The 72089-nt window shown below is 38.5% G+C and overlaps 2 protein-coding genes across 6 annotated transcripts in view; one reads left to right on the forward strand and one right to left on the reverse strand.

Moving 5' to 3' along the window:
- The first annotated feature begins 15707 nt into the window (after window positions 1-15707).
- Window positions 15708-57374, forward strand: GRAMD2B (GRAM domain containing 2B). 5 transcript variants are annotated; one of them, XM_039733109.1, is made up of 14 exons: window positions 15708-15901; window positions 40009-40131; window positions 42101-42182; window positions 42498-42564; window positions 43491-43594; window positions 47004-47099; window positions 47809-47880; window positions 47998-48078; window positions 48739-48850; window positions 50512-50634; window positions 50824-50911; window positions 51387-51488; window positions 52998-53091; window positions 56117-57374. In XM_039733109.1, exons 1-14 carry the CDS (start codon window positions 15777-15779, stop codon window positions 56150-56152), a joined length of 1305 nt encoding a protein of 434 aa, XP_039589043.1. In that variant the 5' UTR covers window positions 15708-15776; the 3' UTR covers window positions 56153-57374. The 5 variants fall into 5 exon arrangements, with proteins under 5 accessions (XP_039589043.1, XP_039589044.1, XP_039589042.1 ...); XM_039733108.1 differs by having other exon boundaries at window positions 15777-15901; window positions 56111-57374; XM_039733111.1 differs by lacking the exon at window positions 15708-15901 and adding an exon at window positions 28918-28973 and having other exon boundaries at window positions 56111-56296.
- A 12662-nt stretch (window positions 57375-70036) lies between these two features.
- Window positions 70037-72089, reverse strand: part of ALDH7A1 (aldehyde dehydrogenase 7 family member A1) — a 16413-nt gene continuing 14360 nt past the window's right edge. The window contains exons 18-19 of the mRNA XM_039733132.1: window positions 71302-71377; window positions 70037-70532 (exon numbers count right to left, since the gene is read on the reverse strand). Coding sequence (XP_039589066.1) covers window positions 70478-70532; window positions 71302-71377 — 131 coding nt within the window. The 3' untranslated portion in view covers window positions 70037-70477. The remainder of the gene's footprint in view (window positions 70533-71301; window positions 71378-72089) is intronic.

The following is a 72089-nucleotide window of genomic DNA, read 5'->3' on the forward strand; positions in this document are numbered from 1 at the left end:
TGCAAGGGGAAAAGGGGCCCAACTGGTTAACTTTCACAGTGGGGCACATGAGACTCAACACTGCAGTCTTCCTTCTTCATCCCTGGCCAGCATTTCTAACAGACAACAGGACTCTGCACTGCCTTGATATGGCCTATAGCATTTCACAGCAGTTGGATTTACTGCTTGACTCCTCAGTCCAAACACCTGCAGCTCTGGAAATGAAAAGTGATATCTGCTATTTGTCATCTTCCCCTCTTGCTGCTGCAGCATGCCAGGACACAAGCTCCAGGCTGCAATGTCACCACTATGGAGCATCACGGTGACATTTGAGAACTTCTCTTTGGAACCTGCAGCCAGCCAGTGCCAGTTCCTTGGCATCTGCTGTCTGGCAGAACCAAGCCCAGCTGCCCAGGGAAATGCCCATGGCTAGGAATCACTCTGCTCTAATCCTGACAAGAGAGTTTGAACGGGAGCCATCTCCAGGAAAAGCATAATCTGCTTTTGCCCAGGATGAGTCCCTTCAGCTGAAAGACTCAGCTTTTCCTGTCCCTCCAGAATGAGACAAGAAAGTAGCTTGTAAAGCTGGTCTAGCATCCCTAAAGGAAGAAGAGCATTTCCAAACATGCACTGATAACCAAAGCACCAACAGAATCCATCCCCTTTATTAAAGAGGAATGCTCTGGTGAAGCTGATGACTTTACCTTTCCAAACAGACATACATACACACAGACCCCCCACTTCCCAGATTTATATGCATGCACACATCTGCGGATTCCCCGGGAACTATTATGGACCCTCTTATCTCACATACAGACTCACAGAATACTCTGAGTTGAAAGGGACCCTGCAAGGATCATCAAGTCCAGCTCATCAGTAAATATACTGGGATTGCACCCACAAACCTTGATGTTATTAACACCATGTTCTGACCAAATGAGCTATCTCTCAATATCCCTTCATAGATGTCAGCCTTCTTTTAATCCTGCATCACGTGAAGTACATGGTGAAGTGTCTGGAAGTTGCAGTTCTGATGTGGCACAAGTGCAGCCCTATAACTGGTGCACAAGGTGGCCCCACCTCTTGCCCTCATGCTTTCCCAAGAGTGCAGCAAAGCATGGGGCCTAATAGACTTTTAGGATCTCAGCATCTTTTTGCAACAATTGTTTCCTCTGCATGTCTACAAGCACAGCCCCCCACCCTGTGACCTTAGCTAAAGCGACATGCTCAAAGTCACAGCCCTTAGCCTTCTGATTAGGTCAACCTGGAAATTTTCAGATTGTTCTTGTGGTTTAGGGTATGCAGCTATATATGTGTTCTCCTTCTGTCTTGTTTTGTTGAAATCATATCCTAAAAATATGAAGACTCAAAATGAGAAGCTAGCTATTTTGCTAGCAAGCCTTTGCTGTTTGCACCCTAATTTCTAATAAAATGAAATCCCATTCCTGATCATCCAAGGTATAGAGCTATTTGACCAGGAAAATAAATGTATTTCAGTTACACAATCCATACATTTTGGTAGACTACTGAAAAACCTTCTTTCTAATTCTTTACCTTTTCTTTGTCAGTATTAGCTGTATTTTCAGTTACAGAAACATTTTACAGGTGTAGCTAGCCATTAGTTCAGTTTAGAATGACATTTCTAACTCTATATGTGAAATTGAAAATACTGTTGCTGTGTTAGGTACAGCAAGAGCAAAGAACCAAAACAACCATACAGAGACTGAATGAGATATTGAGAATAAAAGCTGAAGCCTCACAGGGTAGGCTTGCATTTTTGATACTGTATAGGCCAAAATCAAAAAGCAACACAGGACTCAGTGCAGCCCTTGCTGTGTACTCTCAATATAAGCAACACAGGCCAGGACAGCTTTGCTTTTTTCACTACATTTCTTGCACATTTCACCAACATACTCTTTAACCTTTTAAAGACTAGGTATTCTGAACCCTGGAATAACAGCAAGGCATCATGAATTTCACATACCAGACATAGCTCCTCTGAGGATAAGTGAACACAGGCATGTTCAGCTAGCAGTTTTATCTAGCTTTATAACAGGCCTTGGAGATTACACATCACCATCTGCACACTTTGGATTTCATTTCCATGGTTTGGGATGAGCTGAAAGGCCAATTTGCCAACAGCACACAATTGTCTGCATTTTGACTGACTGGCACATGAGGGAAGAGTTTTGTATTTACTACAATGAAGTACATTCAATAAGTAACATTGGTAGCATTACCAAAAGTAATAGTTCCATCTTGCCAATGGTGCTCTTGCTGAAAGAAGTGTGCTGACACTCTTCTGCCTTCCTGCACACAAAAGCTTCATACAATAAAATCAAACATAATAGGAAATCAAAACACCTCCAAGTCCTTCTTAGCACATACTACCTCATGCGGTTGTTACCATAACAACAACAACAACGAAAGATACAGTGGATGAGACTTTACATTTAACACTGAAATAGCTGAAGAACTACTTTCCACAGGAAAAAAATCAAGAGGATACTAGATAGTCTCTTCTTCAGCGGCAAAAGGACTGCAACCTCTCACAAGCCAAAAAGCTGCTTGAAGAAGGAAACCTACAAGATGCAATGTAACAGAGGAAAATAATATACTAGTAGTCAGATTTGGAAAATTTGAAGCAAACTTTCTCCCAGCCTCAACACTCTAGTGCGTCAAAGTAACAGGAGCTGTGAGAGGACACATAATGTCCACTAAAAAGATACTTAGTCCAGCATTTATGAAACTAAATCGGGAAATTTAGCATATGATGAGACAGAGTTTAAGCACACTCAATCCTTGTTTTAATTTCTGCAATACTGTTTCTCAAGACCACAAAGCTTGTTTGTACAAGCAAAAGCACCAAATGTCTAGTTTCAATATGATGTAATTATATTACAGTGATTATAGGCAATCAGCTATTCTAGCACCCAGAACCCTGACTGTGGACCTTGTGATTATCTGAAGGGAAGAGGAACAACTACCCATTCTGTAGAGAAATTGGGCAGAAAAATTCAGTCTCCGGATTAGAAAATAAAGTCAAACACTGCAGAAGTGTTCAAAAGTCATGAGTTCAGAAACAGATAGATGTAGGTGAAAAGAAGGTAAAGTAGAACACTTTACACATTCACTTCAGCACATTTCATGGAAAATTTGGTATTTCTATATCCTCTACCTCTTCTATCCATCTCCTTAAAAAAAAGTGTAATTTATAAATTTTTTTTTCAGATTATTTTGGTCCTAAAGAATCTAAAGGTTTGGGGGTCTTTTCAGCCAAGGGGTGATGAGTTCTTTTGAAATTACAAAAGCCAAACAAGGAAATCACACAAACAGTTTTTTCCTCCCATAAAGAATTCTAATGAAGAGCTTGCCATGAATTTTCAGGATTTTTAGATATAGTCACGTCCACATACAATTTCAAATACCCAATGAGAAGCATTTCTCATTAATACCAACCAGCACTGTATGTACTTCTATGTCAGCCTTAGGACTGTGTTGGTTTCAGATGGGTTAAATTTCCTTTCCTTCACAGTGGCTGGTGTGAGGCTGTGATTTGAATTTGGTCTGAAAACAGGGTTGATAATACAGAAATATTTTTGTTATTGCTGAGCAAGGCTTACACAAAAAGCCAAGGCCTTTTCTACTGTTTGTACTTCCACACTGGAAGCTGGGGGTGCATGGGAAGGTAGAAGGAGACACAGGTGGAACAGGTGACCCTGTCTAAAGGGACCAAAGGGATTTCCAAATCATGTGACATCTTGCTCAGTACATAAGGCTGGAGGGAAGACGCAGAAAGGGGGGAACATTTGTCTTCCCAAGCAAGTGTTACACATGACAGGGCCCTGCTCTCCCAGAGATGGCTGAACACCTGCCTGCCATGGGAAGCAGTGAAATAACTTCTTTTTTGCTTTGTTTTTGTACATGGATTTTGTTTTCTCTATTAAACCATTTTTATCTCAACTCACAAGTTTTCTCACCTTTGTCTTTCTGATTGTCTCTCTGCTGGTGCAGGATGAGCAAGTGCCTGCTGGGGTGAAACTACAACACTCTTGGCACTTCTCCTTCTCCAGCTTCAAGTGAGGTTTCACTTAGTTATGCAAGCTCTCTGTTTCCAGCCAAATATTGCCATAAGATTTTTATGCAGGTTTACATCCAGAGGTTCAGTCTGTCAACATGTTCTTCCAGTATCATACTCCTTCATCTTTAGTACTAAGGGGAGCTACAAAGGAAGGAAGCAATATCAAAACTAAGTGCATCTGTGCATGTGAAGAAATCTGAGACAGACATTTAATGGGAAACAGGTTAAGAGCTTCACACTTTTAAGTATATTAATTCTTAAATAAGAAATTCTTTACTGTGAGGGTGGTGAGGCACTGGAACAGATTACCTAGAGAAATGTGCATGTCCCATCCCCAGAAGTGCTCAAGACCAGGTTGGAATGGGGACCTGAGCAATCTTATCTAGTGGAAGATGCCCTCGCCTGTGATGTTGGAAAGAGATGGTCTTTAAGGGCCCTTTCAACTCTTCTATGATTCTGATTCTATGAATTCTTCATCTTAACTTTTATAACCTCCCTCAAAAATAACAAATTACAAACATTCCAATCACAAAATAAGATACAGGTTATGTATCAGGATCTCACAAATACTCATAATTGGTGGGCACATATTATCTGTCATCCAATAATCTCAAATGTAGAAAATGCAATATTGACACATAATGTAGACAACATTGAGTAAAAAGCCACATAATAAACATACTTTTTATAGAAAGGAAAAATTTATGAAACTTCTTTCTCTTTGTATAAGTTTCTTGGTTTTGCACTAAAACTAACAAATGACACGCAAAAAGTAAATTATTAAGCATCTGTTTTGACATCTGCCTGTCTTTGGATATCAACTTTCTTGTTTGTTTCATCATTCTTGGCTCAACCACTTAAAGTAGCTTTAACTTAAATTCTTGCTAAAATAAGCTACATTTAAGGCATTTTATGAGAGTGAGAAGGGTGAATGACTTACAGTGGAAAAAGACAGACCATTGGTGAAGAGTCCTCTTAATAGTCATAAATGAACTGCAGAGATAATCAAGAGCATTCTCAAATGGGGAAAATTTGAAAAATATGTTTTTAACTGATATGTTATCAGAATAGTTTTTAGAAAAATTAAATTAATCAATGAATTCTTAAAGATCCTGAACTCACCCCAAGCTATAGAAAAGTCATGCATTAAATTTCCACATACTGCTTTCCAAATTGACTGTAGGACCTGCAGCCTATCATTTGCATCAGGCCCCATCCCAGGCAAATGGGAACTGGTAGCTGCAGCACCAGCCAGAGAGGTGCACGTGTGAGTCCATGACTGAAGCTCTGCGGAAAGAAAAACGCAAATGCCCCCCGGCACAGGCCACCGGGGTGGTGGGACCCGCTAGATGGTGCTGTTCGCCCACATATTTGGTACTTTTGTCTTGAAAAATTAACCAAAAAAAAAAACCAAAAAAAAAAGTTTCAGATTTTTTTTTTTTTAATCAGCTTTGTCCTCATCATTCGTGTGAATGGTACTGGTCTCCATCAAACCTCTTTCTTTAGGCAACATTAGATCAGAAAGCTAAATTTTGGCCTAGTGGGCTTAGAGACATGTTCTCTCTTTTTTAACTGTTGTTGTCTAAAATAATCAAATCCTTAGGCTGCTCTAGTGATAATGTGCATTATTCAACCATATATTAAATGATAGCCTGGAAACGACCTCTCATTTTATTAATTCAAAGAAATAATCAAGTTTGAAAATAATTTACATTGCAGATAAAATAAAAAGCAAAATCTACATTGTAGGAAACAGAACATGACCTTTTGTTTCCTGAACCTTTTCCAGTTTATTCACTGACAAATATCATAAGTTCACCGCACACAAAGAGAAAGTTTAGTTTTTCCAAATGGCTTATTCCACTTTGTCTACATTGCAAAATAACAGTCTATAACAGTCTAACAGTTCATAAACCTTAAGTGCATGCCAGAAAGGGGACAGGGCAGAATTATGTAATATCTTCAAGAAATTTGGGTGTAAAAATGGCAGCTAACCCACAAAGGATGGTAATTTTCCTTTGGAAAAAGAAAGTTACACACACACGCACAAATATTAGACATGTAGGATTAGGAGGCAAAAATAACGGGTTGAGCCAAAAGGAAATTTCATTAAAGGGGTCAGGGACAAAGTATAAAGCACTAAGCCATTAATATACAGCACACTGTAAAAGAAGAATAAGGGTGATAATGAAGGTGTAATCAGTAGCATATTCAATAGAATTTAGGAAATAGGTTGCTTATTGCTGGAGGCCTAAATAAAGTTCACAGAGAAGCATTCATGCCTCTAGAACCTAGTATAGAACAGTGACTTTTAGAGTATTTTTAAAGACAATGTTTTAGAGACAAGACAATAGGATGCAGCCTCAAGCTGTGCCAGGGGAGGTTCAGGATGGACATCAGGAAGTAGTTTTTCACTGAAAGGGTTTTTAAGCATTGGAACGGACTGACCAGGGAGGCAGTGGAGTGATTGTCCCTGGAGGTGTTCATGAAGAGACTGACACTCAGCACCGTGGTTTATTTGTCATGGTGATGTTCAGGCACAGGTTGGACCTGATGATCTTGGAGGTCTTTTCCACTGTCATGATTCTATGATTCTATCACATAGGATTGACATAGCCTTAGAATGGTGGGCACAAAATACAAACTTCTTAAACTACACAACATTTGGTTATAAACCAAAATTGATTCAAAGTATGACTGCAGAGGTTTAATTTAGTCTTTCAGATATAAAGCTGACAATAACGTTAAAGGTTACCCAGAAAACTAGGAACTGAGAAAATAAAATATTTCTGATATTTTCTCTCTTTCATTAGCACAAATAACTTACTACCAGATTAGATTATTCAGCAAATTAATAGGCAATATTTATTATACTTTTTAATTACTAATAATTAAAAACAACATCAGTGAAGTTAAAGATGTTAAAAGACTTGAAGCATTGTTTCCAGTTTTACTGGAATACTGGGCTATGTCTTCTGTTTAGATATAAACAGCCTTTGTTCACTGCTATACTACCAATAACAAATTGATAGCTTGGCATAGCAAACTGACCTACAAAACATAGGTTTCAACATAAAAGATTTTTCTGCACAAATCAACTTCTTATGCTATTAGCTTATCTGGTAGCCTACCACATACTTTATTGTTCACTGGAGGATACAGGGAGTACAGAGAGTAATGAGCTGATGAAAATTTCAATTCCTCTAATTTTTAATAATAAACTATGCTAGCACAGAAAAGTAAAAATGGGTTGGTATATAATGATAGAATTAGTAAAGATTTTAAAAGTGCTCCCTTATATTTTCAAACATGTATCTGGATATACTAATTACTGATAAAAATTTCTAGGTGTACTAATACTGACACAAAGTTGTCGACTTTGCTGCACTAATCTGTTGTTCCTAACCCCCTCATTCAGGGGTTAGGAAAATTTGCTGTAATATTAAAACAGATTTGTAAAAAAGGTTTCTAAAAGCCTAAAGTCAGTTACCATCATCTGAGGAATGCATGCAGGCATGCACAGACTAAAATTACCATGGTTCAGCTCCTTTAAGTGATACTATCTACTGCAAGCTGATCCAAAGCATAGCTTTATGTAATTCATCTAAAGTGGAATGGTTTTCAAGGACACAGTCCTGTATTGCTGGTCAAATTGAAGAGCTGAAGTTTTGAAGGCTTTCCCTACCCCACTTATTTGAATGACATGGGCTGCTTGAATAGGCTTTTTAAACACTCAGTATTAATTGGTAACAGAGACTAGATTGAAATCAGTCGAGTTCTTTTAACCTTTCCCAAATACCTTCACATCTTCAAGTTTCACTTAATGTAATTGTAAAAACAGGTCTACTGTTACTCAACTCTCAAGGGTGGCATTAACTTCATTAGGTGCTGTTTGTACAATGTGTTAAGCTCCTCATTAGAACATGCACAGAGGTATTTTAGACTAATGAGGCTCTATTGTTATAACCTATCCCTTCTTAATTGCAATTTCTTTATAAGTAGCTGATGTGGTGCAAACTCTCTTAAATGGCAAACACTGGTACAACAATCAGTTTTAATTGATGTGTACATTAAAATAAATCTTTCCATTAGGCTGTAGGCTGTATGCCTATCAGCCTCAGAGAATAAAAAAATATTTTTTAAAGAGGAAAGAAAAAATACATGTGTCCAACCATGGACCTCACCCATTTGCAGAAGGGTGCTGCAGACTCCTTCCTTCTCTACAGCCCTACACTGCACCACCAGATGGGCCCTACAGCTACCAGTGAGATAGAAACACGGAATCATTTAGACTGGAAAAGACACTAAGACCACTGAGGCCAGCACTGCCAACTCCACCACTAAACCATGTCCTCAAATGCCACATCTATGAGTCTTTTAAATACCTCCAGGAATGACAGATTTCTGCTCACCACATCTGTATTTTACAGCAGCAGCCTTCATCATCACCCTCAGTTCAGTTAATTCCCTGCCTTCTCTCACAGGACAGACACTCTCTCACAGGACCAAAGCTGTGGTATTGGAACAGTGCTTGTGGTAATAAAAGGGACAGATGAAATTACTCAGCTGGCAAAGGCCTCAAAAAATGCTCTACACAGGACAAGTATATACAACAAATCACTTGGAATTGGATAAATTAAGCCAATCAAGGCAAAACCAAAAGCAATATCAAATAAAGCAATATGCAGGCTGCAAGTATGAGTTTTGTTTCTGAACAATAGCAGTTCTGTGATCTTCCGTGCTTTTCATGCAAGAAGGATGTCAGGCCTATGTAAATTTAAATCATTACAAATATTAAACCTCCAAGGGAAAAGAAATGCACCTAAGCTTTAGTTCTTTTGCACTGGCAACGCTCCTTCAAATTATAATTCCTAGGCAAAAAAGTCTTTTGATCTTAACACAGGGAAAGACAGTAGATAAAGTGATGTCTGTGTATACAGGGATAGAAATTAACCTCTGAAAAGGCATTCAAAAGAAAAAAGTGTCTTTTAAAACAAAACATGTCTTTTTATTTCACTTTCAGGAAGCACTCTACTGTATAATCACATAAGATTAATCCTGTATCTCTAACCCTTCCTCCTATTGTTTGTGCTAAATTAAAATATATGGTAAGAGGTAGGAAGTGACAAATAAACAAGTGAGGGCAAATTCTGCTTGGGACTACATGAAGGCAGCAAACCACCACTTTTCTTATAGAGAACTGAAAAACAGGTTTGAAGTGCTTAAATTTCATGGACCTGTTTACTTTCCTCCTGGTCTAGTCTAATCACTTCCTGAGAAAATCAAAGCAACTAAATCTACGAGTTGTTCAGATCATCTTTATGATTACTGTAGGCAAGTTTCTATCCAGTGAGAGTTTTCCATGCTTCCTACCTGCAAATTAAGTTCAGTGTTGCAGCACAGGGTTGTCTGACAGTGATTGAATCAGAATTCTGATGAAGCTTCCAGTCACCTAGGTGGGGTTTTGTATAATACCTATAACCTGTATAATACCTGTTGTTGTTGCTTTGTTTACAGCTGTATTGCCAGGTGCTATCTCTTTAATGTCATTATGGTCTTATGCATCTTCTTGGTGCTGCACCTCTACCAGAACATTACTGAAATTTCCTATTTTATTCACTGATGTCTTTGCCCATGCACCTCTTGAGAGCGGGTGTCACTATACAGTCAGCAATGATATTTTACATGGTACATACCAATACCTCATTTATCAAATGAAATGTTTAATAAAGCAAAGGTCTAGCCAGGAGCCAGTTAGCTCACCACAAAGATGACAATAGTATGGATAAGCAGAAATTTCCAACACTTCACAATGCTGTTCACCAAATTGATTTCCTCCTTTGATGTCGGCAGCCACAGGATCAGTAAAATATTCTTACTCCTGGAAAGTTACTTCTCACTCCTGGAAACATTTTACTCAAGGTCTGTCAGTAATCTTCAACATTAATACAGAAAATTTGAAAACACAACCTGGACAAACTCATCAGATTCAGTTGTGTAACTGAATATAAAAGATATTAACATTAACATTATTACTATTATTATATAATTATTATTATTATTATATAATTATATAATTACATAAATGATATAAATGATATAATGATATAAATATATTAACATTATTATTATAGTACTGAAGAGAATAGATAAATTCACATTTTTTAGTGGACTGATAATACAGCAAGAGTCTAGATATCATTTAGAGAATGGGGATCACAGCCATTTACAAAGCTGAATTTATTTAACTTTTTAAAGCATATCCTACAAAGAGCCAGTCTTTATTAATAGTAATGGTATTTCAGTTAATCAGATTAACTGGTTTTTTTCCTTCTTAATAACAAACCCAAGTCTATCACACAGGGCAACAAACTCAGGTTTTTTGTCTCAGACACTTCTTGTCTTACTTTTTCTTATCAGCCTCGAGAATTAAGGCTTGAATTTTTAGACTTCAGTGTTTCCTTTTGTTAAAAGAAAATTTTGCAAAGTCTCATCTTCTAAAGTAAAGTTGCCTTAGATAATCCCATCAGAAGCAGACTGTCTTCTCTACCCCAGAGGCTTTCTCCCATATTCATTGGGTGAGGGTTTGTTTCATTAAAAGGCTTTTGCTGCATGGAAGTAGAGGCTTCCAAACACAAATATGGACCTCCAAAAGTTGAGCATATGGGAGTTCCAGGATGAGGAAGGGAACTGGCTGTTCATACAGTGGAGTAACTGAAACAGCATCTACTAAGGTGACCACCAAGAGAGGAACCAGAAAACACATAGTTTAAAAAGCATGTTCTAACAACAAGATTACTGAAGAGTAAAACAATCACTGGCTTCCACAAATATGGACAGCACACCATTGATTCCATTCCTGTGTCCCTCTAGGAGTAATTCTTCTCATGTATGCTACATGTTCATCTATCACTCTCACAAACCTAACCAGTTTTCTGTCCCCTTGCTCCACAAACTTGTCTGTGATTCTACACATGAGTTCTGGTCCCATGCAGCATTCAGAGCATCACAGGAGGAGGCACAGCAATTCTACATATCTGCCTGTAGCATCCCACATACTCAACACAGCATTTGTGTAAGTTCATGCAGGAACAGGCACAACTGAAAACTCACTACATACAAACTGAGAGTATCTCACTATTGCAAATAAAGCACAGATTAGAACATATTAAAACCTAGTTCAAGAGGGAAACCTTGAAGAAAGAAGAAAAAGAAAGTAGAAGAAAGCTAAGATCAAGACTTCTGATCTTAGAAATCTGAGATCAAAAAAAGGAACGGAATATTGGGAACTAGACATAAAACTTACCTAAAAATGTCCAAACTGATTTTAGAGTAACCAACATGGGACCCATATTTCTTCTGCAATTATTTGTGGAAAGGTGCACTTTTCACATCTCCGGTTAAGAGGAAAAAAAATATTAATTTTTGAATAGATGTGGTCCAAGCAGGGAAAAAAAATGAGACAATCCTAACCATGAAAGATAATGTTGGCTCCAAATGAGAGCAGCTGCTTCTGTATACACCCCAGAAAAAAAAATAATTATGAGACCTAAACCCATAAAGCAAGAACTCACCTCCCCATTATTCTAGGGATCATAACAGACTAATTATGCAGTCCAGTTTAAGGGCCAGTAAATTCTGAGACTCAGAACAAACTGATAAAATGATCAGTCATTGATTCCTCGACTCCTTATGAAAAAATCGATACGCTTTTGTGGCCACATTCCAGCCAAGACGTAAGCTCTTATAAGATCACACATAACATTCACTACCATCTGAAGTCATTAGTATAACCATCAGCCAAAAGTTTTTGCTCATTTGTTTCATTCCTGGATGGTAATAAAATTGAATGTTTTGTTCGAAATATACTTCCTGACATCTCCTTACAAACTCTGTCTACAGCATCTCCCTGTATGATCACTTCAACTTGCAATATTTAGGCAGTTTCTTAGCAGTCACCTATCACAAGGCACAAAGTCCCTCCTAGTATAAATGAAATCTCTCACTCTGAATACCCAGATTTCACCACTTTCTTCGTCCTATCCCATAACAGAAGACCATTTAGTAAAGACAAAAGTACTTAAAATGTGTGTAACACAATTGGAATTTTTATTATATTTCTGAATATCTCTATCTTGAGAAAAAATACTCCAGGGATTGAGAAAGCAAGAATAATCTACCATTTCTTTTCCTGAATTAATTCACTTTATTTTGATGGAAACAAAAAAAAAAAGCCAAAAAAAAAAAGCCAAAAAACCTGCTTTTCAGTAGTCATGAGGGAAAAAAAAAGTGAAAAAAGCGTACTTTTTCCAGACAATTTCTAACCTTTTAGTGAAAACTGCTGCAGACTGAAAATAAAATTGCATGAGGTTCAAGGACATCAGCCACATTTTTTCCCTCTCTGCCTGCCTATCAGAAATAATTGCAACAGTCCTAGACTCCACAAGATATAGTCTAGCAGATAAGCGACAAGAGAGTGTCAGTGACAAAGGTCAGAATTAAAGGGCATAGTTTGATAATTGAGAAAAATAAGGATACACTTGGCCAAATATGAATATGGACTTCAAGAAAAGTAGATCAAATGAAGAGGAATCAAGAAATAAAGGGGAAAAGTTGTTTTAATTGTATGAGACAGAAGGAGATAGAGTAAAAAAAATGTACTCAAGCTTACAAGCTACTGAGCTACCAGTTTCTTCAGAACATGAAGAACAATTCTCTAGGGAGAAGTCCATGTACAGCAGATAGCCACACCACCAGGAGTATCAACTTCTTCCCACACCTGATCCATCTCATCAGAAAGAGAAAAGATACTGGTGTCTGTTAACTACTGCTAAGAGATCTGAAGTGAGCAGCTACAAAAAGTAAGTTCTGTATCTGCCCCACATCTCTATCAGTGACAGTTCTGTAGGTATCTAGACCTCCCCAAAAATATTTATAAATATCAGAAGGACATAGAGTGATCAACTGCTTTTAAATTTGCCTAGTGGTTATGAACTACATGGTTTTCATATCCTTGCAACAAAATAGGACAATCCCAAAGATTATAATACAGTGTAGATCCACATGGAATAAAAATTGCATTATCATTTATACAGGCACCATCAGGTCAGCCCTTCTGGCTTCCTAACTACAACCAACCATGTACTATTTTTCAGCCCTAAAACGATCTCCAAAACAGCTCAAGATCACAGTTGTGCAACTCACTAGAAATCAATAATAAACTCAGTTTGTTTCTCTCCTTATTCTCTCCTGATAATAAGGAGAGAAAATAATCTCTTGAGCATATGGTGACAGCAGTACCACCACTGTACCTTTCTGTTCCCACTAGAAATTAATCTTCTAGGCCTGCTCCTTTTCTTTTCATCAATCCAGGGAGTTACTGCTGCAACATTCAAGGCAGAAAAGACCTCTCAAGAAGCAAGAGCCATGAGAGTCTCAGGGCACTGTCACACAAACCTGTTTTTCTTCACATGTCCGTACATAACACTGATTGTCACTGCCACAAAGCTCCTGAGGTGGAATTGGCAGCATTAGACTTATGGATGGACTTGATTTACATGATTCTGTGATTCTGTCTAGTCAGGCTTAGCTGACCTAAACTAGCTCAGTAACACCAGCTGTGTAGGCAGGAGCATTTAACTCCCCAGCCTAGTCCTTGACCTGGTTAGCATTGCTCTAGCATGGCAAACCTAGAAGCCCTTCAGAACAGGCATATGCAAGTAGCCATATAATTGCAGGCTGGAAAACTTACCACTTACTATTGTAGTATAGGAATGAAAACAGTAGTTTAGAAGCAGGCACGGTACCCTGTACGAAACTGCAAGACTTGACTGCTTTGTAGAGCAGCAAAGATGCCTAAAATTGGAGGAAGGAATCATGTAATAGTTTTTCCTTGCTAAGAATGTTCCTGCAATTACTCATTTAGGGAAAAATTCAATTGCCCTCTCACTGTACTTGCTCTTTAACATAGAGAAAGAACACAGTTGCCATTGTGACTCTTAATGAAGGTGTTTCATTACATTTTACTGCACAAATAGATTGCTTTCAAAGATAAATATGTCATATTAATGATTTACAAGCTCACTATGTCACTTAAGTTTTCTAAGCAGTTTTAAGAAAGTTTCTTTCTTTGAAAAAAATAAAGTGAATTGATATCCTAAGTAAATAGATATGAACAACACAACAGAGCCAAAGCAAATTCTTCTTGTGATTAGAGAAGGAAAAAGCTTTTGGTTTTGTTGAAGGTTATACCACTTGTTTTATGGAAGAGTAATAAAGCACAGAGACTTTGCCTAGTTAGGCTGCCCTGTGTTTGTAGCCTATGATCACACGGGATCAAGTACAGAGTGACAAAAAGGCCTAGCAGGAAACCAAACATGTTCAGCATAGTGACTCAAGGAGACATTAATTCAGAATCCAAGTAGCATAAATACAGCTCCTTAAGTACAGGTTTCATGGGGAATACTTAAACATGATGAAAAGCGTATTTTTTTTTTTCTTTTCTGCTTTTTTATTAAAAGTCTTTTCACATTTATTTGGAATTTTTGCTTCCAAGGAAGTAGCTGTTTCATCTTTCCCTTTCTTAGCTATTATGCTAATCCTGTATTTCAATAGTTACTGTATCACAGATTTATAGCTTTCATTGCAATTTGCTTAATACTGATCACAAGCAAATATTATATTAAAAAAATAGTCTAGGTACTTAGTTATGCAAAGAAGCCAGAAACAAAAGAAATTTAAAAAGGGAAAAAGACATCAGTTTGCTCAGATGTCTTTGCATTTACAAATAAAACCTGTGAATAGACCAAATGGATTTGTATTGTTTCACAAGCTGTTTATAGATGCTGAAAACAGAAAGAGTGTATTACATTAAACATCTTTGGTCAGCCTCATAGACAAATCTTCATTACCACGCAGGTCCAAGATGAAGTTTAACAGAATTTCTAAATGCTTTGGATGTTAAATCAGTATTATAAGAGGATCTGCAATATGAAGACAAATTTGTGACTATTTCACTCACTAACCTAATCATTATAGTAATCTTCAACAAACAGAAAACCATATAAGTTTGTAGTTAATGTTTGCCAATTTATGGAAAACTGGTTAGACAAACTGGTTTTGTCCAGCTGGATTCCTGTGCATTGAGAATTAAATGACTACCTGTATTTAAATTGAAGTGCAAAGATTTGACTTTTATAGCAGCTACATGCACACATGTGGACCAACTTGTCACTGGAGAAGTGCAATATAATAATTTTGGCATGTTCAGAACAGGCGGATGTAGTCACTTCTTAAACATATACAAATTTGTTATTCAAACTTGGACACTTAGGTAGACAGATCACAAAGAAGAATTTATGACAGAACATGTTTCAGTTTTAGGTTCAAACCTGAAAACAAAACATAATTTAAAATAGGTTCTGTTTTACACTCCTCAATTCATCCAAATAAGTTATTGTTATCTATAATGAAGTTTCAAAAACACAGTTCACCTAGATTTGATTTTGTTCTCAAGTAAACTTCTGAAGTGCTGCAAATAAAAAAAAGAAAACTCCCTTATGATGTCACAACACTACGTTACTCATTAACTGATTTTTAAACCTAGCTTGAGCTGGAGTCACACCAAGACAGCACTTCCTACAGCAGAGAAAGGCTGTGTGTTTCACGGATCGGTCTAGAATTGAACTTACCTAAGTCTGCAGTTAGCTCCATTAAAATGCTAAAAAAAGGAAGCTCCTTGGAGGACTCCGTTTTTCTTTCTGAAAGTCAGAACAGCTTCCGAAAATCAAGTAATGACACCCCGGCCAGTCCTACGGAGAGTGTTGGATCAGTATTTATAAGGTAAATCCCAATATATTTGAGTGTTTTGCACGTGATGGGGGAACAGAGCAGCAACACAGGAGGGCACTGGGACAAGTGCACTAAAGAAAATACCTAGATAAAGAAGCCTAATAGGAAAAGGAAATGCACACAGAAATGGTAATTTCATGTATGCTACTGATTGCACTGGGAAAGAGCGTACTACTGTAAAGGAGAAACTTGTGATGGGGGACAGAAGGGTATTGTTTTCTCCTTCCTTATCTATTGACACTGAAACAGGGCTTTGAATGTGTATAACACTATACACTAATAGAACTCAAGTTTTAAAGCGACCTCTATAGGGTCACCCAAATATCTGTAATATTTGATCTCTGTACAAAGCAAAAGTAAACTTTGTTAGATCAGTGAGTTAAAAAAAATATTTTCATGTGTGTTTTGGCCTAAAGGAACTTCATAATATTTATTAAACTAATTTTCACATGCCACCTTATTAAAAAAAATATTGAAGGAAGTAAAAAACTTGCTAAATGAATACTGGTAAAGGGTTTCCTGATAGAACATTCAAAAAAAAAAAAAATCTGTTTTCTTACTTTGGAAGGGTCAACTTGTTGAATTGCAATTTCCTGATAGAACATTCCAAAAAAAAAAAAAAAAAAAAAAAGGGAAAATCTGTTTTCTTACTTTGGAAGGGTCAACTTGTTGAATTGCAAATTCCCTCTATGGTGGAATTCATTGCAATGCAGAGTTCTGGATAAATCATGCACATTTTACACAGCACAAAAAAATGAGGGAAGGCAACGTCAGAGGGCTACTGGCACTTGGTGCTTATCCTTCCTCATCTACTGCAGGAGCAAGACAAGTAAATACCCACAGTACTTATGTCAACCCATCATGAATAAAATAGTTTAAAAAGCTATTCAAAATACCATTAGACATTTATTGGTTCTAAATCTGCTTGAAAATTCTTTGCCAAGGGCTGGTCCTTAATTGTTGCGTGGTGCCAAACAACCCTGAAGAGTGATTTGGAACCTCTACATAGTCTTTGTGTGGCTGAATTACATTTCTTTGTGGCTGTGCACAAATTCTTTATATGGGGTGACAGATCTTACCACTAATTAGGTCACTACTATAAAAGAGTTTGTTGGCCTAATTTTTCTCTTTTGAAATATTATTAGGGCTTTTTAATATTATATCTGCATATCATCCTTTCTTCCAACTCAAATGTCAGAGAGATAATGTCCAACAGTTTGAATAGATAATAATCAGAAATTTTTAGTTTTAATTAGGGATTTCAAAGACTCTTATCTAGAACCAATCACTTTGAGTTTGTTTTTTTTTAAAAAATTCACATGACTGTTCATATGCCTCTCAATCTCATTTTGCAATTAGGCATGGGACATAAGTAACACACAGAGGTATTCAGAGGGTGACAACAAAAGATGGTGATTTCTACCCACTTCCTAGTTTGGACAATATAAATTTTGTCCTCCTTTCTGTGTCCTGTTCAGAACACTGGTCAGACAGATTTACCTACTTTTTTATTTACCACTAAATAACCAGTACACAAAAAGCTGCCATATATGCTCTGACAGCAATGTGACCAGGCCTTACAAACAGGTTCTTTACCCCAGATTTCGCAATAATCAACCTGCCTGCCAAGTACTGAGTGGTAGGAGCAGGCCTTCTAGAAAACCAGTTTGCTCAGTTGCTGGTTCAGTAAGGATAATATGATTATAAAACCCTTCTGTGAAACCATACCTCTATCAATAGCAAAGATGGAGTAGCAGGCTGCAAATATAGACAACCTTATAAGGAGGATGCACAATAGCACACAATGAGCTAGATGGACTGAGCTCTCACCAAACTTGCTTTTCATATGTTTGTCACAGTCATGATATATTTATTGAAAATGAGCCACATGAAAAATCACGGAAAATGCTTTTGGAAAAAGTAAATGCAGGCTCTGAATTTTAAGGTACTATTTTAATACAGTCTTATTGATTTGGAGCATATTTTCTATATATGAAGATTCACCCACAGAGAAAATTTACTATATTAATGATCTTTCTTGTTCATTCTAATTATTCATGCCTGAGTAGAAAAACTGACTATACGCCTAAGTTTTTATATGCATCTGTTTTCACCTCACTGTAATTGGCATGTGGATGAGCATGAATTTGGCAGAAAACAGGGAGTTATTAACATTTCATAAAGGGAAGCTCACAGTTTATCGCCACGGCAGCATGTTGTCCCTGACATAGAGCAAAACTGATTTCAGAAGGAAATTATGACTCTGGAGCTAAAGTGGAGGTGTCAGCCACACATTATCGATCAGAAATTTGTATTGATAAATGTACTGGCCACTTGTCTTTGCAGCATTTTATCAGCATGAATGTATAGAGTTGTTCTGACATCAGAACAAAATATGAGCTAAAAAACCAGGGATCTCAAGCTCCCATTTGGAGCTCATCCCTATAATATGAGTCAATACCCTGTATCGAGTTCTCCTAAAATTTAGGAAAATCTTAAGGCTTTTGGTTTTGAATAATCCCCTGAGTGACCCTAGAAAAAAAACCTCAAACATATTGAACACAAGAAAATTCGTTTTTTCAGCAATTTAGACCACAAGTGAATACCATAATGCTATATGATGCCAATCTTAGTAATTATCACATTACAGGTTATATAATAAATGGTTTTAAAAAATCAGCATTTTTCAGTAGCATTGATATCAGGTGAGAACTATAAACAATTTTTTTAAATTACAGAACAATGTTTTTAAAATTGCAGAACATGGAGAGGTTTGTTTTCTAAATATCTCATCTAAAATGGAAATCAAAAGGGCTCTCGACTCCAGTCCTGACACGGCAGCTCATTAGATGCACTACAATACACAAATACAGTAAATACAGCACTCATTTTGCATCTGTGATCGAGCATTAATATTTACCTACCTTTTGCTTACAACAAAATAACAGAAAAACTCTGTAACAACCAACAACATAAACTTTAAAAATGGTTCTGTTATAGACAGGTTTTTGTTTGGACACAAAAATGAACCCTACATCCAGATTTCCTCTATAAAGAGTTTTTGACAGAAAGCTTTTTTAAAGGAAATTCTGCATTGAAATTACACCCCCCATAATCTCCCAGTGTACCACTGTAAGACTGAGGCTTAGCTCAGACTAATTTAAGAAGTCATGTTAAAAAGATAGGCACACACCACCTTCTAAAAGGTGTGTTGTTTTTATAGCTCATTTATGAGCACCTGAAACACCGGCAACCACCTTACAGGTCAATGGCTTTTATCTGGGCTTTGGCATTCACCCTTACTGGCCTGAATATGAAGACAGATTTACACCTTTTTTGGTTTCTTTTTCCCCCAGAGTAATATAACTCCTAGTTCTAAATGAGACAGAACAGTAACTGTATAAGCACAGTCAAATAGCTTATTATTCACAACCCCATCTGATGTAAAGACTGTGAGAAAACTGATAGTATGATTAATTATTTCACATTATCTTGTGTTCCTCACTTTAACCTTCCTCTTCTAAAGGTAAGAACAAACCTTTCCTAAGCTTCTGGAAAGTCTGGGCACTCTATTTTCTTGTGGAAGATTCAATTTATCCTCAAACAAGACAGTTTTCATTTTTTTACATATTTAATGTACCATACTGTTGCACTTCAGAGACTGCCAGACAACTAAAGGTTTTTTCCAACAAAATTATTACCATATTTACACATATCATGAATGTTTGCATGTACTTGGGCATATGTGGTTCCCAAAAGGACCCACATGTATTAATGTATGACACACAAACTGTGTAATTATATACATATATGCACCTTATTCAGTAGATACATCATCAGTGTGTATTCTAATGAATAATAACATACAGCTGTAGCTGGATTGAAATTTTTGTCCAAGTCATCTGTATATAGAGATGTCACACTTGGATATTATCCAGGGTTTACCTGGACATTTATAATCAGAGGATGACAAACCAAGCTAATGTGACCCACCAGAGTAGAACAAGCAATACTTACATTTCTCTTTTATAACACAGCTGGACAATATATTAAATGAGAACATGTATCTCTTTTATTAAAAATAGAAACATATTTTTTAAATTATAAATTAAGAAAGCGGATTTTGCTGCCATGAGATTTCATACAATGGTTTTAAATTACACAATCTAGGAATTACAATATTCTAATGTCCTAATGTTAGCATTGACATTCATGAGGCATCCAGACCAACATACTGCATGAAAATATGCCATAACTGCTCTTTTTTTTTTTTTCCTTTTTTTTTTTTTTAATCATGAGCTAAGAGGAGACAGTGACATGTGTTTTTCAGCAAAATGCCAACTGGTTGAGTACTTTCCCACAGCTGGCAGAACTGCTAACACGTCTCAAGGTTGCATTTTTCCAGTATGTAAGAGAGCTGCCATGAACAATTTGGAGTGAGATGAACATTCCTTTATTTCAATGGTTGTACTCTGTTTTTCCATTAACCCTCCATCCCATACTGTTCTTTTGACCACCACAGCACAGTAAGACACAGTGGTGAGGCTCACAGCATGTAGTGTATCTTCTGTGACTCCACATGGGTCATTTTAAAGGTCATGGCAGTAAATGTGCTGAGTCGAGCTGACAAGTACCTGTGCAATGTGTTACATGCTCACTGAAATGTGGGCTGACATATTGCTGATACCTCAGAAGTTTTGGGTGGCAGTCTCTCTCCTTTGTCCTGCTGGGTGTTACAGCATGAGCATAGCACGGTCTCCAACAGTTCACCCAACTGTTTCAGCATGGAGCCACAAGGAGCAGCCCCGGCATGCTCCACCGTTTGTGATAAGCTCTCCAACTAGCTTTCAGCCCAGCTTACTTCATTTGCCCCATGCACTGCCCTGTCCAAAGGGGGGTTCAACCAATACAGTAATCCAGGCCACTTGAAACAAAAAACAGGAAGGGATAATCAGATAAGACTTCCAGTAAACAGCTCAGAAGAAAAATATTATCTGATATGGGTATCTATGAAGTAATCTCAAACTTCTAAAAGCAAATAAATTATTAAATTCTTAATCCAGGAAAGGAACAGGACTCAACTGGCCAAAACCGCTTTTCACTCATTACAACATTGCACCATTCACAGTGTTCTGGCCCTAGTTATCTTCCACAGACTATTCTGGACCTTGATCCACCTATTTTGAGCATACTTCAGGTATGCTGATTAACTGAGCGCTGTTTTTAAACATTCCTGCTAGAGTCAGGAGTCATCGTCAACACCAGCTTAGATCAGGTATGGCTTTGTCGCGCTGGGTCTTGTACCCTCCAAAGACAGAGTCTGTAGCCTTTCTGGGAAACTTCCTGCAATGCTGCACCACCTTTTTAGTCCAGTTGTTCTGTGGTTTTTTGTAGCGTGCATCTCATAAGCTGGCTTCACTCTGATTTGTGGATGACTTGCGCGTATTCTAGAAATTAGAATTTTTTTCCCTGTTTCAATATCTTTACAAATGTCTATTCATTTGTGTCTCACACTATCAGAGCTCCTATTTCTATAGTATCTAACATAAGACTGCTTTACTATCACATTTCAACTATAAGGACTTAGCAGGTCTTTCAACACTTAATGGCTTCCAAGACATTTGCATAGCTTTCACAGAAGCCTACCAGTGCAGAATATCATAAAGGAAACTGAAGACAAGACATAGACAAAGACCTATTAGGCAAAAGTACTTGTATTCAGGCACTATTGAGGCTGTAGCTCTTAATACATTTTCACACCTGTAAAGACATACAGAAATTTCTACTGAAATGTGCTCAAAGCACATAGAATGCTTGTAATCTTTACTCATTTTCTGCTTTGTTTCTTTACAAGGAAGTTTCCTCATATTCAGGCATGCTGATACTTGCCAGATAAACTGAAAAACACTTTATGAAAACAGCAGCAATGACTGCACTGAAATAAACTTTGTTGATTAAGACAACCTCTAACACTGTCTATTTACAGATAGATTGTCTTTTTCATCATTCAGTAGGCAATATCCTAGCCATAAATCTTTAGGCATGGGTAGCAGTTCCACTGCTTTTTATACTGACTTCTCCAGTGTGTCTCATTAGGCTCTTTTACCGTTTCTTGCTTCATGTCCTTCAAGATATGATTCATAACTATTCTGATAAATTGAGGAAACAGATTGGAAAGGAAAAAAAAGAGCAAAATGCACAAAGGATATGTAGATGGTCATACTTAATCAAGTTTTACAATTTTCTGCCGATGTACTAGAGGATAGAATCTCAGCTGACATTTATAAAAGCTTCATTAGGTCACAGTGCTTGAATACTAAACCTGAGCCAGCCTCACCTCTTGTGAAACAAAAACAGTTTACCACAAAATATGACCAGTGTGTATAGGAAAGATGAAATAATCTTTTAAACTCTTCTTTATACAACTTTCATAAAACTATTGGTGTTGAGTCTGGGGGATTAGGCTTTAGAAAATACGTGAACATACAAGAGGCAGTTCATAGAAAAAAAAAAAAAAAGGAAAAGAAGAAAAAAAGAATTCCTAACCCACAATTTATGCAGGTTTTTACTGTTCTTCATATTTAATAAATTTAGAAGTAATGGCTTTAGATTTCAACTACAAGGATTCAAGACCATATTGCAGATTGAGGACATCCCCTGGATGACAGCAAACACTGGAACGGATGGCCTGGACACACTGATGACTTTTAAGAACAGCTTAGACAGGAGTCTTGTCAGGAGTGACAAAGGAATAGCAGGCCTTAACTCAGGACAGGAAACTAACTCAGTGACTCAGTGAGTCTCTCCCCATTCTGCTTTTCTGTGATTTCATATGTGTCTTAAATATTTTTATTTTGCAATGAAAGTTCTTACTACTGTTCCATCCCTAATTTTTTATCCTTTGCTGTGTTACACATAATGTCGAAGGTACTAATTACTGAAAACCCTGAATCGTCTTTAAGGTTTAATATACTCTGCAGAGCAGGAACATGTGAATTTTAGTCTATACAGCATCACTAGTACTGCAGGCATTAAAAAGTAATCAGTAACTTTATAGTACACTTTCTCTCCCCAGTCTGCCCTTCAGCAATTACATAAAAACACAGCCCAGATTTTCTCATGAGTCTGTTGGTGACAACTTGCTCTTCAAATACTTGCTTTACTGTATCTGTATATATGAGCAATTATCACATTACAGTAAAAGGACCTTTGTGGTTTTTTTTATTATGTAAGACTTGATCATAATAAAAACATATGGTTTTCAAGTATATTCCACTCACATGAGCAGTTGTACATTTGCTTGTTTAATATAAGACACTCCTTTCTGAATATTCCTGAGAATCCTAGTATTCAGAGCTTTTATCACTCAGGAGAGTCCCCTCTCACTCTGCAGTTGCTACAACATGTAGTTTGACAGAGCTTGGTCACATAGTTTCTTTTTCAAATCCTAAAAAAAACTTCACAAGCTACAGTCCTGGTTCATTGCTTATTACTTCCACTGTCATTATCAGCTAAGAGCAAACTGGACTAAAGACACATGTCTTGCCAATCTGCCAGAACCAAGTCTCTGACAAGAGTTAAGATACCATGACATGGAAGAAATAATTAAGCAAGGATTCCTTTTTTAGTGTCGAGGCTTTAGGCATCAATTTATGTGAATGTAAGTTTCTTCTGCACACTAAATTACTAGACAGATGGATTTAAATCAAAGAGCTGTGCACATCTTGAGAATGGAGCCAGATGAAACTACAAGAGAGACTGAGCTCCAGGACCAAGCAACTCCTTTCTAGTTCTTGCACCATTGGGGTGAAGACAGAAACCTCTGGCAATGAATGAACAGAACAGTCAGTGGCAGTGTTCATTTCCTAAAGAGGTGGTTACACCTGACAGACTGAAAATCTAAGCACTCAAAAGAAAACAAATTTTAATTATTCAAATATCTAGAAGTCACATTCTCACCTACTAAAACCAGAACTTCTGCTGAACTGCATATAGTTACACAGGAATTATTCAACCACAAGTCTGCCTCAAAATTAGGACTAAATTATCAAATACATTTTTAGTGCAATGAAAAGCCTCCAGAAGCAAGATGAGGGGTAGGCAGTCACTTTTCCTAATGATTCCAATCCTCCTGTACATGCCTTGTTAGTGCACACTTACACAAGAAGAAGCCCCAGGGTACCTAAAACCTCACACAGGTTTCTGCACCCAGGAACAGACACATGATGCCTTCCCCAGCCCTTTCAGTTCACACCTCACACAGGTTTCTGCACCCAAGAAAAGGGCCTGAACAGACACATGATGCCTTCCCCAGCCCTTTCAGTTCAGCTCTAGTCATAGTCTAGGCAGCTGAAATGGCTCCTATTCTTTTATGGTTGGATAAACAAGATGCTGTTTTACTGCCACAGGTTGTATCTGATCTTAGGAGGTGGGAGAAACTCCGCAAAGCAGTGCCAAGTGCACTCAGGGGCTCCACGAGGAACACCAGCAGCAATCAGTGTTTCACAGGAACAGGGCCTAACAGGCTGAATAATCTCCCTTGTAAATTAAATCTCATTTCTTTTCCACATGTACCTTGACATTTATGTTAAATACTACACGAATATTGGTAAATGGTGTCTCCCAGAAATACAGCCATTTTAAATGTCTTCGGTTCTATGCATCCTAGCACATACTCTTTAAATTTTCCTGTACTGGAGCCAATTAAATCCACATGGTCTAGCAAAAATCATACAGCAATCTCACATTTTTTGTAGGATCTGTGTGCTCAAGCAGCTATGGCAGTCTTGAGGTATTTCACCATTAACACCTCTTTCTTATCATTGATTTCCTGAAAGTATTGCAACAATACCTAAAACTTATTTCTCTTTTCAATCTGAAATGCACATTAGTGTCTATCTCCTACAGAAAAATTCACTAAAAGAAACCACTCTACGGTACATCTTCTCCCTTTAGCTCATGTGAATAGTCAGCTGTTAGGAAGTTATTCTATTAATAATTTTATTAAAACATGAAAATAGACTTTGCCTAGACATGTTATTTGAACTCTCATCCCCAGATTTTCTCTCCTTTGATTGTGTACTTACAACCACAGAGTCCATTTAAGCTTTATTAAAACATAATTTCACCTAACTGGGGTATTAACCAAGTAGTAAAAACATTTTTCATATGTATATTCAGAGTTAGTGCCTTCCATGCAAGATTACTTGTGCCAAGTGCTGCCTTAAATCTAACCTTCCTAAGGGCCCTCAATCTTCCCCACAGCTCTGCCAGCACAGGCCCAAGGAAGGCCAGGGGTAAGCCAGCTTGCTGGTTTTTACACTGTATTCGATCATTTTGTCAGAGTTAGTAGAAATGAGACAAGGGCAAGGCCCATCTGGAATTAAATTTGGACAAGGATGTCAAAAACAACATGAAGAATGTCTTTAAATACATCAGTAACAAAAGGAAAAGTAAGAAGATGCAGAGAAGGCAAAGCTACTAAACACCACCTTAAGCAAATCTTACTAAACACACCAGTCTTCACTGGCAAGACCAGCCCTCAGGAATCTCTGACCCAGGAGACCAGGGTAAAGGAATGCTGGAACCAAGACTTCTCCTTGGTCAAGAAGGACTGGGTTAGAGAATACCTAGGCAAATTCAACATATATAAGTCCATGGGCTTGACGTACCCAAAAGTGCTGAGAGAGCTGATGGACATCACAACTATGGTCACCTTTGAAACGTCATGGAGATCAGGACTAGTGCCCGAGGACTGAAGAAAGCAAATGTCACTCCAGTTTTCAAACAGGGCAAGAAGGAGGATGCAGGGAACTATCAGCCAGTCAGCTCACCTCAGTCCCTGGAAAGGTGATGGAGCACCTCATTCTGGAGGCCACCTCTATCCACAGGGAGGACAAGAAGGTGATCAGGAATAGTCAGCATGGATTCATTAAAGGTCAGTCTTGCTTGACCAACCTGATTGCCTTCCATGATAAAACAACTACATGGATGGATGAAGGGAGAGCAGCAGAGGTTTTGTCTACCTCAACTTCAAGGCTTTTGGCACTGTCTCTAACAGGCAAACTCAGGAAGACTGGACTGAATAGGAGGACAGGGAGGTGGATTGAGAACTGGCTGAACACATCCCAGAGTCATAATCAGTGTCACAGGCTCTAGCTGGAGGTCTGTTTGTGGTGGTGTCTCCCAAGGTTCAATACTGGGCCCAGCCTTGTTTCAATCAATGACTTGGGTGAAGGGGCAGAGGCCTGCTCAGCAATTTCCTGACAACACAGAGCTGGAAGGAGTGGCCAATAGCCCAGGGGGCTGAGCAGCCCTTCAGAAGGGCCTCAGCAGCCTGGAGCGATGGGCACAGAGGAACCTTCTGAAATTCAGCAAAGGCAAGTGCAGGGTCCTGCAGCTAGGGAGGGAAAAAATCCAATGCAGTAGCACAGGCTGGAGGCTGACCTGCTGGGAAGCAGCTCTGAGGAGAAGGACCTGGGAGTCCTTGTGGACAGCAAGCTCTTCAGAGCCAGTAGTGAGTCCTTGCAGCCAAGCAGGCTGATGGTATCCTGGGCTGCATTAAGAGGAGCAGGGCCAGCAGGTTGGAGGATGTGATCCTTCCCCTCCTCCTCTGTTTGGCCCTGGTGAGGTATCACCTGGAGTGCTCTGTCCAGTACAGGGCTCCTCAATGCAAGACTAGGAACTCCTGAAGATGTCCAGCAGGAAGGACTAAATTGATCAAAAGTCTGGAGCATGTCTCGTCTGAGGAAAGGCTGAGGGAGCTAGGCACCTTCAGCCTCAAGAAAGGACAACTGATTGAGGACCTCATCAATGCCAAGGGGACAGGAGCTAGGCTCTTTTCAGTGGTGCTCAGCAATAGCAAAGGCAATGGGCAGAAACTGATGCAAAGTTCCACCTGAACATGGGAAAGAATTTTTTCACTCTGCAGGTGAACACACACTGGAACAGGTTGTCCAAAGAGGTTGTGGAGTCTCCCTTGCTGGAAATATTCAAGAACCATCTGGACACAATCCTGTGCTATAAATTCTCGGATAGTCTCGCCTGAGCCAGCATGCTGGACCCACTGGTCCCTTCCAACATTACCTATTCAGTGGTTTTGTGATTTTTCTGTGCAAAGCAGCATGGAGTGCTGCCATTGAGAAAGGAAGCATAACCACCTACTTGTCTGCTCAAGATGTAAAGTCGCAGATGGAAATACCAGCTAATCATTTCAGAAGTTCAACTTAGCTGAGCAGTCCTGAGGCCAGTATCAGTACTTGGACTACTGCCTGCTTCCACGAGTCGCCAGGAAAGTGCACTGACAGAAAGCAGGGCCCCGGCCACCGCCACCTTCCTCCCGGGGCTGCGTCAGTGTCAAGCCGCGTATCTCCTGTACCCCCGTATAAAACATTAAGGATGCCTTTTGTTGGAGCCGGCGGGAGCCGGCGTCTCACGCGACAGCGTCCCGACTGAATAATTTAAAGCTCGTAAGGGATCGGCCGCATGGGGAGCGAGGCGCCGCATCCCTCACAAGTTCGGCGGCGCCCAGCCCGGCCGGGCGGGCTCAACCGGTTTGTGGCGGCTCCGGCTCCCGCCGGCCCGCACGGCGGCGGGTCCGCCCCGGGGGCGCCGGGAGAGGGGCTCCGCGCGGGGCTGCGCCCGGGCCGCGCAGCGCCGGGGCCGCGGGGAGCTGCGGGCGGGGGCGGCGGGGGAGCCCCCAGCGCCGGGGCCGCGCTGCTGGGGGCGTCGGCCTGGGAGTTCCCGGGGAAGAGTCACCAAGGGGGCTCCGCCTCCAGGCTTAAATCGAGCGCCAACACCCCCGCTCAGCCAAGACCCGCGCTCGAGTTCAGTGTTGAACTCCCAAGTTACAGTTTTAGGAGCAAGGCGTATAAATACTGCTTCTAGTACTTACCCAACAGCCTGAAAATCTTTCTGAGCTGTGGCACAGTAATTGTGCTTTATCGCTTATGTTAAAGTGTACGAGCTCCTGTGGGAAGCTGTGATCCTTTCCTCTGGGTGCCAGGAAAACCCAGAGCTTTGTCGAAAGTTCACAAAGTCTTCAAGAGACATTAAAGTGGGAGTTCATTCTGATGTCCCTTCTCAGGAGAAGGATGGTGGTCACTTGCCGGTCCTGGCATGGTTCCCCACTGGGCGAGCCCAGCGTGGCCATACCCGTACTACACTTCTGCTTCTTAACCTGAGAAGTATGGTAAAAATTGAGCAGGTGAGGAGGTCAGAAATATTCTTCATGGGGAAGAGGAGGCCCTGCTGCTTGGTAAGGGCTGCTTGGACTAACTGGTGGAAGGTAGGGAAGTCAGAGTGCTCAGAAGGGTGGGAGAATTCCCCTGAGGCTGCTGATCTTGCCAGCCTCTGATGATGACTGGGAACGTCCAGAGTTAAAGGTTCACTCCTGCATTGGTCTCTTGCTTCTGCAGAGATCTCAAGTTGTTTAGGTGCTTGTGAGCCATGGCATTGCCCATCACGTGAAAACATTGCTGAAATCAAGCAGCTGTCTGCTTCCATATCAGGCTCCCAATCCACATGGGTCTGGGCAGTCCCAAGGACAGTTTTTGAGAAGTTAAGCATCTGTGAAACAAGAAACAAAAATATGTGGGGTTTTCTCCTCAAAAGAAATTAAGAAGAGTTCACTTTCTCCTAAACTGGGATGATTCCTCTTCCCAAAGAACTTTTTTTCACAAATATTTAATCTTAAACATCTTCCAGGAGAAAGGGGAATAAGTTACCAGCAGCTAACTCTTTCTCTTGAAGCAAATTCTGAGAAAGTCTGTGCTGGATTGTGGGTTTTTCCCGCAGCTGTTGCATGCGTGATGTCTAAGCAGGTGTATTCCTAAGGTATGTATCGCAGTGAAATCTGTTACCAGAAATAACTTGCTTGTTAGAGAGCACTGGGAATCAAAGTGTCTTCTAAGTGTCCTTTATCCTGTATGGTGTAATCACATCAGTGACTTCACACTACAAATGAAACATAATTCCCAGACCTTCTCTAGAGTCTTCTGACTTGAAGCCTTGGATCCTGATCCCTGCGCAGAATTATGCCAGTGAACATAATGAAATTATTCAGGTATGACAGATCGGTATCTGATTTTTCTCTTGAAAACAGAGCTAGGAGTCCAAGGTAGTATATGGAGGCATTGAACATGCACAGGTAACTGACCATCTGTTTTGCCCCCAGGTGTTTAGTCTTTCAGTCCTTCATCAGTTAACAGTTTTAGAGGCAAGGTCAGTCTTAACCAGTGTGATAAACAAAGAAGTCTTACTCACTATGACTCTGGAGCTTTTTTTAGCTGTCAATTTTTGCTGTTCAGTAGGTGTCATGCAGGGAAGAGCTAGGCAGTCTGTTACACTTTAAGATACAGTGTTCAGCAATAGTAGCCTGACAGCAGGAGGGTGAAAAGACTGGGAGAGAAAAAAAACAAACAAAAAACTTGAAAAGGTTTGTCTTAAACTAGAAAGTTGTTGAAGCATTTGCTCTTTGGAAACAAATTTGGAATTTCTTTTCCAGCCCCATTTTACTGAGAAACTTGTCTGAGAAGCTCTTGTGTTCATTTGATTGGAACCTCACAAGCCAGGTATCTTTGCTTTGACTAATGCGAAGTTACAGGGGAGATTGTTCAGCTGAAGAACAGAAGCATGGCTTTAATTCAACTAGAAATGAGATTACTAGAAGCTGAATTGTTGAAGATTTGGTATTAGAAGATGTTGTACATAAGTGTATGTGGATTTGGTGGAGTTTCATTGCCCTCATGCACTTCCAGGGAACAGCATGCAATCAACAGAGCTCATGATGACCTCTATTTGAAAAAAATATTAGCAGTGTTTATGGAATCTTTAGTGTTTTCCAAAGCTCAGCGGGGAGAGAAATTCATGTGTGTAAAAAGATTTATGTTTATACCATAACCTGTACTTCCTGGAGGTATGCTTACAATGTTATTCAGTTTAGAGATGAACTTCATAGCTTAATATGCTGCTAGTGCCATAAGGGCTCTCTGGGGGATAGATGCATCTGATGGACTGAAGCTGTAAAGGTATTTTGGGATGTTTTGGGTTTTTTTCAGGGTTTTCTTGGATTAGGTTTTCTTAAGTGTTTCAAGATTAGAAACTTTGAAGTTCATATTTATCCAACAGTGATTCAGAAGAGCTAAATACTTTCATACTGATTCAGAAAATAGGCTCGCCTGGCATGTTTCGTGATACTTATATATTTGCCAAGTTTCCAGTAGAGCTCTGTGGGTTGTAACCCCAGCGAAAATACTATGTGGAAGATGGGCACTGCTATTATGCAGACCCAAAATAGTGATGTGCCAAAAGTTTGTCATTATGTGGAGCTCCTTCCAAGCAAATAAAAAATTTGTGGACAGAAAAAACCTTCCAAGTGGAGCTCCCTAACTATTACCTCCTAATGTGGCCTTGGACCAAAAAGGAGTTAACCCTTGCACTGTATTTAGAGAATATTTATTTTCGTGACTGGGAAGTGGGATGTGTTTTATTTGTGGTGGCACTGGACCTCCCCTAGAAGTGGTCAGCCTTACTTCAGGGACAGCAGGTGGAAAAGATATTTGAAAATTGTGCAGTGAAAATAAGAGTGTGGCACATTAAGGAGAAATGGCAGAGGAGTAATATAATAGCAAGTAGTTCACATGCTTTGTCAGCATCCTTCTGCTTTTACCCATGCTTGCTTCTGACAAAGTCCACTTTCTGGTGCCACTGGTAATATTTGTTCATAAAATTTGTATGATTCAGTCTGTCTGTATAAGTGTAATGTGATGGGTTACAGTATGGCAAGATTCTGCTAACATTAAGTGGCACATTCTGGCCCCTTACAGTTTACAGAATCAGGTAATGTCCAATTACCGAGTAAAACTTAAAGAAATGAAGCGACTGGGACTTAAGAATCTGAACTATGTGGAAGGTTTTAAATATTTATCTTTTTTTTTTAGCAAAAATGCATTGCAGGTACTGGGGAAAATATACTACTACAAGCAATGGAAAATGCTTGCAAGCAAATTGGGTACTTCTGAGTAGAGAGAATGTGATTTTTATGGTTTGTTTGTCTGGCATATTATTCTGTTGTAACAGATGTTTCTTAATAACTGTTTATCAGTTGATAAATTAAAACAGAATTAATTGAGTGACTTGTGCTTAATCAAAATTCACATTTTTTTAAAGTCTCTTACTTGAGAAAAACACAAAGTGCTGAGAAAAAAGGGGAAGTAATTTATTACCAACTTAAAGTTTTATTTCAACTTTGACTGTGATCTAGATTGACTCCTTTCCAGCATCCAAACTTCTGCTGTGGTTTTTTGGTGGAGTTTGGTTTGGTTTGGGTTTTTTTGGTTTTTTTTTTGTTTTTTATTTGCAAAGAAGAAAAGTGTCTTGATTGACTCCTTTCCAGCAGCCAAACTTCTGCTGTGGTTTTTTGGTGGGTTTTGTTTTGGTTTGGTTTTTTTTGGGTTTTTTTTTTGTTTTTTATTTGCAAAGAAGAAAAGTGTAAGTATGTACTTTCAGGGGATGAAAATACTAACGCATACAAAGTATCATATTTTTTAATTCTTCTCTAGTAGTTCTTCCTTACTTTTTATAGCAAAAGTTGTAACACATAATCTCCAAAGAAGGAGAGGCTTGCAAATGAAACATTTAAATTTTGGTGTGAGAGACAAGAGTTTTTCAGTTTAGGTTTGAACCTTCTTTTGTTCATTATGATGGTTTTTGATCACTTCCGTTTTTTCCCTTTTTTCTTCCTGCCATTCCTATTGTGTTCACTTTATGTGCATGCCTAAGTTATATAAAAAAACCAGCTTTTTAAAAATAATTTTTCCATGTGTAAATGCATGGTATGGATCTGAAGAGTTTTGTCTTTCTACCCAGTGCCTCATGTGGCTAATGTATTTATTAGTAAGATGCAATCTGTGAGAAATGCTAGTTAGACAACATAATAGCTACAGCTTTGGGCAGCAGGATTCGTTGCTGGTATTTGACAGGTGATGCATAGACATCCCATCACAGTAGTGTGTTCTTATTTCCTTCTCCATAACTGTTGCATTCATGTGGTTAGAAATTATGTGCTTATCTAATGAGGCCACTGCTGAGACTAATGATGTGTGTGCTCTGTGCATAGCTGTTTCCAAGTCCAAGTATATACTTTCCAATGAATCTTTTCAGAGCTGTGTTACTTTAACTAAACTTCTACTTCACACTGACTGTCTCTGTCCTTGAAAAATAGCACACTAAGGTTAGGGTGTTTAATGAGCTCCAGAAAGAGTGACAGGAAATAATATGTAGGCTGCAGATAGGCAGCAGACAATTTCAGCGGAACAGGGAACATAGAGGCAGACTGAAGCCTTCACCCTCTGTGGGTAGACGAGGGAAACCTAGTTATCTGACTATGAAACAGCAGTTCTGTACATCCCCCATAAAACCAGCCATACCCTGGCGTGTTCTGCATGTGCCTCAGTTTAGCCCTTTGGCTATAGCTGCAGTCTGTTTGTGAAAGACGGACCACCTAGGCAAAAGACTTTTGATGAACCTTTGTAGCTGCCATCTATGCTATACTAGTTCAAGAAGAGCTATTTAGATTTGCTCAGCCTTTTTCTCAACAGGAAGGAAGTTTATCTTACAAAAGTCCAGTAAATAACAGGATTGTAGATATTCCTATTTGGTTGTGAGAAATTTTAATACATGTAAACGTGCTATGGCCAGCATAAGAGTGAGTGTGTTTTGCCGTGGAGGACAGCTTGTGGCCAGTGGAAAAGCTCAGACTGAAGAAGCGGGCTTTGAGAGCATTCAGATGCAGTGTTGTGGTGACATAGAAAAGTAAAAAAAAAAAATGGTAAAAATAGAAAATCCAGTTGTCCTTAACAGGGTGTCTGGCTACCATGAGTCACATCTGATCCTAATAAGACTACCTTTTTCCAGGACTCTGGAAGGGAAATGGTTCCTTATATTCGGTGTCACAGTTAAAAGCACTGTTGTGACTGGTGTTGGTTAGACCCATTGTTGGGAGCTAGTATTTCCTAGTGTGAAATTGTAGCTTTTGTATTCAATTATCCACATTGTTCTGGTCTTTTCCATGAACACATGAGCAGGTCTGTAAGAGTAGTCATAGGTTGAAAAGATAATAATGGGAAATTCAGCATTGTCAGACCCTTAGTGAATGGTTCACTTCTGTCCTTGGTGAAATGCTTGATGAAATATCAAAAATGTACTCAGGTATGCCTTGAAACATCTAATTTTATCTCCTTGATTAGTTGTGTTTTTAACTAGGAAAGTGTGATAAAGCACAGCAGATGGAAGCAATAAGAAGTTCATTTTCATCTCATTGTTTTTCATTTGGCTTTGTTGTGCACTATTCTTGCTGGGAATCCTCACAGAAAATGTAAATAAGATATTTAGGAGCACAATCTAACACACTTTAAACAGGGAAATCTTATCAATGATTTTGGATTATCTTTTATCAGTGCCAGTTTTCAAAGACACTGCTTCATGAGAAAATCCAATCCTCCTTCTTTTTGTATATAACCTGTCAGAATAATTTTTTTTTTCTCATGTACATTGATTAAAACACTTCTTGTGCAGCAGAGTCATTATTTCTAAACCTGCCGTAGAACAGAAGCAGCTGGTCAAGGGTTTCATGGCAGCTTCACTTTTTAACAGCAGAGAATGGAATAACAGTGTTGATAAGATTGTTCCTCTGCTTTCTAACTACATTCTTAATAACAGTTGTTAATATTATTGCAGGTTTCTGATTTTTTTTTTTTTTTTGCATTTTGGTTTTTGTGGGGTTTTTAGCAGTTTTTGGGGTTTTTGTTTTGTTTTTTAAGAATTTTAATCTGATGTAACTACTTAGTTTTTTTCAAAAGCACAATTAATGCTGAAAAGCTGGCATCCAAGTCTTGCAGTGTGCTGAGGTATGTTTGTCTGGAGTTGTTCCAGAAACCAGAGGTGCAGCTTCCAGCAGTGAGGCCAAATCTTTATGATTATTCTATGGTGATAAGGCCTTATTTGTAAAGATGCTTTTATTTTTTCAGATAGTTACATATTGCTTCTGCCTGCGTTAAGGAAAAGCTCCTATTGATATATGTTTATATGGTGGTGTTGAACATAGAAATTGTATAAAAATTAAGTACTTATCTTTCTAATTAAATTCGGTATTGAACAATTGGTAGATCTGGCACTTAAGTGCCTTTTTTTCTCTTTTTTGCACCCTGAACAAGTCATAAATCAGTAATTTTGTTCTTTTCCCTTTCCCCTGCCACCTCTGAAAGCTAAAATAAAAATGTGAATTAAGACTGTACACTGCCTTTTCATTATGAATTGTGATTCTATTTTTGTCTTGCTTTGGGTTAGAAGATTAGGTGGGCTAGAACTAAAGGAGATATGAAAACAGTTTCTCCTAAAGGATGCCAGCAGGTTGAAGAATGAGAAAAACACATGCTCCTGACCAAAGTAGAGGTAAATGAGTGTATTTTGCTTAATTTTCTTTTTTTTCTCCCCCAGAAATGTGTCTGTCAAAGATTTATGTTGGGTGCTAGATTTGACTATGCCTGTGTTCAGATAAATAGTTGTTGGTCATCCTACTGAAACTCCCATGGAAGCTGCATGATGGGAATCTTGTGGAATTGAGTGAAGATACATATGAAAGAGCTTTTGGTTTTTGAAGTAGATATATGAAATGGAAACTCTTGAGAAGACAAGAGAGCTAAATGGCTTGTGTTCCTGTTCTAGTGTTAACTTAGTAAAATATCTTGTTATAGTGTCTCTGGTTTCAGAGCACAGGGAATTCTTCTGTGGTTTTGTTTGTTTGGTTTTTTTTTCTAGGCAACTTGATAGCAGTCTGGTTTTGATTAGACAGGGAATACAGACAGTTAATAATAGATGGTATTTAGAGCAGAGAATTTGCATACTTGCTAATGACGTCTGCGGTGTCACAGTGATCTTGCTGATGTCCAAGTGGTAAGGCAGTGTGAAACTTGATCTAGTTATTATGTGAAATGTCTATTCAGTTGAGGAGAAAAACCTGGCTTTCTCTGTCCTGAACAGTGTTGGAGGGTTTTCTGTTCAGTACTAACTCCAAAATTTCATTTGTGTTTTTAATAAAAACATTGCAAGACAGACATATGAAACTATTCACAGGTTCCTAACTGTTTTCTAAGAGATATAGGGAGTATAGAACACAGTAAGCATTTCTGCAATTAATTAGCTTGATATATAAAATTAGTTTCAGATTTTGAGGAAGTCCTAAACAATTGCTTTCATTTCTCTTTTGGTGCCATCAAGATTCCAGCTGTGCCTACAGGTGTGTTTCATCCTAGGAACACCTAGAGAAGCATGTGGTGTGTTTGCAAGTGTGCGTATCCATATGCACATTTTACATAGGTAATGTGCAGCTGTGGAACTCTGCCTCCTTTGTGCTGTATTTGACTCTGATCTCATGAGAAGAGAATTAGCCTGCTCCTTGAACAACCTGAGGAAGTTTAAATCTCAGTCTGGTTCATACCTATTCATATTGGCAAACTGACCTTCTCTGTCATGCAGGATTTCACATCTCCAGATCATCATTAATGCCTTGCTGCTCTCCGTATTTGGTATAAATACATCTGCTGGCTGTAGATAACTATACGAAAGATGTACAAAATCATGCACTTCACAATCACCTGCTTTCTTACCTTCAGATTTCAGCATTAAGTACAAGCTGTGTACTAAGTATATGGAATTATGCAAATACCAAATGGATACATAATGTCAATCTAACATCTCTTATAGCAGTTGTTAAGCAGCTTTCTGCCCCTTTGTGATTAGAGTAGCTGTGGCTTGTTTTCTGCCTGTTTTGATAGTTTGGGAGTCTTAGTGATAGTCAACGTTTAGCTATCCATTTGCACGGGAAGAATGGTATGTGGTCTTTAAAGTAGATTAAATCACAACATTTAGAGAAATTGTTTCTGGGAGATGTGTTATCCTACATAAACAGTGCTGTGTGCCACATAACACAAGCATGGCTGTAGAGCTGCAGGAGGCATTTTGCTTCTGAGTGATCAGACTCTACAGACAACACCTAAGTCCTCAATTTGAGCACTGTTGCTAGTTTTTCCAGTATGGAAAGGACAGCAGGAGAATTTACAGCGGGTAGGTATTTGCTTCAGTCCAGGTGTGAAGTAATTGAACTGTGTACAGTATGAATGCAAGCTCATCAGATAAAGCACTGTGGAATCTGATTACACATGCAAAAAAAAGTTTGGTCAGACTGGTGTACAATAGAAAAAATATGTAGTAGAATGATGGAACATCTCTTCTGAGAGAAAACTTCAAGACTTTAGTCCTAGTAAAAGCTAGTTGCAGATGACTTCTTCACTAGCACATGATAGGTCAAGGAAACTAAGTGCTTAGGAGGAGACCTGGGACCTGCAGCATGCTGAACAATGTCCTTCCAAGCATTGGTACATTCCATCTTACCCTCTTGTAGTCATCTCTGCTTGAAGCACGTTGCTGGTATGTCTTTTGGATAAAGCCTAGATAAATCTCTTCATCCTGCTCCATATTCTCTGCTTTTAAAAACCTGCCAAAGTCTGTCATCTTTATTTGGGATCCTTGAACATTTGGAGTCTCTCCTTTTGACTTTAAGTTTCTGTAAAAGCAACACAGTCCTTTAGCTGCACAGACTCATGTGAGGGAGTAAGAATAGCTTGAATAACACTATCTCTTAGCATTAGGACTGTTCACACTACTTTGATTCCTTTGACAAATCCTGTCAGTCTGCCCAATTAATCAAACCAAAAGATACAGAATGCCATTGTATTTATGATGGATATTTTCTCATGGGTTGTACCAAGCATGGTTGGTACATTTGGGGTGAAATTATTCCCCCAAATAATTGGGTTGATCATTTGCAGTACTACAGCAATCTAACTGCTGGTGCAAAATTAATCGTTTTGTATATACAAACACAAGTGAAACTGGACCAACAGGGCTTCTAAGGTAACTTGGTGATCTAATATGTATGCTTCATCCCCAGCAGGAACGTTGCACCAATGGTGAGTCACATTAAACCCTTGGGAAATATGCTTTGACTCCAGTTTTGCGAACAAATTAAGACATACCTAACATCTCTGATTATTCAACAGGTCTTTTTTCCTTCCTACATAACTGATCTGCTATTTGTGTACTGGCAGACTGGTTTGTCACAACTTATTGTGGTTTCTGCACTTCTAGAGCAGTTATCAAGGAGACCAAGTAGCGTGAGTAGGAGGAAGCTTTGTAGAAGGATTCATGTGGTTGCAGGGAATTGAAGACAGTGACAGTTCTGGAATTTTAGCCTTTCTTGTGTATGCCTGAGAAGTGTTTGTGTCTGGTTCAGTACTTAGGTTGTCAAAGACAGCAGTTGTTCCTTGAGGTTCACTTTCCAAACTCTGGCCTATTACCATTTCTCTCTCTCATTGTTTTTGTTCAATGCTTCGTACTCAAACTATATTTGAAGGGAACAGAGAAAAAGTTGCTATTTTAGATTAATGTATTTGATCTTTTTTCTCTTGAAAAATTCCTATTAATGTGTAATTTACACAGGGAGTCTGAATTTTTCAAGTTCTGGTGAGGGTTAATGCCAAACAAGAAAGTTTGAAGTTCAGTGAGTTTTATGCAATATAAGGAACTTGACATATGTCTGCCACAAAGTTTTGTTTTCCCAGAAACTGTTCAGATCAGAAGAGGTGAAGTTCCTCTAATTTTTAAAATTTATTGATGAAGATTGTGTTTCTGAACTACACTAGAATGGGACTTAGCCCACTGCCTTGGTTTATGTATTTCACAGCACTTTCCCTTAAACACAACTAATGTTTACATTAACTAGCTTAGATGCAATGTATGATTTCACTGTAAGTGCAGGATTTGGCTTTGAAAATACTCCCTATGACAACTGTTCTTTATTTGGAACAGTTTATATGGAAAGTAGAGACAACTTCTTTTCTTTTAGCGATTATTTTAATAGGCTTGATGGTATCTGAGGTTTGGGTTTGGATTTTTTTTTTTTTCATTTCAATGGTTGCAATGTCACAAAGTTCTTTTGCTTTGTCCTGACATTTGCAAATCCAGGTTGGTTTTGGTTTTTTTTTAATGTTCATCTACTCCCAACAGTTGTAGTGAGAATCACTACAGAGATTTTAAAGTGTTCTTAATCTAATTTGTTGTTGTTGTTGTTCCTGACTTTTGTCCCTTTTTACAAAGCATTTATGAGTACTGACTCATGAGAATGTGAGGAGTGCTTTAATTTACCTGTGATTAAGGAAAGGGGAAGGAACGTTAGTTTCCATGCTAAGCTGCTTTTTTTGAACCTGGCAATTTTGCTGCACCCTGTTCCTTATTCCACTCATTTGTGGTATTCTCTGGCCACTCTTGGAGCCCAAGAATTTGGGTAATAGAAATATAGCAAGACTGTGAATAAGACGTTTGCAGGATTTGCAGACTTGGAATACAAACTCCCCTATGCTTGCAGGGAGCTGTTTGAGTAGGTGGTCTGCTTCTGTCTAGAATCTCAAACAGCATAAAGCTGCTTATTTGAGTTTTTCAGGCACATTGGGTTCCACTTGAATCTCATTAATTTCCTATTTAATTGTCATTAATGTTGACTGAAAATAAAAACTGATGATGTGTAGTTAAAGCAGAGCTGATCCAAGAGTGAAGTTATGGGGAAATAATAAGGTTTATTCCTTATTTGCTTTATGTATAATTGAAAGGATTGAAAGTCACAGTAATAATGTGTGACTTAGGGAGTAGGAATTCAGTGCCCCTGTGATGGGGAGTGTTAAGGGTGCTGAGGAAGGCTTAGATGTAATACTTGGAAATAACTGCTCTATGTGAATATGAGATGTTTTGAGAATCCTGGCATTTGTCCTGTGGCATAAGTTCTAGTTTGGCTGTGAGGCAGGATAACACCTCATTAGACCTCAATTAAGGTGAGGCATGTCTTCTGATATCTCACTCATCAGAGTGTAATAAAAGCAAAAGATCTTTTTGTGCCCTTCCTAAAAGAAGATTAAATTAGTTTGAGAACCTCTGTTAATAAAACTTTTACCTTAGTAAGAAAAAAAACTGTTCATAGTAACGACAATGTCACATGATGGCTGTAGACTGGCTGTAAAATAGCAGAAATTAATTATAATGGAAAACTTCTGTAAATGTAGTCATTCAGGCCAGGCATTAAATTAGTGGGCGGCATGGTTTGGCTTTCCTCTTTAATCCTAAGAGCATCGTATAGTTTCTTGTGAAGCTTCAGGTTTCTGCAGGCAAGTGTATGTAGGTATTTGTCATATCATTTTAAAGTATCATCATTCTTCACACCCTGCTATTAATAACAGCTCTTTTTCTTCAAGTTTTCTGGGTTGTCATTTTGTTGGAAAGTTATGGAAAGGGAAGCCAGGGGGATTCCCTTTGGAAGGTATATTGCTCTAATGGTACATTGCTTAGCCTTCAGACTCTGGATCCACAACACACATTTCTGAAGCAGTGGCATGTGCTGTGAAAAGACAATGCACTGTGGTGGCAATGCTGCTTTTTAAAATAAAAACAATGCTTTTTGTACTTGGAGAGAGACCTTTATTGTGAAGATCCTGCATGTGGACTCTCACAGAAGATGACAAGTGAGAGGCAAAATAGGACCCATCTTCCTCTTGCAATATTGAGCCACAAATAATCTGCTAAGCACCAAGTGCTGTCATGCAAGATGTTTTTCTTGCGGCTTGCCAATCAAATTCATTTCCATTAGTCATCTGAGTCTGAGTAGTGGACATGGAATGCATTTTTCCTAAACGAGATGTTTTCTTCAGAAGGGAAGCTAGAGCTACAAATTTTATGAGCGCCTAAATACCCATGGCAATCTTTCAATTTTCCGCTTTTCATTGCTGAAATTCCAGTACTAGAGCTCAGATGTATAGTACTGTTGAGTCAGTAGACACAGATTTTTTTTCAGGATCTCAAAATAAATATAAGTTACAATTTTGTTCTTTAATATATGCTGTATTGTCAACGTGTTGCAGTGGCATTCAACATTACTGTCAATCACACTTTCTTCTTTGGTTCTTTGTTTGTTTATTTTTATTTTTTTCCCCCTGCAGTTCAGATGGAGAAAATGGAACTGATGAAAAAAGAAAGGCTGGAAAATCACCCACTGTGTCACTTCAGACCCCTACCAGTGAAATTGAGTATTTTGATGACCGGAAAAAAGTTGATGTTGATAGGTAATGTCAGAAATACTGTCAGTTTTCTTCTAGTAAAATAATTTAAATGGCTGCAACCCACTTCAAAAGGTAGAATGAGTAGCAATATTTATCAGATAACCTAGTGTTAGCTTGCACACTATGCAAGTAAATTGGAATCCAGACACCTTCCTTAGTTGTCGTGTTACTCATTGCAAGCAGTAACAATAGAATTTAGACTCTGAGCTGGCTTAGTTCCCCTATTCTAGGAAAAAATAGATTGCACTGTTTGGTGCCACTGCTAGTTACATTCCTTTCATAATCAATTTGACAGGCAGTCAAACAGAGCTGCAGTTTTAGTCCTGGCCTGTTTCCAGAACACTTTCATGCTGGAATATTGATTGTCCATGGTAAAACTATGACATAAGTTTCAGTTTTGGACTCTGTGCTGTATATTGCATCAGATTTTTCTAATGTCCCTACAAAGATACTCATTCTTCTTTTGTTGGAGAACTGAAATGCATTTTAAGTGCTTCTAAAAGCTGAAATACCATGAGGATGGCTTGAACCTTTGCATCCCTTTCACTTTGTCAACTCAACAACAACTGTTGTTTTGGTCACAAGGCAAATATTTAAAAAAATATAATTTAATTTAATGAGGCATCTTTGAGGAAGAGGTATTTGAAGGAATATGTTATCACTTTTTTTTCCCCCAAACATTGCAGTCTTACCTCTTATATGCTGTAATTGACTACTTTTGGTGAAGGCTAAATATAATATTTTTGTCAGGCTCGCAGTTTGTTTCGGTTTGACCTGTACTTTACATAAGATCACAAATACATGTACTCACATATTTTAGAGTTTTCTTCTACGAGGGCCTGAGATATGCAGCCAGTTTCTCTGCTTCTAAGTCAGTGTCTAAGTGAGATTGCTATAAAATCGTTTCCCTGCTGTGTTTCCTAAGACTCAGGGTTTTTCTTCCTCACACTCATATGGTGCAGAAATGGAAACTTTTGTAGCACCTTCATTTCCCTACTGTACCTTTAGCACAACATATTTTTCAGGTCATTCAGTATGAGTCATGTGATGTGTTTTTTTCTTCTGCTGTTCAGTTTGCATCTGAGGGCCTCTGAAAAGAGCTACTGGATTTTTATAGTATGTCAATATGCATTTATTCAGTGGCACCTAGATTTCAGAGAGAGTGCTCTACTCGTTCTGATTTATTAAACAGTTGTCCCACTTCTCTGTTTTTCTGAAGAATACCTGCCATTAATTCCTCCTGTATAAAACAGCAAAATTGATTTTCCCAGCCATCCACAGAGAATTTGATCTGTACTTGTTTTTTTTTTTTTGAGTTGTTTGAGGTTTTGTCTGGATTCCCAGTATAAATGGCTGGAGCTGTAAAAGTACCGCTACCTATACAACTGGCACTCAGAATTCCATTTCATTTCCTGTAGAGTTGCTGGTTGTCTTAATGATTTCGTTACACTACACTACACACTTCAGAGCCATCCTCTGACTTTTGCACCTATTCTTCTTTGTTGCACTTTTCAACTGAGCTCGCAGCTTGTGTCACAAGTTCATAGCTTTCTATACACTGCCTTCTACCTCAACTACTAAGCTTTGTATCATTTTAACTTGAATTACTAAGGAATGTGCTTGCTTAGTATTAGTATTTCACATGTTGCCCAGAAACAAAGATGAAGCTAAGCAATGTGATAATTCATTACGCTTGAAAAATGTTTTGAAGTTTTTGTATTTCCTTACCAACTAGTCGGTTATTTAGAGTACCCCTTCTAAATTTAAAGGAGACCTTCATCAGACTGTCATAGTCAGCAGACTGATTTAGTTTAAGAAAAGACACACTCCTCTTTATCTCTGCATAATTCTTGATTATTTAGATAAGTTATCTAAAGGATTATTATGTTCCATGGAAAAGCACATCCTGTTGGTAACTTACCAAGACCGATGAACTGGGGCCAGGCTTACATCAAATGCTTTAAATCTTCAGGACCAAGAGCAGCACAGATAGTCCAGTCCTGACAATCAAGAGTGACTCCAAGATTGAAAGGAAAAAACGTGCCTCAAATCAGGTAAGGCAGAAACTCTACTTGTTTGCTTACATAGAGTAAAAGTAAACATGTAACTATCATGACAGGGCTTTAGTTTAGCAACACTGTAGTTCATGGTTGTATAAGGACACAGGTTCCTTTGTCATCAGTGTATTAGAGCCTGGGTAAAGCACAATATAGCATTAATAGCCACATAGGAAAAAAATAGGATTTCTTGTAAAACAAGTGGGCAGAATGGGAAGGTGTGTGGAGGACAGGAAGTGGAGCAGGTCGCTTAGTTGTCAGACTGTCTAATAAAGTGTGTGTGGTTTTGTTGTCGGGCTTTTTGTTTTTTAGCTGAAGGCAAACGCACACTTTCATAAGCTGTTCCTAGATGTTCCCATTGATGAGCCACTGAAACAAAGTAAGTATTAACCCCCGTGTTGTTGTTGGCTGTGGATCCTAGATAATGTTGTTACCCAACAAATGTGGTGATGTACAAGAGGAGCTACCTAAATTTTAAAAACTTTTAACTCCAGTTACTTAGAGCTACAGGTCCTTGATCCACGTACAATGGGCATTTTGTTGTAATCTTAGAAAACTTAAAACTCTGCATGTTTGGTGTATTTGGAAATTTTAGCCCACTTTGCCATTTCTGGAGAGTAGCCTAATCTAATGCACTATTTTTTGGTACTGAATCTTCCTTAATAAAGACGGTACTTGAGACAGCATTGGTCAAGTGAGTAGCTTGAGTTTTTGCTGTTGATAATGTTTTAATGATATAGTACTTATAAGAAGGGAATTGTACACAGACTTGTATAGCAAATGTTTCTTGAAAGGAATGCAGGGGAGGTGGTTCATGGGTGAGAAATGGTTTTCTCAATGTCTGTGAAGTAAAAGTAGTATTACTTTACATGTGTTGTATCTCTATTGGACATTATTTTAGACAACAGCTGTACAGCTGGAAGTTTAAAGACAAATCCTTTCATTAAATTCTTCACATTTAAGTAATACAGTTACCTAGAAGTTAGTAAAAAGTTTATAGAAAGATAGGTCATATCCTCTCAGAAAGGATTTTTGACCTTTGGAGGCCAGTTGCACGTCACTATTCATTTTATTCATTTCAGTTGTTGTCCTTCAAATACTTTGAGTCTAAACTTAGGCCTGTGACATCTTCTGAGCTTGTCAGTATCAGTTAAACTTACTGAAAATTTTGAGGTTTGATGATGTTAATCAAAAGGTGTAAATCTAAACATATCATAGCTTTGTAAAAAGAACAGAACAGAAGCCAAATTGACTTGGCTTGAGTTGTGATTACATTCAATATTATAGAATTTCCATTTGTTTCAGGCTTTACCTGTGCTCTGCAGAAAGAAATTCTGTACCAAGGAAAGTTATTCCTTTCTGAAAACTGGATTTGCTTCCATTCCAAGGTTTTTGGTAAAGACACGAAGGTTAGTAAAATGTTTATATATAGAATGGTAATGCTATTCTTAACAATTTTTTCATCACCAGAAGTTCAGATTATTGTGCAAGGCTAGAATAGTACTACTTCCAAGTTTTATTGAATACAATCACTATTTATAAGTGATGTTTGAAACACAGTCTAGAACTGAACACTATTATTATTAGAGATCGAATCTTTTGTTTAAGGACTTCATGTCTGAAAGAAACAGATGAGAGGAAAGGATCTAACAAGCAGCAGTGAGGGCATTGTCAAACCCTTGTAACACAAATTACAAAAACGTTTCTCTTGGGATAAGTACTTAAAAGAGGAGGAGGAGCTGGAGGAACGAAGGCTGAAAAATATTAAGGGCTTCAAGGCTATATCTGGGTTACTGAAGAGAGGGATCAAGCATACTAAGGCTTTTAGAAAGGAAGAACTAAAACTGGCTTCTGCTTGAGTAGCAAAGCTCTCTGAAGGATTCTTCTAGCAGTCCCGTTTTGCATAAACAAAGAACAGGATAAAAGAAAAACAAGCTGGCAAGGTGTTTACTTGTGAGCACAGTGTGCAGATCAGAACTGAGATGTGAACTGTTGGGAAGATCATAAATTAGTCTTTCTTGGTGATCCACCTAAAGCTTAGTACCCTTGAGGTGAATTATATGCATACAGAAAAAACAAAGACTTGGATCTGTTGATTTGGAGATTTTGGAGTGTGCTTTGTTTACATAAACTGCTTTGGTTTTGACTGCTTTTGGGGAAACAGATCAAAATGCTTCAAGGATTTCTTTGGCTTCTTTCTTTCAGGTACACCCTTGAACAAAGCTCCTGGTTAGATCCAGTGGTCTAGGTGTTGATTAGGGGTTGAGATTATCTCATTTCTCTGGGGTCAGCTGTTTTGATGGTATACCATCTGTTGTTAAAGGGCTTTTTATAAAGTGTAATAGGTTTAAAGAATGTTTAGTATTCTTGACAGCACATTGTCCATAGCGACCTTATGGGTTATTGTGTTCCACCACTTGGCCCAGGACTATTGTTGATTTCTAGTTAAGGGATTCAACTAGTCATAGACAGTGGATGGTGTGTATGTTGGTGAAAACTGTATGATACAAAGTGAAAAACAGCTGGTTGACTACTGTCATTCAATATCAGTAACACAGCTATCTTTGTAATTTATTAAAATTTAAGCTGCTCCACTAGCAATCTTTGGTTCACCATGAACAATTGGAATTATTTCAAACTGTGGAACAGCTTTCTAATGTCAACTAAGCTAAATGTATACAAGAATATGATAGAACTTTACTGAGTAGAAAAACTGAGAAAAAATATGCAGAATGATGATGATGATGTAGAACTAGGAAATTATTTGTCAACAAGGTTTTAAATTCAGGGATATATACATGCTTACACGTATGCTGAAAAGTGAAAACATTTTACAAGATAGGGTGGAATAAACTCTGGATATGTAATTATAACAATATTGCAAATTACTCAATTCTGGGTCTTATTTTCAGAAAATATTGTGGGGAAAATTAAGAGTGAAGGAGATAGTCCTTATCATTTATTTACAGCTTCATTCTGCTTTTAGGAATTCCATCAAGAAAAAAGCTTGAAAATGAGGGATACAGTAAAAAATGATGTCGTGGGAAAGGAAGGAGGAAATCAAGCTGGACAGGAAGAGGAACGTTCTTAGCAGTCAGATACACTGACAAAATTTTCAGGACACAAAGCTTCTGTCAATATAAACTTAGGGATAAAGTGTTTTATTGTGAGAAACAGCAGATCTACACATTCCAGTTAATTTTTGATAGTTCTACCTGCAGGGTTTGGGGTTTTTTTAACTGAAAGCTTTCATGCAGGGAACAGCTATACAATTCAGGACTTTTGAGTATGCAGTAAAGACACTGTATATATTCAAAGGTAAAATATTGCTCTGCCGGATTAAATGGGCATTGAAACACATTTTTTCCAGGTAGCACTCATTTGGCTGTATATATTTTATCTTGAGTCTTTCTTGGGTTTAGACATTCTTTTACCCTTTAAAATTACTTTCTATGTTGCCTGCAGGTTTTAAACTTTTTATTCTGCAATAATTATTGTTCCAGATAAAAGTATTTGTGATCAAACAATGATTCCACCCTTCCAATCTAATGCTGTGGGAACAGTGCAGTAAGCAAGTGCTGAATGGAGACATTAGTTTTGATTACAGTAATGTTATCCATCTAAACTACACACAGTAGAATGCTGTTTACATCTCTGATTTAAAGTTCTTTAACGTGAATTGTGAACTGAACCAACTAGAAAAATTGTAAGCAGCTTTCTTATAGCATGTAGCAGGATTTCTGTTCAAGCAGTGTTTGGCAGTCTGGATAACCAAACTGTTATCCACAAAGATTTTTTTACCTGGTACAATTTTTCATTTCATGATTTTGTGTTGCTGTTCTGAACAAAAGTTAAAAAGAAACTACACAGAGTAACTTCATTCTCCTCCAATGGCATATTTTAATTCAGTGCTGTGATTGCTAACTGAACAAATTATGGACACTTTTAACCTTGCTTCCAAATTTCTCAGATAGTTCTGAGAGCCTGTGCCAAAGATATTTTTAACAGGATCTGTTTCTTAATCATGGTTGTTATTATCCATTATTATTGTATTATATACATATCCAGGATTATTATATTTGCCTAACTCACTAAATCTCTGGACTTTTCAACTCACTGTCTCCAACCAGGTTTTTTTACCTTTGTAAATTGGGATTTACAGGAAGAATATTCCCATGCAGAATATTTGAAGTTAAATACTTTGAAACTTAGCAGATGTTACGCTAATGGTGTAGGATGTAAACATAAATGAGGATGGAAAATTGAGAACTTTTCAATGTAAATGTAGACTGCCTCCTTGGCACACACAGGAATCAGTTGAAGTCAGCGGGTGTGTCAGTATTGGGTCTTTCAACCTTGCTGAAGGACAAGCTGTTTACTCACCTGCTTGTTGCAGATCTGTAAATGGTAAGAAGAGTTTTATGCTCATTATTCAACAAGCTTTTCTTGTCTGATATGTTCTGAAATATTTGGTTTCTAAACAAGGAAGCATAGCTTTAAGATTGGTTCATTTTGCTGATCTGCAGTGCACGAAGCCCCTAGGCTTGTAAGAGCCAGAAAGGATCAGGAAAGGAAGGCGCAAACAAATGCCTGGATTAGCATTTTTTAAAAGCAGAAGTAAAAGTAGTTAGGTATAGTTTCAGATTATTACCATTTCTTATTTTACATGAAATAATAGTAATCAGAGGAGCAGTGGAGACATCTTTAAATGGTGAGTGTTGAAGGTCTGGCTTGTCCCAGTAGCTGGGCTGGCCCTCGGGAGAGAGTGTGATGGTGATTTGTGTGCGGGATTCCAATGCTACATTGATCTTGTTTCAGATTAGTATACCTGTGCTGTCAGTGACACTTCTGAAGAAAACCAAAACTGCCCTTCTTGTGCCAAATGCTCTGATCATAGCGACAGTGACAGATAGGGTAAGTACTGGTAGAGGACAAGGTATTTCAGTGGGAAAATAAAGAATAGAATCTCTGTTTGCCACATGCTCTCTGTAATCATTCATTCCCTGTTTTCCAAGAATTCATAGCACCAGAGGAACTGAAAAAGCTGAGTCAGGGGGTGCATGCACAGAGGATTACCTTCTTTGTTAGCAGCTCTGTCAGTGTCCTTTCATTTACTTGTATCTCTTTTACCTAACAGTCATACCTTAGACACACAAAAATCTGTTGCTTACAGTGATATTCAGGAATTGTAATTAATTGTATCAATCAGTAGAAAATGTGATTATCCTGTAAGCAGCTTCAGAAACAACGCATTTTCATTGCACAAATATTTTGTGGGTGCAGGTGACAGTACATAAAAGCAAGTTTGGGGTTTTGTTTGTTTGGAGTTTTTTAAGGGGTAGGTAAAACATGGCATGAAAAGTGTTTTTAAAAGAAAGAACAGATCTGGATTATGCTCTTGTTCCTACAGCAGAACATGGTAACTTTTATGTGCCTGTTCTGTATTCATGTAATAAATATCAAGCCATAGGCTTAGAAGGACCGCAGGCTTTTCCTGCCATACTGAGGTTCATGAAAATTGTTACTTGATCAGCAAAATCACCTGTCAAGTTTTATTTAGATAAGAGAAAGTCTGTATGTCTTTGTGTCTTTTGCAAGCAGTCATGGAACTTTTATTTTGCAGTACATGTTTGTATCACTACTCTCCAGAGATACCACCTACAAGCTATTAAAATCTATCTGTACACATCTTGACGTAAGTACTAGTGGCAGTGAAAATGGTATGTAGCTTTGTGTTCATTATTACTGCTATCTTGCTGTGAAATGGTACTGTCTGCTTGTGTTCCTTGTTGACACTGCTGCTTTTTTTCAGGATACAAGCATGGGCAACAGTCCAAATCCCTCTTCTGCAGAAAACAGCTTCAGGGCTGATCGCCCTAGAACTCTGCCCCTGGTAAATGGCTTAGAAGTTTGTTCTTTTGTTGCATGGCATCTTTCATTGCAAGTACTATTTATAATGCCTGGAGAAAGGAAACTGAAGAAAATCATGACATCTGTATCTAAAATTTACATGAGTTTTAACGCTGGAAAACAGAATAATTAGCATAATTATCCATGACATGCAGTTTATATACATGCGTACACTTTGGATTTATTCAAGTCCATATGTTCTCCATATCTCTGTCTAGCAATCAGATTTCACTGTACTGACATAAAGTCTGCCATGGACAGTTTTTGCAGTGTTTCTAGTAGCAAACCTTCCTCTGGAAAACAGTCCACTCATCTGAAAGAGCTGTAAAGCCACATGTGATGACCAGAGTCTAAGTCTATGGATTTATCCCGGACTTCACAACCTGTCTAACTTAACAGTCTTTCTTATAGACAAAGAAGGAGATGAAGCTTGAATTCTGGTGAGAAGGGGGGTGCATGCACAGAGGATTACCTTCTTTCTTATGGAGCTTATTTTTTAGTTTGAGCTCAACATGTTGATATCAGAGATTGTTCCTGGTTAAACAGTTCTAAAGCTTGGATCTTTGGTTCAGATTCTAGAGGGAATTAGGTTGTTTTGATTTAGAACAGGGCTGAGCCTTTGTGTGATATGTTCTCACATTAGGATTTCAATGAAGATTATTCTGATCTGGATGGAATAGTGCAGCAGCGAAGACAAGAAATGGAAGAGTCCAGCAGCACAGGCTCACAGACACCAGAGCTGGAGTGCTTCCAAGGTGAGTGGGATCATGGAGCCCCAAGAGAAGAAGAATGGACTAGCTCTCAGTTTTTCTTCTGTATCCCCTTCTGATGTGTAATCTAGATTCTCCACAGTCCTGGAGAATTATGTGGATTTTGAGATCTTCCTCAAGGCCCATCTGTTACTATGGCCCTCTGAAATCCATCCTCAGAAAATGACTTGGTCATCAGCAGATCTAAATTGTCCCTGCTGGTTCCAGTTGCTTAGCCATGTGAACACAAATAGAATGTGGGAGCCATTCATGCTTTAAAACACAAAGGAAAAACAAACAAACAAAACCCATTCTAAAGTACTTCAAGTCACAGTTCAACTTCTGATCTATACAAATAACACTTTTGTACCATGATGGCTTTTGATCATCAAGGTTATTTTTTGTGTTTTTTGTGTTTTTTTTAAGCACTCATTTTATTCTTTACAGCTATTAAGATATTTGAAGATACCAGCCAAAGTTGTTCTTTCTTTACCACACTCTTTGTAATCTCAAGTTCTTCACCTAACTAGCAGCTGTTCTGATTGAAACTCACTTCATAACTCATACTTCATGACTTCATAAGTACAGCAATACTTGTTTTGTAAAGCTCATGCTGAATGTTATTATGAAAATGTAGAGCATTCTCTTGTACAATTAATATATATTAAGATATTAATTTGTTAATGCTATTAGTACTCTGGGTTCCATCTTGACTATAATTTGTATAAGAAACTGTTGAAAGACACTGTCATTTTTTATAGCAGTTCTCTGTCATGTTATTTTTTATTTACTCTCCTTTTTGCTCTGTGTCTTTTCTTCAGCAGAATTAATTGGAGTTATTTGCTTTCATTGGTATTTTATATTTACTGTGCCTTTACTTGTGTGGTGCTGTCCATTAAATTGTGGTGTCATCACATGCCACAGAAGTGCTTCTAAATAATGTTCTAACTTGCTGTCTTACTTCCTGATGGCCAGTAACTACTTCAAACCATTTCTTTTTCCACAAATGAAAACCAATATCCAGTCAAAGAACCATCCTAGGAAAAGGAATTGAAAGCGGAGGTAAAAGGTAGCATGTCTGTCACTTATGGCTGTTTTCTTTGCATCATTACAGCAAGTCCAGGGTAAACTGGTAGAGCATAAAGCTGAGTGTGATTAGATTTTTTCTGTCCCATTTCTTTCAAGATACCACTGGCATTTTTAAAGACAGTCAGGAAAGGGAGTTTTAATGTCCTTTTTAAAGTAACAATGCATTATCCCCATTTGGTGTTGCTATTAAAGTAATTTGGAATCATTACTCTAGCAAATTCAGGCTTTTTCAGAGATTACTTTTGTGACTATAATCTTCTGCCTGTAAATTCAGTAGTAGCTTTCAAGATTTTCATGGGTTGCCATATTTTAAAAGATCTGGAATATAAATACAACACATATCACCTTCTTTCAGTCCAGGTGCCTCTTTTTATTTTGTATTGATGTGGAATTAGTACATAAACTGTTTCAAGGGTACTAAATCAACTTCTGCTTTTTACCCAAAAGTACAGAAATGCACCTTTTAAAATTCTCCTCTTCCTCTATTTCTTGACCTATAAGCTATCCTTGACAAATAAGCTATCAACAATTTCCTTTGACTTCTATTTCACCTCTGTTAAAATTCTTCCCTTTGACAGATTATCACGTTGTTGAAACAGAGACTCATTTGAAAATTTCCAAGCCTGAGGCCAAGTCTGTTCGTTCAGATGCACATAGTAAACGTGGGCCTGATGGAAAAGCCCGAAACAGTCCTCGAAATGGTAAGAAATCAAGGACAGATCTTCAGCTGGAATAACTTGAGACAAGTCTGCATAAGTATGTCAGTTCACATAACATGGAAGATCTCTTTCTTGTTTCTCCCTCTGCATTATCTGTTGCATTCTTCAAAACACTGTTTATATTCCATGGCTTGCTCTGCTCAAAGTAAGACTTGGTTCTTTCCCTTGCAGGCCATTCTGAAGCCTTCAGGTTCCTCCACAAAGTGAAGTCCCAGAAGCTCTTATCTCTGAACCACGTACTTGTATTTTATGCAATTCTGTAAGTTAGCAATTAGAAGATTGTTAAAAACTAGGATTTTCTTGATTGATACAATGTAAGCATGATTGATATAATCTAAGCTTTACTTGAGAAAAGGAAATTACTGGGAGTTGTTGCCTTTACACTTCCCAGAAATGTGTGTATACATACATGTATGTATATGTATATACATATATAAGCCTGCTGCGACAGGCTTATACTTAACTGGCCATTTACTTTTAAAAGCAAAGGGTGTTAAAAGTGTTTAAGTACTTGCAGAGGTTTCTTTTGCATGTCACTTAGCAAACACATATTCAGGTTTGAGATTTTCATAACTGTCTGAATGCCATTGATGCTATTCCTGAAATGTTTCTGAGAACAATACCTTTATTCTTGAACACATGCAAGTAACAATTTAAATGGTTTTTAACAACAAATTTGTCAGGTACTGCTGAAGTTTCCTTAAATTGATATGCTTTATTTTTCTCTCTTACAGGGTTTGTGTTTTAATACTTTCTACCTTCTACATGAGATATAAAATCAGTGTCCTGGAGGAACGCCTTATGTCCATGACGGTCTTTGATTCGCATATTAAGGAGTAAGATAAACTCTGGAAAAGTATTGGGGATTTAAAATCTTTATCCAGAGCAATGACTCCATGAAAAAGATGTAACTTCTGTCTTCAGTCTTAGTGTAATTTGATTAGTATGTTAGAAACAGGCTTCATGCTCTTTGTGCTAATACACCTCTTTTGCTTGTATAAAGATTTGTGTTATATATATACACCATTTAGAAATTGACATCCTGTCTTTCTGAAATAAAAAGCACCACACGGCAAAACCAAACCAAAGCAAAATCCAAACACACCAAGAGACAGATGTCTGTGTATTTGAAGAGAAAATAGGGAAAGGGACCATAGTTACATAAACAATTCCTTTCTCTAGCTGGAGTCATGGCTGTCATATGCCCCTGCAGTTAGGTTTTTTTTTTGTTTTTTTTTGTATCCATGTTGCATAGATAGAAAATATGCAAACATTAAGTGGAGAGGCAGTGCAGAGGCACATGGGTTTTTTTCCACAGTATTTTGCCTCTATAAGTTGTATTAGCTCCCTGTTCTTGTCTTAGGAATTTAAACAGGATACTGCCGAGAATACTAATCAGTTTATTGAGCATTAGATTTTGCATTAACTCCCCTTCTTGGAACAGATTTTTTTCCCTGAGCTGCTCTGAAAAATATGGCTTCAAAAGTCATTTGTAAACTCAGTTCAAAACCTACAGCCACATGCAACGTGAATGGAAATGATGAGAGCTGTAGAAGCACCACATGAAAAAGAGAAGGGAAAAATAAAATTCAAGACAGAGCTGACTCAGGCATGGTGGAGCTGTTTGCAAAGTGGTTCACATTTAGCAAGCTCTTACATAAGTATGCTTTTAAATTCAGCTTTCTCTGATTACCCATCCATGGCAAAACAGGTCACTCTGACATTGCACTCGTGGTCATAGCAAACAATGACTGTGCTGTTTATGATCCAACTGGTCTCAGCTGTCATCTGTGGAAAGCAGTAGGACTTGTATGCATGTATGGGGAGGAAATGGTGCTCTATCTATGCAGCCTTGCATTTATATTTTACCATTTTATAATGCAAGAATTGGGGTAAACTTGTCGCACATAGTAAGGAGTGTCAAAAGCCTTTTTTCTCACTTCTGGCATATTTTTTTTGCCTGGATACTGTGTCCCTCTTCAAAAACACTAACACAAGAAAGTTCTGTTTCTGTTGCTCTGATCCCAAAGAGTACAAGATACAGGAAGGAAGATCTAATGTGCACTTCTGCAGTGTCAAGGGCTTGGGCTTTCTGATTTCCTCCAAATCACAGGATGTGGAATTTATAGAACTTTTCAGGGGAAATAGCTGTAAAGTGCTCTATCCAAACTTCTGGAGAATGAGATCACGTAGAAAATGTAGTCAAGAAGTGACTTATCGCTTTTTTCTTTCTGTGAACTACTACAGTTTACAATTTCGGCACTGTTGCCATCTACATGTGTATCCAGTTCTGTTTTCCTCATTTTTTGAGTCTGTCATACTTACTTTTCCATTCTATTTGACAGACATCAAGTGCACCAAGATTTGGGATCTCACCTGCAAATTAATGCTGATGCCCTTTGTGATGAGTTAACTGCTAACCTTAGAAAATTGGAAAAGGTAACATAGTATGATACAATGCAAATGCTCGTAGACCAGTCAGGTTCTTCCTGTGTTTCTATGATCTTTTATCTTGAAAAGTGTAGAGTTACCCCCAGTTTCGATACTAAAAGGTGGCATGCTTTCCTAGACAAAGGACTAGTTTTCGGACTGTAAATTAACCCTACTATAAACATTGGTATGTGTAAAAGTTTTGCCTTGAGCTGAAGCTTATAACCAGGCCAAGTGTCCTTGAGGCAGGCACTTCAGTGGTTATTACTGCATTATGTAGTGATCTCAACTTTTTTTTTTCTTTTAAGCCACTAGAGCTAAGGATTTTGAACTCAGCCTTTATTGGTATTTGGTTAATCTTTCTGTTTGGGGCTTTTGTTGGAGTTTTGGTGTTTTGATTAAGAAAAATGGTGCTTGCTTATATATGTAGTCGGCTTGTTCACACAGAGTGGCTGAGATCTGCTTGTTTTACTTCAGTGACACAAATACTGCTGCACCAGTTGTGCAATTCCCTATACCTGACTCTTGCTTTTTACCGTTCTCTAATTGGAAAGCTAAACGTATTTGGTGACTTAAATTGGAAGCCTGTGAGAAACAAGTGGGTGTGCAGACCTTATTTCCTTATTTGGTGTTTTTCCACTTTCTGTAACACTTTATCAGAGACTCCACTGCTCTCATGGCTATGCCCTGTGGTGGGTCTGCTGGATGCTGCTGGAATGGCTGTGTCCAGCACAGGGCAGTCCCTGGCCCTGGCACACTGCTGCTGCCCCTACAGACCTTGCCTCACCTGCCCCCAAACCTTGTCAAATGCACCCAGTACAGGTGGGTGAAATGCTGTGTGTTGGGTACACATACACAGGCTGAGCCTGACAAAAGCACTAGTGGAACAAAACCAAAAGTTACTTGAATTCCTTTGTGTTTAAGTCACATGGGGATATTTTTGCCTCTGTTTCTAAAACTGAGTCTGTGCCAAGGTCTTTCAACACCTTTTTTCCCCCAAACCAAATTTCTCAAATAGCATAAAGCTAAGACTATGTATTATCACTGCTTAAATGTGTGGCATAGGTTTTAGAAATACTGCCAAAAAGGAGTACATCTTCACCCTCTTGGCTATGGAAATCCAGAGTTTGCTGGCTTAACCCCTTTGTGTTTTCTGGACAATAACAGTGTGAATACAAAGCGAAAATGCTTACCAGATGGTTACCAGATACAGTCTTCAGCCAAATTAGGTCATTTAGGAGGTTACTGCTTTCTGGCTGTCTGGGACACGCTGGCAAGGTGGTTCACAGGAGACCTGATTTCAGTGGGAAACCAGCCAGCCCTTTGCAGCAAGGCTAGGCACTGTCCCACTCCCTTATATAGTCTCTTCTTGGAGACGGTAATGGACAGCTGGATGGTTAGGTCATTCATCTGTTCCCAGAGAAGTGATCTTCTGTCCTGAATTAGAGTCTTATGTGGTGCACATTTTTTTGTTTAGTGTCTTGCTTTCTTTGTTTAATGTCTACAGGATTGGAGCTTCAAAGACTTACCTTTATCTGCCAGATATTCAGGGCAATGAAGCTCTGCATACGAGCTAAATCAGAATTGCCTGTAGCTGCATATTGCCACATCCTGTTCTAATCTAGATGAGCAGTGGTTAGAAATCTAATAAACAGCTTTTTTATTCTCTGAGTGAAGTTACTGCAGTTGTTTAACAGTTTCATATGCCTTAGTGAAAAGTGCTGGTAACTGTCTGCAGCAGCAAAAGTAGCATACATGTTCCAGTATAACTTGTCTTGTCTCCCCTTACTTTCCGTGTGACCACAGCACTGTAAACTGGAGCACTGAGATTAACTAGATGAAAAACTAAAAATTACTCTGGAGTTAAAAATTGGTTAGAGCACAAATATGTTGCAATAACATTTTCAGTGTGACCTTGTGATTTTTCCAAGTTCTCCTTCATACTTGGAGTCGAGGAACTGCCATTGTTTAGCAAAATCCTGCTAACTTGGCTTTTAATGTAGCAGTTTGTTAAAATGCACTGTGTCTATCAAAGGACAAAGCATTAAATTGTGGGAAGGAAAATGTGGCCTAATACTACTCTTTCCCTTACACTAACTTACCAAGCTAAAAGGAAATTCCTGTTCACATATTAAGCAACTCTCATAAAATGAGGTGCTTCTTACTGTTTCCCTTTCCTCAAAATGTCCTTCTTGTAAAGGTGTGTATCTGTGATAGAAACCATGACGTAGGACTGAAAAGTGGTATCTTTGAGCAGGAAGTACAGTGGCTCCTCAAATTAAAGCCTGAAAATAGCTGTGACTAAATCTGTAACCAGTGCCAGCAAGTTACTAAGATACTGAGATATTGAGAACATGTGTATCTGGGGATGTGACCCACTCTATTCCCTCCTCTCTGCTTTTAAGGACAAGGAGATGAAAAGCAGATAAATAGGCTGTGTAAAAATAGATTTGTTCAAATTATTCTTGAGGATGCAACTGGCTGACATTACTTTCATTGTAGCTAAAGGAAGATAGCCCACAATCAATTCACTAAATCTGGTAAATGGGACATGTCTGCTAATGGTTAGAAGACTACTTTGCTGTGCACATATCATGGCTGAAGCTGTTACAAAACTATTTGAATTATCCATTTAGCCATAGAGCTATGACTTGGAAGTTTGAGGCTTTTACTAGATTTTAATCAAGGTGAAAATAATTCAGTTTCTTGTCCCATTGTTTCTAGCTCTGATTTTTAGTTCTGTCTTATTTTCTTATGACTAATGAAGGAGACAATCTATAGGAGAAAATTTCAGGGGATATTAATTATGTGAAACTTGCTAGCTGATTGTCTAGGTGTTCCATTTGATGCATTTCTATTACACTTATAATAAGGGAAGCGTTTAACAGGACTACCATAGGTGTGAAAAGGTGTGACAGAATTAACATGCAGACAGGGTATATTGAAGAGTATGTCTTGATTTTATTTTTTATTTAAAATGCAGCGTAACACTTCTTGCCTCACAACTCTTTCCCTCTCTTTTTCTAAGATACAGAACAATTTACAAAAACTGCTTGAAGATGGTGAATGAAACATCAATATTCTTGGACTCTTCAGACCTCATTCTTCCATCTTGACAAACTGTTCCAAAGGAGCTCTGCTGGCCAGAGTTCAAGCTTCTTTATTTTCAGTCAAGCCAAGCTAAACTACTGTAACGCTCATGTCATAATGCAAAAAAGTCAGTTGATTCTTCAGCATGTATCTATATATTTTGCAAACATATATGGTTTGGTCTATATATATCTATGTTTTAAAAATATGGGGATTTTTCTTCCTCTCTTGTGTGAATTAATGGATTTTATAGCTTGCTTGATTTTAGAGTTGCTTTCACCAGTGCAAACCTGGTGCATATCATTTTACCTCAACATTTGCTTTATGCCTATTGTCATACAAGTATATACATGAAGAATGTCAGTCATGATTAATGTACTGAAGTGTTGTGTGAATGAGCAGGTATCTTTTAGCTATGAATATGGATTGGTGCTGTGCTCTTCATTTGTATTTACTTCTCTGCACCCTGACATCCCAAAAATCAGAAAACAGACGCCTCTGTGTTTGCATATGCAAAGTCATGAATGTTTGAGGCCTGCTCAGTTCTCCAGTGCTGTAAAAAGGCTCAATTCCACTTTCTGTGACACTGTATCAGCACTGAGGCTAAGGTCTGTTTCTGCTGGGCATTCAGGTTCCATCAAAAGTCAAACCTGAAATGTGTATGGATTTGCCAATTTGCAATCAAGTTGCTTATGAATAGCAATATGGGTGTGACACACCTGCACAACTTAGAAAAACTTCTTGTTTTCTGTCCACTCATATGGTCTCTGTTCTTTTAAGTTAATCAGAATGAAGATCCTCACTCAGCTTTCCTTAGAGTTGCTTGGGGTTTTGGTTGGCTGAGCAAGTGCAATTTGTAGTCCACTAAATGGAAATCTAGTCGTAGTATGTGACTCCAAGGACTGGATATTTCCACATAATGAGAACTGGCAAATTAATGGTGCAGCAATACAAACAATCAGTAGAGTGAATGGAAAAGTGGACACCTGCTTTGTTATATCACATACTGTTTTTTTCCCAGAGTGCCTAAGGGGATTTCAGCTTTTTGATTCACCAAGCAGGCTCATTAGTTTTTAAAAAGCAATATTTAGGATAATAACTACTATCTGTGAAGTAACAGTATTGTTTATAATATGCTATGCATTTTATAACCATTTCTGTGAAATGTACCTACTTTGTTTAAATAAACTTTTTTAAAACCAGTGACTCAATACTATAATTTTGATGAAGCCAAGTCCATCCACTAGTTTTAGTCAAGTGTGATATTCATGAGGCTTATATCTCATGGTACAGTTTGTGCAAAACCCAGAAAGCAACACAAGGGGTTAGGAACTGCATCCTGCCACAGTCCTTCCTCTGACTCTGTTGTATGTGACTTCTTTCTGGATCTCAATGACAACAGTAAGAACAAACTTGGTCCCCAGAGTTTTGGGGACATGTTAATAGTTTTCTCAAGTTCCCCAGGTTTCTCAGGTTTCCTCCTTGGAGGATATAGGATGGGTATCGGAATGCTGAGGCAGCTTGGAGGGCTCTGAGGGCTCTAACATGCCTGCCTGGCTCAAGATTCCACATGAGCACGGTATGTAAGAAATTTGTGAGATTTGACTGTTCTCCCTATTGAAGTCTCTGCCTTTGCTTCCTCAGCTATTGTGATTTTATTGGAAAATTCAGCTTCACAAAAAAACTGTTGAAATAAGTTATTTTTTTAATTTTTTCCATTGTCTTCCTTACTTTCCTGTACAGTTGCGCAGCTTATACAATGTTTTGGACTCTCTCCTTATCCTCTACCTTTCTCTTTCCTTGCCTTTAATTCTGTACCAGAAGTCTCTAGCTCTGTGGTTGAAAAATTGATGCCATGAGTCACTTTTATCAAAGGAACTACAAGAAGACTTGGTTATATCCAGCAGCTGAACTGAGTTAGCCTTTTACTTACCTTACATTGTCAAGTCTGTGCTTTTCTACAGGAGAACAGGGATAATATTTGATAGGTGCCTTAAGTGAATCAGGCAGGCTAAGGCCTTATCATTAGCCATACGGAACAAAATAATTACTGTATGGAATGAGCAATCAGAGGTGGATGTGTGCCCTTTAGCCTGCTGCAGCAGCATGCCAGGGGAGGCGAGTCTGGACAAAGCTCTTAACAGTGTTCTACCACAGGAAGGTGAACTACGCTCCAGAGAAAGCATTGGCTTGTGACACAGCGGCCGTGTGAGCGCACTGGCACAGTTCAGCATGACCTCTGCCCTGCCCCTCAGGTGCTATCCTCACTCCCCTTTTCCTAGAGGGAGGAGGAGGGTATCTCAGGATGTCTCTCTCTTCAGGCATCAAGGCACAGGTGGGCAGCACACAGTGTTGAAGAACTCCAGGGAGCACTGCGAGGCCCCACGTGGATAAAGCTTAGAAGGGAGAAGGGTGATTTAAATCGTGTGATTCAGGCTCGCAGCTGCGGTGGAGGGGGCTTGACCCGGCATTTGGGAGGGAAGTACTAGCAGCAGGGATAAGCAAGGAAAAGCTGCTTCCCTCAAGGCTGAGAGTCTGTTAAAGAGCAGGGAGACTTATTCCAGTGTCTGTGGCAGGTAGTGCATACAAAGGCTATGAGGAGGGTTTGTTGTTTTGGGTGGGTTTTTTTGGCAAAACCACAAGTTTGCAGAAGTAGGTGGGAAAGATGTGTGACTTTAGGGAAGTCAGAACTGCACACAAAAATCTTAGCACACACTCTTAGTAACAATTGTTCATAATTTGCTGCATAGGCTGCATAGAAATCTGCTTTAAAAAGACAGTTTTAAAATTTCTTGTGTGTTTGTGTTTCCAGTTTTGTCCACTTGTTGTCCTTGACTGCACAGAGGCCAGAAAAACAGCTGAGTTCTACCAGCCATGCAGGACTAGTAGTTAGTAGTGCCAGCTTCTGGGAAGCTGGCACTACTGCTGCTTTGAGTTTGAAAGTGGAAGGCAAGAGGGACACATCACGTGTGTTTTCTCTAGTTGTAGTTAGTGAAGAAAGTAATGAGGATTTGTAATGGCTGTTTGGATTGAGGAGTTGTTGAATTGGTTTTCTGTCAAGATATCAAAGTATGAAGCAAGATATCAAAGTATGAAGTTTATGATGCTGTTGTTGTGAAGGATGCAGCTAGCACTCTAAGCAGGAAGTATTATCAGCTGAAAGCCTCCCTCTCAACAGAACATCAGAGGCAGTAGGTCCCATTAGCATGTGCAGCAAAGAAAAACAGTTTTGTACGTGTTTTTGTCTGAGTATATCTGAATTTAATATTATAAACTGCTTGCACATGAACCTTTGTACAGGTGTGTGGCAATGCTTTCTACTTCCTGCTACACTGCACTTTCATTTCCATGCTGCCACCTCATAATCAGTTCAAAAAATGCTAAAGAAATCTCCAGGTTGGTGATATCCAGGCCTTTGCAGGCTGTTGCTCAGCTGGTTCAGCTGCAACTGCTAGTGAGGTGTTATTCCCAAATATGTAGGGGATTTTGCATTTACAGAGCAGGTGTGACGTGCAGTAGTGATCAGAAAAAGCTGCTATTTAGACAGAAAACTGAGCAAACAGTTACACTGAGCAAACAGTTCTTTTTGTGTTCAGTGCCTGTGTGTATGCTTCTATAAACAACAGAAGAATAATGTCATTTGAAAGGATTTTACCAGCACCTGCTTTTCAGTTTCCCTGGTGAGACTATCTGAGTCTGACAGGCAAATTTGCTCAAGAGGAAAAATTGACTCATCTCATTTGACACTTCTGGCTTTATGGTTTGAACCCAGTGGACCGTTCTGCTAAACATGATTACATGTAATGAGACTTTACAAAAGAGATGGGTTTTTTGCCTTCTCGGGTTTTAAAATTGCTGTAGTATCATTTTATTAATGTAGAGTCTCATAATATCCTGTTGTTCACTGAACAGCCACAAAAATGTATGACAGTAAACTTCATTTAAATATGTATAAAGCTAGTCCCTGTTTATTACAAGCCATCTTGGATTTTAACAAAAAATCAGTCAAATGCAAACAATAAAACAATGTACTATATACCATAAATCCACAACACTTGTGAGAGTTTATTCCCTGAGCTTCATGGAATGTTGTGATGCCTATCACTATTCCTGTCCAAAATATAGGCATTTCACTTATACTGTTGTTGTTTCAGACCTTCTGGTCTTCTTCCTGGTGGCAACTACTTACCCTCAAGTTTCCATTTAGTCAAACTGGCCAGTGAGACTATGCCTACTCATCTTGGATTAAATCTCAAATTATTTGGGTGACAAGGCCTAAATCTAGTGTTTGTAAGACTGTGATTGCACCTGCTATTGGTAGCATCCGCAAAAGGGATGATCCCAAGCAAGAACTGATTAGAAGTCTGCTATGAGAGGATACTAGCAGAGTCAGTATGAAAATCAGAAGCAGGTTTTTTTCCCCTGTACCTAGTTTCTTATCTATTATAATTTACAAACAAGGCGTCAGGATGCAGCACCTTAGCAAGCAGACTTTGAGCAGGAATTCAAGGCATGTCAGTAAAGACTTTCCCAAGACTGTGTTTCACATACAAAATGGACAAGAATATTCCAGGTGTTATCCCCATATGAAGTGACAAATGCTTTGCTTGAATCATTTTATCTATTTTCCCCACAATGGTCAGTAATTGTGCCAAAGAGTCCACTCTGAGTTGGATGTCTGTTCACTAAGTAAACACCTGTGCTAAAAACCTTGAAAATTAGTTCAAGTTCTTGAAGAGAGTTGTTGTAGAAAAGACTGCCCTGCCAGCCTCCATGAGTTTATTCTTCTTAGCTCTTCCCCCTGAAGAATACTGGATTTTTTAAAATTTGTCCACTGTGGGTAGACCTTCTGCTGATGTATTTTACTGTCTATGTGACTTTCTTGTTTTCCAGTTTCTGTACTAAGTCCATTTGGAAACTGCTTAAATGTTCATTATGTTCTTAAATTTGAAAAGATACCTTTCCCTGGCTTTACATAAAGAGCAAACTCATTTCATGATGATGTAGTAGCTACATCATATTCTGGAGGTGTGACATTCTACATTAAACTTCATGATAAGGATTTTATAGTCTTTGGCAATGCAGGTACTTTGGACTGTACAATAAAGGCTCCTTCAACTCCTGTTCTCACTTAATGGTATTGATAAGGTAATTTTCCACTGACTAGGCATTTTAGCAGTGCTTAGCAGGAGATTAAAGGAAAATCATTCCGATGTGCTGTCAAGTACTAAATTAGAAATCAGCTCTTCACACTATCTACAGGTAGATGGATAAAGGCTCCCACCAAGAAGAAAAGGTAATGAGTAATTTAATTATAACCTTACATGCTGGATCTGGCATGCTGGGCAAAAAAACAGCTCTGAATTCTTCGTGCACTTAGAGCTTGCTGTCATGGCAGTGTGCACATATGGGCTCATTCCAGAGCAGGGGCAAGGTGGAAAGAAAGTCAACTTGGACAAACTGCTGTTTCCACAGCCTCTATAAAGAATGACAGACCTCTCACAAATGGATCATTGTCCTAGGGTGAGGTTATGATGCTTGTTTCTCCCAGATTTGCCCTAATCCAGGAAACATAAATGCCTCAGCACTGGCTTATAATACTCACATGAAGAGATGTCCTTCTGTTTTTCCCAAGAACTGTTTAAGCAATGTCACTGACAGCCCACATGAAGAAAACAATATAATCCACACTAGCTGACTTGAAAATGGTCACACTTCTAAAGGCTCTGATCAATAGTAATGGCTGTAAGGAAGAACGCTGTGTGAAAGACCAAGTTTGTGATTGTACGAACGTATCTTCCACACTTCTCTTCCAAGTCTCTTCATGGATTTCTGATTCTGCAATCCCTCTTTGACCATCACAGTAAATGCTACCACAAAAACAGTTTGTGGGTTGAGGTCTAATTGAACTAAGAAAGTATAAAATTTGTGCTAGGTTTAGGACTAAGGATATGAGACTGCTGGTAGATAAATATTGAGAGGTCTAGTATTTAGCTACTCCATTCTTCTGTTTACAGAAGGCATCCTCTGCCTCCATTTCCCATGTTGTTTTACCAGATGTAGCCTGGATCCAAAAGCTGACCATCTTAATAGTAACCCATCCAAAACCAGTTTATTTTCCACCAAAGATATGGATAAGAGTCTGTAAAAGAGCCCAGTATCAAATGCAGGCAGGTTGAGCAATGCCTAAAATAATGCTTTAGGAGCTTTGCTGACATTGCAACTTTTTTCCTCAATTGTTTCTCTAATTGTATCCCATGTAATGTGAAGCAACATTGTCAACAGCAAGAATATTCTGAGGCAAGTTCTCTGCTCACCTGTCCTGTACCTCTGTGCTTTCCCAGGTAGCCACGACCACAGATAATGGACCAGATCTGTCAGCAGCAGTAAGTTAGGCTTCTACACAACTCTGGTGTCTTTCCTGACATTAGAAATTGATGTAAAGAAAGCAGCACTGCCTGATCCTTAAAGTTTTAGTCATTCATCTGCCTGAGTTACTTCAGATTCTTGTACATGTCCATCCCCACTGCCATTAAGCACTTAAGTGAAGACAGTTGTGACTGGTGTCCAACCTACCAGCAGCTGCTTTCCTTACAAACCAGTATTACTGTCACCCTTCCATTGCTACATTCCTGGTCATATGCTGCTGCTTCCCATCCCTACTAGCGCACCTGTGGTGCAGTATCCCTTATTTTCTTCCAGGAAAATCAGCTGGAGTTATTTTGTACGAAGTCCACATTGCAAAGGTATGTTGCATCACCTTTGCTGCATCAGGTTTGCTAAATAGATTAGAGCGTCTGAGTAATCAGTTTGGTGGAGGAATGTGGAACTGGAAATTATGGGAGTCTGAGGTAACAATACATTCATATCTTATGTGTACATGTGGAAGATCCTGCTTTAGGTGTGTATTTCCCTTTTAGCAGCACTTTCCTATGCTTAGGTCAAGGTTGGATAGGACCACCATACACATCCCTGGCCAAAAAAAGAAAAACAGTTACAGCTAGATTTTGTTAGATTCCCTGTCCTAACTCAGAGAGAAATTATCAAATCAGGCTGACAAATGCTTTGGAACAGCAACAGATGCAGACTTTTTGGTGGGCCACAGAGACAACAGCATTGTTTCAGAGGGCAGTGCATGGCAACAGCAGGATGAGGCAACAGTGCAACCAAGATCCTGGTCAGCCTCCAATGCACGAGCCAAAAATCTTACTTTGCAATGCTCTGACCATATCTGTGTAAAAGAACTCTCTTCATATTGAAATCTGTCACTGTGTGGCTGTGGAGCAATAATAATTCCTCTGGAAATCTTGTAGGCAGGAGCAGACCCCGCTCAGCCCAAGATGTTCCTGGATTGCTCCCGCCCAGCAGCCAGGATATGCTGCAGTCAAACCATCACATCTGTGGCTCATGCAGTGTGAGGCCTTTTTTGGTAACTCTGATCCCTGACAGTCAGTCCTGCTGATGAGGAACTGGGAAGGAACCCCAGCCAGGTGGATGTAGGTTTCCACGGTGAAAGGCAGCAAGAAAGAACAGACAGCTTTTTTCTTGGATGAGTAGGACAGCTGAAAAGCATATTGGAGAAAAATACAGCTTTTTGCAGTCACTCTCCTGGGAAAGAGCTGCAAAGGAAATGTTCAGAACAGATTGGGAAGAACCAGATTTTTGTCTGTTGGCTGCACTCACTGCATTCATCTTGCCCCAGTGGAAGGGAGCAAAAATTAGTATGCTTGAGTTTTAGTTAAGTGGCCTGGTAGATCCAGATTCTCTCTCCCCAGCAAATACAAATCTAGAGTAATTAGACAGAATCATGCAAACAGAAACAGTACAAATTCAGAAAAAGAAAGAGCACAAATATTTTTGGCTCTGCTCTCATGATTTACTGAACCATAACAAAAGTTAACTAATCCCTCAGTGCCAAGGATTGAGAAGTTACAGAATGACTAAACAGATAAATTTTTTTTTAAAATAGCAACTTCATGGAGATTCTATAGAGACTATTATCTCAGTCTACAGGTATTAAGGGGAAAATTAATTGTTTTGACTCAGATAATATCTGCTATATTTCTACACCAGAACTTGGTCCCATTTCCAGCAGGCAGATGGTGAAAGACTATGGCTTCCATGTTTTAACCCACTTTGCCAAATAAGTTTTCTTAGCAGCTTAAATACAGAATTCAAAATATGTTTTCTGAATAGCTGAAAGGCATTGAAAACCAAGAAAATCATTTATCTTTTGCATATTCAGCAGGTTCCAAAATACCAATGTATTGGTATCTTCCAGTCCCAGCTGCAAAAAAATCCCAAAGAAACAAGCTAAGACGCTGAGGAATTACAATCTTCTCACTTAATTAGAAAATTTGTGGTGTGAAGAACTCAAAAAAAATTGTGCAAAGAATTCTTCAAATTTCCTGTTTCCCATAGGAATAAGACAGCACAGAATAACACAGGCTAAGTACAAGGAAGAGTTACCCTTTCTGTGAACTTTCAGTATTTGTTCATAAAGAAGACAGTGAACAGCCGGAAGAGAAAATGATATGATCAGCATGCAAGCCAGAGTACTCAGACAAACAATGGCTGACATAAATCTCACAGAGATTTGAAATGCAGGGTTTGCAACATCAGAGATGATTTTTGAAAACACGGAACAAAGAGACTGATGTGGTGTTTTGGCTTGGGGTTTTTATTCACAAAGCATGCTTCATGACAATGGGACAATTTTTACAGCAAAGAACACATTAAGAGGAACACAGCCATCAAAATAATGTTTCTTCTGTTCTGAGATGGCTTCCTTTGTCTTCTTGTTGGGTTTTTTTCCTTAATTGCAATAGATAGTTTTGACAGCCTGTTAGATTCCTGCTTTAGTCAATGAATTCTGAACAGATTTGGAGGTTTGGACTGATGCTGAACCTTAGTGAATATGTCTATCTATGTCTCATCTGCCATATGTGTTAGCTTAAACTACATCTGGCTCCTTTCCCGGCATTTCCCTCACACTGTAATCCTCTTATCCTTTTATATATTCAAAACCACACTCTTTCAATTTATCCTATTTTTTTCGCTCTGTGCCACCTCCCACTTGAAATAGTCTGATCTTTCCCAGCATTCCAAATGTATTATCCAGCGGTTAAAATCCTGGTACCTGGTCTTATCTGCCTACAATGCTGCTTGTGCCTTTCACATTGGCTTCCCCATCATCAGCATCTCATAATTTTTTCTGGTGATTTTGAATTCCTCATCCTCACTTTCAAGGCCCATTCATTTTCTGCAGCCAACAATGGGTTGGTGTCTTCCAACATGTTCTACAGCAAAACTAAGGTGCTTTTCAGACTTCGCAGGGAGTCACTTCACCATTTCATTAGCAGGGGGAAAAATAAATAAATCAGTAACACAGCTAACCAAAAAATATGTGAAGAAAACAAGCAGGCAAAACAGAGTCACAGCAGTCAGGGATGGTTAAGCCAAACTAAAGTCCTCATACTGGATTTTTAACCTACAAGGACTCACTACAACAGCAAATCTTCAGAGGATAGTTTGATTTACACTGTTCCATGAAACATCACCATAACTTTATTCTGCTATTTGTTCCATTTTAAACCAACACCATAAATCAACTCTTGTCTACATCAAACTGAGAAGAGGAATGTGACAAACAGATAGCCCCTATCTCTCCCCACATAATCACGAGCACATACAGTTGTAAGTGAATATAGTCAAATTGGAGCTAGGAAGAGGTTTATAATCTCGGATTCTGCAGGAATCCTGAACACTTCTTATGGTACAAGTGATAATAAAAGTATCAGCAATTGTAAAAAATGTAGTTAGACAAACTAAACTCGAGGAGAGGTATATGCTACACTTTTTAGACATGTTTCTAGTACAGTTGCCACATTGGACTGAGCCATTTGTATTATAGGTCAGTTTAATCAGGCCAGTGACTGAGTAGCCCTATAAAATCCACAGGAGACAGGAGACAATATCACTTAGGAACAGTTTGTGGATTAACTAAAAATCCTTAGAAGCAAGAGAGCTTATATTTATCCTGTTCCTCATGAATCGCCCATTTTTAAACTCACACACTGCCATTTCATTACCACTGTAACAATATGCTCAGTAAGTGAACAGGTGATGTTAGCTTCACTATCACAGCTAAGGAGGTTTGGGACACCTGTAAGGAGGGTGTCAGGGAAGCATGAAACACAATTGCCACACAGCTTTTCAGACTTTAACGTAATGAAAGGATGTGCATTCCTCTGAAATTCAGAGATCTAACTTGAGCTGTTTGTTCCTTGTAAGTCCACCTTGAAAGCAGGCTGCAGGAAAAGAGCTAGAGATGCCAGAGAACACCAGCATACTGGGTAAAGTAAGTATTAAACCATTTGTTCTTCCTGGCTGAAACACTATTATTTTTAACCCTTGGCTTTTGGAGTTAATGTTTTATATAACAATTGCAGTAATCAACTGAGGCTTTTGCAGAATAGAGTGTATTTAATTACTAGCTCAGAGGCAGCAGTCCCAGATGTACTGGAACATAAAAAGCATTCAGACAAAGAGGTCTGTGTTTTACACAGCTGGCTAGCAAATGCAAAGGCTGCCCTTGGGCAGGCTTTAGCCTGACCAACAGCGACACCGGGAGGAACACAACGGTTTTTAAAAAGGCTCTGCTATGCAAGTCCCTGTCCAAAATGCATATGCATTTTCCTATTATTTGGAGGAAAGTAATCAGCTGTATGGAAAATCAGTGTTAATAATTTAGCAGAAATGAAAGGCTGCTAACCAGTATTTACCTTTGTACCAGCTATCCATAGGACAACCATGCTCAAATTGTGAGCCAAGATGCTTCCCACTTCAAGCAACCCTTCAGTGGCAGCAGATGTTTGCACACTGAATGCAATTAATCCATGAGTTTTCAAACACCAAGCATGTACCACATGACAGCAGGGCTGCTGATTAAGGAATACCAAAGAGAAGACACTGAAAAAAATCCTTACTGTTACCAGTTTTTACTCAAGGATTTGATTCTGTGTAATGAGTTCAGTTTACCCCAATATTATAAACCTTAACTTTTTTTTCTGCTTCCACGTAGGAAAACAAGAGGACACACTTGTGCAACACATGACCAACACCTTAGTGCAGCACCAAAATAGACAGCAATTCAAAAGAAAATCCAGTCACAGAAGTCTCCAGCAACTTGCACTTTTTCACACAGTTACTAATGAAATTAATGCAAATGGGTTAGTACACCTAATAAGACTTGAACACAGCACCTAAACACATGATTTCACAAACACAGATGCCACAAATCAAAAGTTCTGGCAGCCATGTGGTTTTGAACTCATCCAGCAACAACACATACAGAATGATGAAAACACCAGATGAAAAGAACATGATATAACATGAATGGGCTGATGTATTACTGCTGAAAGAAAATGGTGAACACTTTCCCAGTTGCTTTAAATTCAGCACTGCAGAACCACTTTTTACAAAACCCCAAGCTGAGACACTCTACTGGCAAGTAATGCTATTAGTTCCTGAAAATTGTCACCTCTGCAAGAAGCTGTGATAGGACACAATAGGATAGAAAAAAAAGCAGCCTATAACTCCCATTCTCACATTTCATTAAAAATTTTATTTCTCTGTTTATCAGCAAAAATATTAGTAGAATTTTCATTTTTCTTCTGGTAATAATATGGCAAGAAAGGAAGTTACTTGTAAGACTGTTCCCCATCAAGGTCATCTCACAGTAAGCAATACTGTGCTAACAAATGAATTATTGATCACGTGTCATTTAACACTTGTTATTCACTGATGTTACACACTCAGTGGTAATTAAGTTTATGCAACAGTGGAAGACGCTGATAGAATTTGTATTAAAACTGCAAGTCCATTATGTTGCACATACCAGTAGCTCCAAGACACATTTTATGAATTCTCAAAATTGATTTCCTTGGGTGAGATAACCCACTGACAGCTAATGCAGTTTACAATCTCCTGAGTGGACTTTCCAAATTAAAGCAGAAATTGAGAAACTGTGTGCTTATAGTATCTTTAAACCTCCTTAGTTCATTATTTCATCATAATGATAACTAATTATAGTCACCTGCATGCCTGCCAAAGTATATTACAGTCTGCAGCAGTCTTTAAAAGATGCTATTCCCAGAGCCACTTCACAGGAAGTCATTCAGCAAGCCAATTCTAGTAGGATTGTTCATCACCACATGGAGGGATTCAAAGCTGTCTGGAAAGAGAAGCAGCACTGTGATTACCTGCTCTGATGCCACACTAGCAGGCCAGTGACAGCACAGGTAACAGATCTTAGCAAATATTTAGCAAAAGTGAGGCTGAGTGTGTAACCTTACAGATCCTATATAGTGTGGATCTAACACACTTACTCCTAACACACAGCAGCAGTTACACAAGTACTTCATGCTGAGTCCCCTGTAAGGCTACCCTTACAGAAGCTTGTATTGAAGAAGGAATTATGTATCAAGATGTCAAGTTAACCTTCAGAAGTTTAGTGTGTTTGCTATGCAACCACCTCTTGATCACATTTGTATGTTTATTCCATTCATAGTAGTTTTCACATGAAGATTTGAAAACCAGTCAAACATCAGTCTCACCACATCAGTTTTGTTATGTTTACGAGCTGAGTTCCCATATCTAAAGCCAGATGGCAGAATCAACCTTATTTCTGTAAATTAAACTGGACTTGTGAGATTATTCTACCCTAAAAAGAGCTTCTATTTTCAAGAAAAAAGCAGATGCAACAGGAGGCTATCAAAAAACTATGATAAGCAGCAAGAAAAGAGAATTCTTGAACTAATTTTTAAGTTTCATAGTACCTTTAATGCTATTCAGTACCACAGAATAGCATTAAAGAGTACAATTTCTATAAACTGGTGCTATTTGCTGAGAAATTTTATTTGGGAATTGAATTGTTTCTCTGCCATATCTGCTAGTGATTATCTGCCTGTTTAGGGTATGCCAGTTCATTCTGTGTGCTAATGTACAATGTTTAATGAAATGGTTAGACACAAAGAACTAGAGGAGAGAATACTCCTGGCAGTAAGAGATACAGTAAGGAAAAAAAAAGCTTTGGCTGCCTAATGTTTGATTTACAGAACGTGGCACCCAAAATACCTTGTATAACACAGATGTAAAATTCTAAACACTAGGCATTTTAAAATTAAAAACAAAGCTGAAAGGAGACCAACTAGCATTGGTTTGGTGGACTTTTAACCCAGTATGAATGGCATTGCCATCAAAACATCAAAATAAATCAATAGTCAAATCAGATTCCTAGAATCTGAGCCCATAATGAACAGTTCTGCCATATTCAGAGATAGTGGAAATTTAGTATACGACACTGAGAAGAAAAGAAATCCCCAGAAACAATACATTAAGAACCTCAGAAATTCCTCTGTGGAAAGCTAAAATCAGTCTAGTAGCACTGTGTCTTTTCTTATCCTCAGTCCTGAGCAAAGCTCTTAAATGAGCTGTTGTTGCCTGTAGTCTCCAGTGGCCAAAAGAAACTCTCATTTGAGGTGAAACACAAGTAAACAATATGTCTTTCCCTAGAAAAGTATTTCCTCTGACTGCATCTCCAGTTCTCATCTCCTGCCAGTCTGGTTGTAGGATATCACAAAACAAGCTGAATTGGCTGTAACCCCTTCAAGTGTTAAATGAGATTCCAAGACACTACAGTAGACCTCTATCTCCCAACATATGCTTAAAGTCTCCTTTCTGAAGGAGAGGCAGGACAATTAAAGCAGTGCTTCTTCCCAGCTAGCAACTCAGTGTGTGAAAATGGATAGTCTCTGAATATTCCTGCTCAAAACCAATGAATAAAACAAATGAGAAACCAAGATATTTCACAAAATGTACCTTTATTTATTCATTGAAAAATAGTCCTGTACTGCAGCCCAAATGTCCCCCACAGCACCAGTTACCTGCAGGAAACTTGGCACACAGTTTGAAACACAGACAGTGTAGCTGGAAATATCAGCAAAAGGTGGGGAGGGAATAGAGGCAGTGTTGGTACTGAAACACAACGTTAAGGCAACAGGTTATCCAGGCCACCTGAACCCAAGGTAGTTAGTTTTAGTCATCCTCCCTCTTCCCAAGACCACAGACTTCTCATTTGAAGACTAAATTAGTAAATACATACATAGAAAGTGAAGCAATTTAAGAGTAGCTGATTTTCTGACAGAATTGGTTTAATATAATTAATATTTATCCCCATGATGCTTAGGAGCTGCTTGATTCAGAAATCCTAGGATGGTTCATAGCACAGCCATTCATAATGTTATTACTGAAACTTGATTCCTTGAGCCAAGGGCAAATCTTTGCTGTAGTTGATTGTACTGAAAGAGAAACAACAATTTAGAGACCAGACTTAATTACTGAGACAGATTATACAGTCCACTTCCATGTAAAAACTGCTGATTCCTGTCACATCTAAACAAGACTTCTCTAAAGCAATTTGCCTACTTAAAATTATGAACTAACTTTACTCCAGTTTTCAATATAGTAACCATGTACAGGAAAAGACCACATTTGCCATTACCACTTCCTTTATGGAGAATCTTACTTCTCTTTATCTATTTAATCTTCTACCAGGAGAACATCCAGATACAAAAATCAAGGTGGGATTTCTCATATTCATAATTCCTTGCAGGGAAAGCAAAGATAGCACAGGTAAAGGCTATGGAAGTCAGCAGAGAATACTAATGCTCATGCACTATGGGTTCTCAGCAGGTTTGTGGATAGATAACCAACATATAGCTGAATCACCTATCAGAGACAATAGTGGTGTCCTCATGGTCCCCTCACTGTGATTGAAACTCAGTGTATTTCCTCACAAATTTCAGTAATTTTTCAGATGAATTTAAAATCAGCCAAGGGTGGGGTGGAACCCCAAACCACTTTATTATTTTTCCTTTAGAAAGTTAAAAAAATGTCTTTATAAAAACCCTTCAAATCTTCTTCTGCTATGAATGCAAAGAGCAGGCAATTACACTTACAGATGGTTATCTCACATTCAGTACAGATAGTAGCCTTGTAGTCAAAGATTTATATGTTTTGAACATTTAGAAACTCATCTGTAATTTAAATTTATTTGGTCTGCCTTACCAAGTAGACCGTCTCATATAAAGTTTCCACGAATCACTTCCAGATTCTCTTCCCCCACCAGTGTGCTTTTCACCACCTGCAGCAAAAACATTATAAATTAAAACCTATTTTTGGACATTGGAATCTGGACTAATTCCAAGAGGTAAGACATTTTTATAAAACACATGGGGAAAAACTATTCCCTTCCCTTGTCCTATATCTGAAGTAAATTACCACCCCACACAACACACACAGCTAGCTCTCTCATGTTTGATGCAAAAAAATAACTCCCTGGAGTTCGAAGTCTCATCATGGTGGCACTAGAGGACCTTGTTTTAAAAACATTTGTCTCAAGACAAGACAAGAGTACCAGAATGTGCTGGTTCTTGTACTGTTTAAATGGTAAGGTTAATACCTCTTCCACCCCCTCAGTTCCTTAAATATATTTTTTAAAAAGATAAATAAAGGCAAAACTTTTTATTTAAAGACTTTCTCACAAAAACACTATATGCTGTATATCTTATATAAACTTGCCAATATACACAGAATTGCTCAAGATTGTTTTAATTAAAATTTTACACATTTTTCCACCTGGCCATAGATTTAAATACCTGCAGAATATATCTCTGAGTTACATTACTTTGATGGAGGGGAGGAGAAGGAAATAACACATGGAATTTTTAAAAACCTAAGACAGCTATTTTTAAAAGTTTAAATCTAACTACCGCTAGTCAATATCTATTTTCTGCTAAAGCAGTATGATTCAAAATTAACTGTGATTTCTTCACATTCAGTCATTTAAATAGGCA

This window comes from Passer montanus, unplaced genomic scaffold (genome assembly GCF_014805655.1).
Source record: "Passer montanus isolate IOZ18808 unplaced genomic scaffold, ASM1480565v1 scaffold83, whole genome shotgun sequence".
Lineage (NCBI taxonomy): Eukaryota > Metazoa > Chordata > Aves > Passeriformes > Passeridae > Passer > Passer montanus.

What these genes read in the sequence shown, in the direction of transcription:
- GRAMD2B (XM_039733108.1), top strand. Translation starts at nt 15,777, where the DNA reads ATGCTAAAAAAAGGAAGCTCCTTGGAGGACTCCGTTTTTCTTTCTGAA. An exon ending in AAAAAAGTTGATGTTGATAG is followed by an intron (nt 40,132 to 42,100) that starts GTAATGTCAGAA and finishes TTAAATCTTCAG; the next exon opens with GACCAAGAGCAGCACAGATA. An exon ending in TTTGATTCGCATATTAAGGA is followed by an intron (nt 51,489 to 52,997) that starts GTAAGATAAACT and finishes TCTATTTGACAG; the next exon opens with ACATCAAGTGCACCAAGATT.